Source organism: Rhinoraja longicauda, chromosome 2 (assembly GCF_053455715.1).
Source record: "Rhinoraja longicauda isolate Sanriku21f chromosome 2, sRhiLon1.1, whole genome shotgun sequence".
NCBI classification, from domain to species: Eukaryota; Metazoa; Chordata; class Chondrichthyes; order Rajiformes; family Arhynchobatidae; genus Rhinoraja; species Rhinoraja longicauda.
The window spans coordinates 90920032-90992120 of NC_135954.1; the positions used below are offsets into that span (position 1 = coordinate 90920032).

Below are 72089 nucleotides of genomic sequence, written 5' to 3' on the forward strand. Positions count from 1 at the left end.
TGATGACATGCATCCCTTAAAGATGTCATGTGACCTGACCCCGGTGACACGTGACCTTTCATGATGTGATGCAGCCCTTAATGATGTCATGCGACTTAACCCAGTGTCATGTGACCCCTTCCTCCCCCCCCCCCCACCTCGTTAGAGCCATGTGGCCTTACATGGCGACATGTGGTCCCATATGACAAGAGTTGGGCCTTGGCGGATACACGAGGCCTAATGTGGTGACACATAGCCCTTTACAAGGACTTGCGGCCCTTGACAATGACACATGGACACCAGCGTAGAGAAGGGTGATCGCCGGCCAATCTTGCAACTTGTGCTTTCTTCGATGTGGTGTTTGTTGTGAGCTTCACCGCAGAAATGTCGCTCGGTGCGAAAACAACAAAAAAAATGGACGCCTCTTAGATTGCCTGAGCACATTCCGATATCAGCCCTCAAGCCTGCCTCGTTGTCCAAGCCCAGCACTTTGTCAACCAAAACACATTTTGCAGATAAAGAGGTTAAAATGGTGCTTCTTGAAATGGGCAAAAAGGGACAAGATTCCAGTGTACCCCCTCGCTGCCTAGAAGCAGTAGATTGCTATGGAGAGAGAGAGAAGAAGAGTGAGACCTTTAAGAGTGGGAGTTTGCTTTCTTGTAATGAAAGCTATTTCATCCTCCTTGCTTTAATTGCTGTATCTTGGCTGTCAGTGATGTTGCAAGCTTTAGGTTGATGGGTCAAAAGTTACTCAGTAACATCCTTCTGAATGTGTTAAGGCTCCGCAAATTCACACCAGGAATGAGGATTGAGTTATTATTCCCCCATGTGCCTCCATTGGCATCATCTAAATTAAACTCTGGAGGAGTGAGACCTAAATGTTTGACGTGCTTAGGTCAGACTTGGGAGTACATTCTTATATCCCCCCTTGCAGCTCCCCCGATATGTCCACATGCATATGCACAGTAAAGGCACCAGCCTTCTGCTACTCTTTCCATCCCGGGGGTCTTGTTTGATGTTGTGCCGAAGGGTATGATGACCCCATAGATCTCCCTAAGCAGGTGGGAGGTTCTACAATTGAAAGCTGTATAAAACAAAAACAAGACGTGGAACAAAGCCGTCCGCTGTGTACAGTTGACCGTTGTCAAATGAGTATGTTATTACATGTCACGTGAATGCAGAAATATTGGCCGTTGTGAAGTAACCTCCATTTTGACCAGAAATTGTATCGTTGCGTCTTTTTGTCATTGCAAAAAAAAAAAATGTATTCTCTCTCTCACGAGTGACATTTGTTGGAATTGAACCTCACTGTATTGGAACTAGGTTCCCCGGTCAACAGAAAGTGGTGCATGGTGTATTTTCGCTGAGATTGAAAAGGATTATTTTCCAAGAATGGGAGACAAGCAAAATTGTAGAGCATTAGAGCGTGGAGTGTGAGATTCCCATTTGTGACTGCTCAGAAATGCTTCAAGTTAATTATTGTCACGTGCACTGAGGTACAGTGAAAAGATCTGTTTTGCATGCTATCCAAACAGATCAGATAATACCATATATAAATACAATCAAGTCAAACTCAAGTTCAATAGGTAGAGCAAAGGGGAAGCTACAGAGTGCAGAATATATTCCTCAGCATTGTAGCGCATCAGTTCCACAGACAAAGTCCAATGTCCGCAATGGGTAGAGGTGAATCAGACACCACCCTAGCTTATGGAAGGACTGTTCAGAAGCCTGATAACAGAGGGGAAAAAGCTGTTTCTAAGTCTGGTGGTGCGCACTTTTGAGCTTCTGTACCTTTTCCTGGGCAGGAGCAGGGAGAAGAAGGAATGACCAGGGTGGAACGTCTTTGATTACGTTGACTGCTTTTCCAAGGCAGCATGGTGTAGATGGAGTCAATGGTGGGGAGTCTGGTCTGTATGATGGTCTGGGCTACATCGACACCTTTCTGCATTTTCTTGCGGTAGTTCATGGACAGAGTCCGATGTCCTCAATGGGGTAATGGTGTGAGGTGTTGGTGTGCCTTCTTGATGGTGGCATCAATGTAGTTGGTCCACGACAGATCATTGGTAATATGAACAGCAAGGAACTTGCAGCTCTCGACCATTTCCACTTCAGCGCCATTGATGCTGATTGGGGCATGTACTCCACCGTGCTTCCTGATGTTGGCAACTCCTTCGAATGAGATGTTCGTGATGGTTTTCCGTTTTGTGCTCACTGTTGGAATTTGCAAAATCTGCTTTCATTCCTGTGCTCATGGAACAGTAGAGTCTTCAGTTTCCAGGAGCGACACCTTCAGCAGGAAGGTTCCTCAGTGCTATCATTGGCATAAAGGAGGTTGCTTCTTGTTGCCGAGAGATGGGAGGATGTTGCTCCAGAAGTTAAGGCTGTGAGATGTTGGACCGTACTAAGACATTGGGCAAGGTGATTGCTCAGTGGGGAGATCTGGCAGCAGAACAGAAAACTCGTCAACAAAGGATATTTGGGAGAAACTCCATTAGCCGGTGTTACATGAATACGGGACTTGCTGATATCCCGTGGTGCATGTGTAGACGTTTAGCAAGAGTCGCTGGAGACGTGCCGAACTTTGTCAGTGTCCACAGGAAGTCGAGGTGTTAGCGTGCCTTCTTGGCTGTCGCATCAATGTGGTTGGTGCAATTGGTCAAGAGACATATAGTCAGGAGGTTTGTTGGGAGATAGGTATGTAAAGGTATGAGTTGGTAGACTTGGAGGAGCCTTGTGTCGTTGCCATCATAGCTTGGATGCGAGAGGCGAGAAGAGTGAATGACTGGGGTGAGACTCGTTCTTAATTATCTGGCGATCTAAGTTAGCACCTTATCCAAATGGGAGCAACGTTCACAGGGACATGTACCTGTACAGCAGGGAAACAGGCCTTTTTGCCAAACTTGTCCATGCCGACCAAGTTTGACATACTGGGCAAGTCCCATTTCCCTGCATTTGACCCAGATCACTTTAAACCCCTCCTATCCATATATCAGTCCAAATGTCTTTCGAAAATTGTATTCTGTCAACTTGTATAGCTTCCTTTGCCAGCTCATTCCAGATACGGGCTACCCTCTGAGAGAAAGCGTTGCCCCCGAGGTCCCTCTTAACTCTCTCTCATCTCCCACCTTAAGCCTACATCAGCTGAGGAAAAGTTGCTCCTGAGGTCCTTCTGAAATTACTCCCATTAAGCCTATGTCCTGAAATTTAAGAATCCTCTACCCTGGGGAAAAAGACTGAGCGTTCACGTTATCCACGCCTCTCATGATCTTGTACACTTTAGTAAGGTCACCCTTCAGCCTCCCAAGCTCCAAAGAAAAAAGGCCGAGTTTATTGAGCTTCTCTCTATAACTCAAGGCCACTGCCCAGGTAACATCCGGGTGAATCTCGTCTGCACCTTTTCCTACTGAATGACATCCTTGTTGTAGCTGGGCGACCACAACTGCACACAGTACTCCATTCATATTCTCACTGTCTGCACAAACGTCCTGCTAAATGTGTTCATTAATCTAACGCATTCCCAGTCAGTCCCTTGCTAATGATATCTGTAATGTGCGGCACAGTGGCAGAGTAGTAGAGTTGCGGTCTGACAGCTCCAGAGACCCGAGTTCAATCCTGACTTCGGATGCTGTCTTTACGGAGTTTGCCCGTTCTCCCTGTGACCACGTGGGCTGTCTCCGGGTGCTCCAGTTTCCACCCAAACTCAAAAGACGGACAGGTTTGTAGGTTAATTGGCTTCTGTAAATTGTAAATGGTGTAGGATAGTGCTAGTGTACGGGGTGATCGCTGGTGAGCGGGGACTCGGTGCGCGGGAGGGCCTGCTTCCACGCTGTATCTCTAAAGTCCAAAGCTGGGTGACCAGAAAGGCGCACAGCATTCCATTCACATTATCACTCTCTGCACAAAGTTCCAGCTAAATTTGTTAATTAATCTCACTAATCTATTGGATTTACTTTACAAAACCACATTTTGGAAATAGAGTGGAATGTCTCTCTGATGCGGTTAGCATTAATAACCAACACCGAACTTTCATCCTGTTTTTCTTAGAAGCCATAACGTAAGAGAGAGCTGGATAGAGCTCTTAAGGATAGCGGAGTGAGGGGGTATGGGGAGAAGGCAGGAACGGGGTACTGATTGAGAGTGATCAGCCATGATCGCATTGAAGGGCGGTGCTGGCACGAAGGGCTGAATGGCCTACTCCTGCACCTATTGTCTATTGTCTATTGTCTATAATATTACTGGGCATTCAGAAGTGTTCTAGATGCCAAGGTTTAAGGCTCGCCCTTGGTGAGAGATTGTGCAAAATGCTCATGCTCTTTGAATCAGAAGCTCCGATAGCAACAAGGAACAACACAGCACGGAATAGGCCCTTCGGCCCACGGTGTCTGTGCCAATCATAATGCCAGGTGTGGGGGGGGGGTGGTGGCAGCACAGTGGTACAGCAGTAGTGCTGCTGCCTTGCAACGCCAGAGACCCGTAAGCGATCGTGACTACGGGGTGCTGTCTGCACGAAGTTTGTACGTTCTCCCCTTGACCTGTGTGGGTTTTCTCCGGGTGCTCTGGTTTCCTCCCACATGCCAAAGACATGCAGATTTGTAGGTTAATTGGTTTCTTTAAAACGTCCCTAGCGTGCAGGATAGTGCTAGCGTACAGGGTGGTCCCTGGTTGATACAGACGCAGTGGGCTGAAGGCCCCATTGCCACGCTGCATCTCTAAACTAAACAAAACTAAACTACAATCTGAAGAAAGCTCCAGATCCCAAACGTCACCTGTCCATGTCCTCCCGAGATGCTGCCTGACCTGTTGTGTTACTCCAGTAGTTTGTGTTATTTCGAGGAGAGATGTGACTTAGGGGATTAGCGGCAGAGTTTTGAGTGAATTCAAGTTCTGGAGCATAAACTCAGTTGGGAATAAGGTTCTCGGTAGTGTGAGGTCTGGCTCACTTACTGGTGGAGGACCAGATACTACCTGGGACATGCCAAGTGGAATGTCCGTCCATTGTGCCAGTTTATCTATGTAAGATATATTCCACTATTAGAGGCCATCTCCCGATCCAAGATATGTATTGGAATTGGTATTGGTTTATTCTTGTCATGTATAGCAAGGCTCAGTGACAAACTTTGTGTGCTTTCCAGTCAAAGTCTACCAGACGTGAATATAATCTAGCCACACACGTGCAACAGGTTGTGCAAAGAGAAAAATACCACAGTGTAGAATGTAGTGTTATGGTGTGACAGTTGCAAAGAAAGTGCAGATAAAAAACTATAAGGGCAACAACGAGGTAGGTTGGAAGATTGGGATTGCACCCTAATTTATCGGAGGCACAGTGGCGCAGAGGTAAAGTTGCTGCCATACAGCTCCAGGTTCGATCCTGACTATGGGTGCTGTCTTTTCGTACATCCGTATGGAATTTGGCTGTTCTTCCTGTGATCACGTGGGTTTTATCCGGGTGCTCTGATTCCTTCCCACACTCCAAACATGTACAAATTTGTAGATTAATTGGTTTCAGTACAAAAATTGTAAATGATCCCTAGGATTAGTTGAATAGTGCTAGTGTACAGGGTGATCACTGGTCAGTGCGGACTTGATGGGCCAAATCGATCCTGACCTCGGGCACTATCTGTGTGGAGTTTGCACGTCATCCCTGTGACCGCGTGGGTTTCTTCCCGGTGCTCCGGTGTCCTCCCACATCCCAAAAACCTGCAGACTAATTGGCTTCTGTAAATTATCTCTGGTCTGTGTGGAATGGATGCAAAAGTGGGATCACATAGAACTAGTGTGGACGGGTGATCTCGCAGTGGGCTTACCTCGAGGAAAGGTCCAGAAGAAGGGTCTTGACCCGAAACATCACCTATCCATGTTCTCCAGAAATACTGCCTAAACCACTGAACTACTCCAGCACTTTGCGTCCTTTTGTGAACGAGTGATCGATGGTCGGCGTGGACTCTGTGGGCTGAGGGGCCTGTTTCCATCCTGTGTCTGTAAACACTAAATTAAGTCCCATTTGATCAGATGTGTATAAATGCAATGGAGATTCAGGAGAAGATTTTTGTTAGTTACCAAGTCCTGGCCACATCTCAGACTGGGTATATGCCTGCTACCGGAAGATCTGTGAGACAGCTGGACCATTAGAACTAGGTGTTTAGCTTGGCATTATTTTAACCAAACTGTTCCATTATACAGAGTACGATTTGAACAGTGCAAAGAAACAAATTGTGATTTCATAAACTATTTACTCATGGCTACTCACATTGCTTGAAATTTGAATATTTACAAATATATACAGAGCAAACTGGATTACTTTACGTAAAGGGTTTTGCAAATTGGAAATGTTTGGATACTCATTGGTGTGGGTGGTACAAAATCAATTTTTGCTTCACTCTTATGAAATGATGTGGGACAAGTTTTTTAACAGAGATTGGTGGGGTGCTAGAACGCGATTGCAGGGTTGGTGGTGAAGGCAAATACAATAGTGGCGATTAAGAGGCTTTTAGATGGATATCCAGGGAATGGAGGGATATGGATAACATGCAGGCAGGGGAGATTGGTGGGACAAGTCTTGGATTATGTTGGATGCTTTATGCCAAAACTAATCGAAATTAAAGAAGAAATTAGATGAAGAAGCAAATGGACGTGTTTGCTCATTTGGTTTCCCCACAGGTTGATTAGATTAAAATCTCCACCCTGCCTTTAGTTTTCCCAGTGTTTCTATAACCACAGTTTAGGATTGGAAGGAATGGACGTCGTATTTCTGACAATATTTTTTGTTGATTATCAGTGGTGCAGTGGTCGACTTGCTGCCTCACAATGCCAGAGACCCAGTTTCGATCCTGACTATGGGTGCTGTCTGTATGGAGTTTCTACATTCTCCCCTTGACCATGTGGGTTTTCTTTGGGTGCTCTGGTTTCCTCCAACATACCAAAGATATACAGGTTTGTAGGTTAATTTGGCTTCAGTAAAAGTTGTAAATTGTGGCTAGTGCGAAGGATTAGTGTTGGTGTATGGAGATTGCTGGTCGGCCCCTATTCAGTGGGCTGAAGGGCCTGTTTCCACACTGCATCACTAAACTACGCTAAAATAAACTAAAATTTGTGAGGGTATCAAGGGTTATGGGGGGGGAGGCAGGAGAATGGGGTGAGAGGGGAAGATAGATCAGCCAAGATCACCAGGGGCCACAGTTTAAGAATAAGGAGTAGGCCATTTAGACCGGAGATGAGGAAAAACTTTTTCAGTCAGAGAGTTGTAAATCTGTGGAATTCCCTGCCTCAGAAGGCAGTGGAGGCCAATTCTCTGGATGCTTTCAAGAGAGAGCTAGATAGAGCTCTTAAAGATAGTGGAGTCAGGGGTATGGGGAGGAGGCAGGAACGGGGTACTGATTGTGAATGATCAGCCATGATCACATTGAATGGCGGTGTTGGCTCGAAGGGCCGAATGGCCTCCTCCTGCACCTATTGTCTATTATTGCCTATTAATTGCGGAGTAGACTCGATGGGCCAAATGGCCTAAGTCTGCTCCCATGACGTTTGAATTTATGATCTTATGAGTTTATGAATAAAACACATCAGTTAAAAATAAGGGTGCGTGATAGATTATAATCTGTATTTATCAGCAATGGGTGGTTCCTTTACTTTGCAGAGAGGTAGTTGTTTATGATGTCAGCTTGTTGAACCTTCGGTCTTATGACTTTTCTTTTCCAAAATGTGACTCGCCAACAAAATATTTCCGAGAGCGTAGAGCTGATGCTTATCTGATCTTAGAAATAGGAGAGGAAGGGTGAGGGGAGAGGCAGTCAGTTAATGCTGGTCACACCACATCTCATTAATAATGGAGCCTGTTGGTGACTATGAACCTTGTTCCCGTTACCCTCCTTTCAATTACGATGGAAGCCCTGAGCACAGGAGGGTGGTGGGTATATGGAACAAGCTGCCAGAGGGTGGTAGTTGAGGAAGATTCATTGATAGTAAGAGCCCTTGGACAAGTACTTGGATGGGAAAGGTTTAGGGGGAGATTGGCCCAAATATGAGCGGGAGGGGCTAATGTAGATGGTACAGCATGTACCAGTTGGGCCGAAGGGCCTGTTTCCGTGCTCTATGACTCTGTAACTTCTCCAACAGATTCCCTACGTAAGGCTCACTGATCAGTAGTTTTCATTCTCGTCCCCACTGCCCTTTCTTGAACAAGGTGAAAACGTTCGCTTTCCTCCTGCCTTCTGGTACTTAGAGGGTGGCTAAAAAGGATGCAAAATATTCCATCAAGGAGCCAGAACCACTAAAGTCCAGTGCATGACAGATTATCGGAGCTTTTCTGGGGTGTGGATGCCTTGGATATGAAGGGTTTAGAGGGATATAGGCCAAATACAGGCAGCTGGGACTATTGTAGATGGGGCATCTTGGTTGGCATGGTTAAGTTAGGCCGAAGGGCCTGTTTCCGTGCTCATTGAGTCTATGATCTTGCAGATAGCGACATGCAACAAAACAGCCTCCGTCCATCACTTGCCCAGCCTTGTACTGCCCTTACCTCTCTTTTTCAGGTTTCTCCCCACTTCTAGAACCAGAGGGCACAGCCTCAGAATAAAAGGACGTACCTTTAGAATGGAGATAAGGAGGAATTTCTTTAGTCAGAGGGTTGGAAAATCTGTGGAATTCATTGCCACAGGAGGCCAAGTCGTTGGGTATTTTTAAAGTGGAGATTTATTAGTAAGGGTGTCAAAGGTTATGACGAGAAGTCAAGGGAATGGGGTTGTGGGGAAAAAATAGATCAGCCACGATTGAATGGCAGAGTAGACTCGATGGGCAGAATGGTCTAATTCTACTCCTATGTCTTATGGTCTTACTACAATCAGTCTGAAGAATTGCCCCGACTCTAAACATCACTTATCCATGCCCTCTAGATATCCTGCCTGCTTTAAAATAAATCTGCAGGTGATGGAAATCTAAACCATGGCCAGAAACCCCAAAAGCTAGGAACATTCAGCAGGTCAGGCGGCATATGTGGAGAGATAAACAGAGTTAATGTGTGAGTTCATCTGAAACCTCTTGCTCAGCACTTTTCCTGTCAAGAAAAAGGTGCTGGTATGCATATATATATCAATTAAAAATCAAGCTGCATTTATCAAAGTTTTTTTACCCGTCAATATATCCGCAGTTGGAGACACTTTACGATACGATACGATACAATATGATACGATAGAAGTTTATTTATCCCAGGAGGGAAATTAATTTGCCAACAGTCATAAAAATCACAAAATGCATGAAACATGAAAATCAAGTGACGAGTGGAAAGGCTTTGGGGATGTGCAAAGATTGAGGGGGGGGGGGGTCAGTCTCAGTCTACCCCACGACAGAAGGGGGAGGAGTTGTACAGTTTGATGGCCACAGGGAAGAAGGATCTCCTGTGGCATTCTGTCCTGCATCTTGGTGGAACCAGTCTGTTGCTGAAGGTATTCCTCAGGTTGATCAGTGTGTGATGGAGAGAGTGAGCTGTATTGTCCAGGATGCTCCACAGTTTGAGGAGCCTCCTCCCCTCCAAGACCACCTCCCAAGTATCCAACTCCGCCCCCAGGACGGGGCCAGCCTTCCTGATGAGTTTGTTGATCCTATAGGCGTCTGCAGCCTTTGCCCTGTTGCCCCGCCACATGGCAGCAAGGAAGATGGCACTGGCTACCACTGATTGGTAGAACATCTGCATCATCTCACTGCAGACGTTGAAGGATGCAGAGCCTTCTCATAAAGTACTTTAACTTGAAATATAACGATTTAGCTCAAAGTCCCAACAAATAACTGTTCTGATTCATTCATTTATGTTATCCGTTAGCTCAGCGCACTTATTAAATCATACTTGTCATGTTAGAGGTGCAAGAACTGACACAATAAAAGCATTCCCCTTTTGCTGAAGATTGAATCTTTCCCAAAGTCTTGATCTGGAGAATTCAACTAGATTGTGGGTGCAATGGTAGAGTTGCTGCCTTACAGCGCCCGAGGCCCGGGTTTGATCCTGACTGCGGGTGCTGTCTGTATGTTTGTACATTCTCCCCATAACCGCGGAGGTTTTCTCCGGGTGCTTTGGTTTCCTCCCACACTCCAAAGATGTGCAGGTTTGTAGGTTAATTGGCTTTGGTAAAATTGTAAATTGTCCCTATTGTGTAGGATACCACTAGTGTGCGGGTCGGCACACATTTGGTGGGCCAAATGACTTGTTTCCACACTGCATCTGGGGCAAGTCTAAATCTGGGCTAAAGCGTGTAAGGGGTACACGCCAAGTGGTAGTTAGTCTAGGAATTGGGTACGTGCTGTCAAGATAAGGTCCCAGTTATTTTGGCTGACACAGTGGCGCAGCTGGTCGAGCCGCTACCTCACAGCGCCGGAAACCCGGGTTCGATCCTGACCTCAGATACTGTCAGTGTGGAGTTTGCACGTTCTCACAGCGACCGTGTAGGTTTCATCTGGTGTGAGTTTTGGAATGAGTGGGAACAAGCTGTAATTTAAAGCCCCATATGACTATTTCTGACCCTTGCCTTCCTTGCCAACCTCCCCAATGAAGACGAAGACGCATTTCCTCCCGAATTGTTCCAGATGGAATTTTGTTGGAAATTGGTTGAGTCAGGAGGAATCCAACTTATTGTGTGACGTGCCGGTGACTAAGTTTCCCCCTCATTGCTCCCTGACATCCCTTGTGCCCCGAGCCTGTTGTTCAAGTTATCCTCTGTAAAGCTTTTTTTTATACCTTGAAGTTTGTTACGCAAATAACTGAGTGATACAGTGGTTATTCAAAGTGGTATTCAATCCCTTTCAAAATTAAATGTGAACTGAGATGATTAGACAAATTTCTTTAGGTAATGTGTATGTGATACATGTCTGGTGACCTGATTATTCTCGATGTATTAGCTGTGCTGGTTTTTAGATGTGATCCAAATTGCTATCATTCTATGGAGCCAAATGACAATCCCACTTGGAATTAATGGGTAAACATAGAAGCTGAAGTTCAAAGGGAACTGTTTGTGTGTAAGGATTTACGAGGGTAGTGATGGATATTGTAGGAATTAGGTACACGGCTTTAAGGTCATTTAAGGTAGCACAGTGGTGCAGCCTCCCAGCTGCAGGGACCCGCGTTCGAGCCTAACCCTGGGACCTGTCTGTTTGTGTGTGGAGTTTGCACCTTTTCCCTGTGACCGCGTGGGTTTCCTCTGGGTGCTCCGGTTTCCTCCCACATCTCAAAGACGTGCAGGTTTGCAGGTTAATTGGCCTCTGTTAAAAATTGCCCCCTAGTGGGTAAGGAGTGGATGTGAAAGTGGGATAACACCATAGAACTAGTTCGTGAACGGGTGATCGATGGTCGGTGCGGAATCGGTGGCCGCAGGGCCAGTTTCCGTGCTGTATCTTTCAATCAAATAATCAAACAACTGAGATGAAGAGAAATGTTTTTGCTCAGAAGATTGTGAAACTTCCCCGATAAAGTTGTGACTACTCAGTTGATGAGTCTAGCCAAGGCCAATGTCCAGGGCAGCACAGCGGGTAGAGCTGCTGCCTCACAGCTCGGGAGACCCGGGTTCAATCCTGACCTCGGCTGTGCGGAGTTTGCATGCTCTCCCTGTGACCACGTGGGTTTCCTCCGGGTGCTCCGGTTTCCTCCCACGTCCTAAGGACGTGCGGGTTGGCGGATGAATTGGTTACGACAAATTGCCCCTGCCGTGTAAGTGAGGGGTAGGATCTGCGGGGGTTGCCGGTGGGCAAGAATAAATTGGGTTGAGGTGCGATTATGAATGTGTGGTTGATGGGTCGACAAGACTGGGGGAGGCTGATTCAGATCTTTCAAAGGAAACGTGCAGAGATACGGCAAAGGGGAATAATAAATTGCAGATTCACATTGAAAGAGCAGGTTTAGAACAAAAGTGTTGGAAACTTTAGATAGTTCCATGAGCCAAATATGATCTTCTCCATTCACACCAGTGAACATTGTGGGAAGGCTTGATAAAAATGGCTGGTGCAAATTATGAGGGAATTGGAAATGGCTGCATAGATTGATGCAATAAATAATGTTCTCATGTGAATGGTGGTCCTGATTTGCCCTGGGCGATCACACTAGCCACCAGGTGCAAATGTGTCGTGGTGATAGTATTTCAATCGGGAATTATCCCAAGCCGTTATTTATTGTTTTGCTGTGAGTGAGAAATAATCAACGTGCATAGATGTACATATTAGAGAGGTTTAAAAAAAAATGGTGATCAAATTGCTGTGCAGATTTCAATAAATGTTCCCCTGTGTTAATGCTTTGGATGTGGCCGATCATTGATACGCTGGAGATTGTGGGGTATCTGAGATGATCAGTGCTTTAGACTGGGGTGTACTGAGGAGCTTCAACAAGGGGTTGACAACAGCAGAGGAAAAGGCCCTTTGGGTTAGAAGGGTCCGTACCCAAAATGTCACCTATCCAGTTCTGCAGAGACTGCTGCCTGGCCCGCTGAGTTACTGCTGAACTTTGTGTCCTTTAGTGTTTTGTAAAGTTGCAACTTAACACTTCAATGTTGGGCGTGCTGCGCAGTGGTAGATTTGCCGCCTCAGCGCCAGAGACCCAGGTTCGATCCTGCCTACTCGGTAGGCCGAAGGCCCTGTTTCCTAGCTGCATCTCTAAGACTAAGATATAAATTCCATTTTGGAAGAAGAAGTAAATCCAAGAGACCCGTTTTTCATCCTTCGCCTCTGCCTCCACGCCTTCTTCTTTGGGAAGAAGACCTCACCGCCCAGTGATGATTCCTTCTCCCATCTCCAACACTCCTCCAGAGTCTGAGGAAGGGTCCTGACCCGAAACGCCACCCATCCTTTGACTCCAGAGACGCTGCCTGACCCGCTGAGTTACTCCAGCACTTTGTGTCTAACTCAAGAGACATGCTGTCTTCTTCTCAAGGACAACACTTGCTTTAAATAAGATGCTGCCTGACCTACTGAGAATTTCCAGAAGTTCATCTCTAGTTATAAAGCTTGGATCATGTACTTTAACTGCTTTCTCAACCTATTTTACCACTTTCAATGAATCGTGCACATATATCCCCAATCTCTGTAGAAATAAAGAACCGCAGATGCTGGCATTTTAAAAAAGACGCAAAGAGCTGGAGTAACTTAGTGGGTCAGATAACATTTCTGGAGAACATGGATAGGTGAAATGGAAAGGTCAGGACCCTTCAGACTCTGAAGAAGGACCCCGACCTGAAACGTTGGCTATTTGTGTTCTCCAGAGATGCTGCCTGACTCTATGAGTCACTTTAGCGCTTTGTGCCTTTTTTCCCCACCTGTTACTTGCCAAGCTTTGATCCGTCCCCCTGAGCTCAGTGGGCTGAAAGGTCTGTTTCCCTACTGTGTCTCTAAACTAAACTAAACCAAACTAAAACTACATTTAAAAATAGATACAGCAGTGGATTTGAGTGGCTTCGAACGTTTCCAAACTGATGTTTCCTTTCTGTATCTCTAAAACTAACAAAAATGTCACATACCAACAAGAGACAGGGTTATCGTGCCACAGGCAGACTGGTTTCCAGACTGAGTTCTCTGAAGCAAACACACACACACCTGCGCAACACAACACACACACACGCAACACAGCACAACACACACACACACACACACACGTTCAACACAACACATACACACGCGCAACACAGCACAACACACACACACACGTTCAACACAACACACACACACACACACACACAGGCAAACACACACACGCGCAAACACACACAAACACAAAGAGGCAAACACACACACACACACATACTGTACACACACACGCGCAAACACACACACACAAACACACACATGCATTCACGTACACACGCATGCTCACCGACCGTTGATCACCCATTCACACTAGTTCGATGTTCACTCTGAAGCAGGGTACTGACCCAAAACATCCAGGTTCTCCAGAGATGCTGCCTGAGCCACTGAGTTACTCCAGCACCGCTCCAAATGTCTCCCTTTGGTAAACCAGCATCTGCAGTTCATTGTTACTTCAATAGTTAGTTTATTGTCACATGTAACGACATACAGTGAAATGCTTTATTTTGCATATATTCCAGTAAAATCACACTTCACATAAGCACGATAAAGCACAATGGTTCAATCGTACTCTATTGCCACATGTACCTAGATACAGTGATATTCCATTTTTGCATATAGTACAGTAAAATATATTACTATACCCAGGCACATTCATACTTAAGTATAAGAATGTAAGAATAGTAGATTACACTGAGACAATACTCAAGAGTTGCCACGTTTCTGGCACCATCTTGTAACCTTCCAGTTAAAAGTTGTTAAAAACGTCAGCCATAAAGGCCCGTTGTCCGGGTAACGGCACTGGGTCGGAGTTGCAGGGATTGGCTAGGCCTGGCGATGTTGTCTAAGCCCTCCACCACTGGTCCACCGCTCCGTGACACTGCAGGGCACGTCCGATCCACCCGCTCGGCCTTTTGGAGCGGTGCTGATCCAATCGAGCTCCAGGCTGCTGCAGGGCCTCCAGCGGCCCACTCCACCAACACCTCGATCTGGAAATGTCGACTCGAGATCCGCCGTCCCCTCGCCTCTCACGGCCACCACTCAGTCTCCGCTCCCCGTGGTGCCTCCCGCAGCCGACCACGGAACACCCAGAGCATCTCCGAATGCCTCCCCTCACTGGCAACGTTCACCGTTCCTCCTCTCCATTCACCGCTCCCGCCATCTTGAAGGTCTTGGAGAATTCAAGTAAGTGAATAAAAGTGTGCAAGAGTTTGTTTTTTACACTTTTATAAGAGTGTAAAAAATGGTATATTTCTTCAGAGGCAGTCTCAAAAAGTTGCCACTTTTCCGGCGCCATTTTGTTTTAGCTTACTTGTATCAAGTTTTATAAGCTATCGAGTCTTATCTTGGCCATAAATGGGGTGGCACAGATGCTAGAGCCATTGCCTCACGGCGCCAGGTCCTGGGTTCGATCCTGATCTCAGGTGTTGTCTGTGTGGAGTTTGTAGGTTTACCCCTGTGACCACATGGATTTCCTCCGGGTGCTCCGGTTTCCTCCCACATCCCAAAGACAATGGTTCAATGGTGCTTTTATAACAGAGCTTTATTTGTCATTCGGTACCAAGGTACCGAACGAAATTACATAGCAGTCATACAAAAAAAGAACACAAGACACATAACCCCAACATAAACGTCCATCACAGTGACTCCAAACACCCCCTGACTGTGATGGAGGCAACAAAACTTCCACTCTCTTCCCCACGCCCACGGACAGACAGCTCGTCCCCGACCGACCCGCACAGTCCCCGCAAGGGGATGGAAATCCCCGTGGCCGAGCCGCACCGGGCGCTGAAACGTCTCGCGGCCGAACTGGGCGATGGAAGGCCCCGCGACCAAGCCTTGCGCAGCTAAGTCCCGTGGTCGAGCCGCACCGGGCGATGTTAAGTCCCGCGGCCGAGCCGCACCAGCGATGAAAAGTCCCGCGGCCGAGCCGCACCAGCGATGTAAAGCCCCGCGGCTGAGCCGCACCGGGTGATGTTAAGTCCTGCGGCCGAGCCGCACCAGCGATGAAAAGTCCCGCGGCCGAGCTGCACCGGGCGATGTAAAGTCCCGCGGCCGAGCCGCACCGGGCAATGTTAGGCTATGCGGCCGAGCTGCACCGGGCACTGTTAAGTCCAGCGGCCGAGCCGCACCAGCGATGTAAAGTCCCGCGGCCAAGCCGCACCGGGCGATGAAAAGTCCCGCGGCCGAGCCACACCGGGCGATGTTAGGCCCCACGGCCGAGCCGCACCCCGCGCCGTGAGGAAGAGACCTAAAAGAGAAAGGTTTCCCCCACCCCTCCCACCACCCCCCCACCCACACCACCACCCCCCACACATACACAACCAAAAAAATACAAAAACCATCCCAACACCGACACACAACAAAAAAAAAGGAAAAAAGACGAACAGACTGCTAGCGAGCCGTAGCCGTTAGGCGCCGCCACTTCCACTCAGACGTGCGAAATGCAAAGGCACAGTGAAATTATTTTCTTACAAACAGTCCAGTAGAGCATTGCCATACCTGAGTACATCCCCGAGTAGCATGTGTACAGAAATAGTCCACTGATCCCACATGCAAGGCATTTCGGGTCGAGATCCTTCTTCTGTTTGATGAAGGGTCTCGACCCAAAACGTCACCCATTCCATCTCTCCTGAGAGATGTTGCCTGACCCGCTGAGTTACTCCAGCATTTTGTGTCTGCCTTCGATTTAAACAAGCATCTGCAGTTATTTTCCCACACCTCAGACAGTAGAGGCATCAGACGGTGGTATATCAGACAGTGGGTGTATCAGAGAGTGGGTATATCAGACAGTGGATATATCAGACAGTGGGTATATCAGGCAGTGGGTGTATCAGACAGTGGGTGTATCAGACAGTGGGTGTATCAGACAGTGGGTATATCAGACAGTGGGTATATCAGGCAGTGGGTGTATCAGACAGTGGGTGTATCAGACAGTGGGTATATCAGGCAGTGGGTGTATCAGAGAATGGGTATATCAGACAGTGGGTATATCAGGCAGCGGATGTATCAGAGAATGGGTATATCAGGCAGTGGGTGTATCAGACAGTGGGTATATCAAACAGTGGGTGTATCAGAGTGTGGGTATATCAGACAGTGCATATATCAGAATGTATCAGACAGTAAATATATCAGACAGTGGGTATATCGGGCAGTGGGTGTATCAGACAGTGGGTATATCAAACAGTGGGTGTATCAGAGTGTGGGTATATCAGACAGTGGATATATCAGAATGTATCAGACAGTAGATATATCAGACAGTGGGTATATCAGGCAGTGAGTGTATCAGACAGAGGGTATATCAGGCAGTGGGTGTATCAGACAGTGGGTATATCAGGAATGGGGTATATCAGACAATGTATCAGTCGGTGTGTACATGGAGAAGATGTGGCGAAGGTTCATGAGAACGTTGCTCAGAAAACCATAGCAAAGAGGAAAGATTGAACGGGCTGGGGGAGGAATTTTGGAACTGTTGCTTCTAACTGGCCTTCAAAAGCCCTATCCAAGTTGGCCAGGGTTATGACATTTTTCCAATTGGCTCCCATTCCTCTCCCAGTTGTTGTTCGGAACTTTTGACCCATGGAATATTTTCTCCCCATCTGCCAAGGGGACCACTCCGAAGGCTCAGTGGGATGGAATTCATCAAGTGACCCCGTCACACTGCAGCCCACCGCAACCGGGGGTTGACGTGGTGTTGCGGAGGTGAATGGTGTATCAGGGAAGGCCACAGCTGGAGATGAAGGAAGTCGGAACGTAACTCCGCAAAGTTAACTTGGACGGCAAGGGGCGCAGCGGGTAGAGCTGCTGCCTCACAACGCCAGAGATCCGGGTTCGATCCTGACCTCGAGTGCTGCCTGTGTGCGGAGTTTGTATGTTCTCCCTGTGACTGGGTAGGTTTCCTCCCACATCCCAAAGGCGTGCGGGCTTGTAGCTTATTTGGTCTCTGTAAATAGCCCCCTAGTGTGTCGGGAGTGGATGACAAAGTGGGATAACAGAACTAGTGAGCCGAAGGGCCTGTTAGCTTGCTGTGTCCCTACACTAAATTAAATTGAACTAAAGTAAAACTAAACTGAACTAAACTAAACTAAACTCAGAAACAAGGCTAGATCCTTCACACATTGTGATGTTACCAGAATGATGCCTGGATTAAGCTGTATTAGCTACAGGGAGATGTTGAACAGACTAGGATTGTTTTCTCTGGAATGCCGGAGGTTGTGGAGAGACCTGGTAGAAGTAATATAAAATTATGAGAGGCCTAGTTAGGGTCGACAGTCAGAACTTTGTTTCCCAGGATGGAAAGATCTAATACTGGGGGGCATAGCTTTAAGGTGAGAGGGGACAACGTTTCTAGGAGATGTGCAGGGTAAGTTTTTTTACACACACAGACGGTGTGTGTTTGGATCACGCTGCGGGGGGTGGCAGTGGAGGCAGATACAACAGTGGCATTTGAGAGACTTCTGGATAGGCCCATAAATATGTATCATATCATATCATATATATATACAGCCGGAAACAGGCCTTTTCGGCCCTCCAAGTCCGTGCCGCCCAGTGATCCCCGTACATTAACACTATCCTACACCCACTAGGGACAATTTTTACATTTACCCAGCCAATTAACCTACATACCTGTACGTCTTTGGAGTGATGTTTGAATGATCTTGTACAAGATATCAAAGTCCTTGCGTATGTCTACAAGGCGATATACCACAAACAACAGCACTTGCCAGATCATTAATTACATCGCAATCCTCAACTACAAACAGTCCGTATCAATCAGAACGCCTTTAATATTCCTATGTTTTACCTTACCTTTAAATGCTCAGTGTTATTGAAACACAAGTAGAAAATGAATATGGACAGAGTCCTTCAAATCACGTGCAACTACTTGCTCAGATATTGATATTTTCCATGATTCAGAAAAAATGGGGAGAGATGAGATCTGTACTTAAAATCACAATGGTTTGGATCCAAGGACAGCACAAGTGCTAACCTTGTAGGGTATGTAGGGTATGGAGTATGTGATTATGTGATATAGATTACGTGCAGGCAGGTAGGAGATGGTCTTGGCATCATGTTCAGCACAGACATTGTGGGCCAAAGGACCTGTTCTTGTGCTGTACTGTTCTATATTCCATGCTCGATATTCACAGTAAATTTATGGCACAGAAAGAGGTCATTCAGTTCATGTTAACCAAGAGGCCAATCACAGCTTCCAGCATACATAACCCTGTGGGCCGCAGTTGGGGGCCTACAGTGTAGAGAAGATTGACAAGGATGTTGCTGGGATTCGAGGCCTGAGATATTGGGAGAGATTTGGCAGAGTAGGACTTCATTCCCATGGTTCAATTGTCACATGTATCTAGGTGCAGTGAAATCCATTTATTCATATTTAATAGAGACAGCGCGGAAATAGGCCCTTCGGCCCACTGAGCCCACGCCGACCAAAGATCACCAGTACACTAGCACTGTCCTACACGCTAGGGACAATTTACAATTTACCGAAGCCAATTAACCTGCAAACCTGCAAGTCTTTGGAGTGTGGGAAGAAACCAGAGCACCTGTGCCCCCTTATATACAGTTCAGTAAAAATCTTACTATACATATATTGACCTGCACATAATACATATCCCTCCATTACATCACCATGTGCCTATGTATGTGCCTCTACCATTACCCCTGACAGTGTATTCCAGGCACACCACTCTGTGTATTAAAAAAAACGTGCCCCACACATCTCCTTTAAACGTTGCTCCTCTCACTGTAAAGCTATTAAATGCCTCTCATAATTATATATACTTCTGTCAAATCTCCCCACAACATCTGGCATTCCAGAGAAAACAATCTAAGTGTGTCCAACCTATTCTTGGAACCAATTAAATCTCTGCGCCCTTTCCAAAGACACCACATCCTTTCTGTAATAGGGATGACCAGAACTGCACGCAATGCTCCAAATGAGGCCTGACCAAAGTCCTATAGAGCTGCATCATGACTTCCTGGGTCTTATACTCAATGCCCCGAACTATGAAGGCAAGCATATCGTACGTCTTCTTTACCACTCTATCTACTTCTGTTCCCACTTAGTTTAGTTTAGTTTTGGAGATACAGTGTGGAAACAGGCCATTCGACCCACCGAGTCTGTGCTAACCTCGATCAAATACACACTAGTTCCATGTTATCCCAGTTTTGCATCCTACACACTGGGAGCAATTTTACTGAAGCCAATTAACCTACAACCTACACATCTTTGGAACGTGGGAAGAAACTGGAGTATCCGCAGAAAAACCCAAGCAGTCACAGCGAGAATGTATAAACTCCGTAAAGGCAGCACCCATAATTGGGATCGAACCCGGGTCTCTGGCGGTGTAGGGCAGCAACTCTACCGCTGGACCAATGCGGCTTCTTTACCATTCTACCTACTTGTGTTCCCACTTATTCTGTGGGCAAACTCAAACATTGCACCTCACCACAGCACAGTTGAACAGATTTGAAAAGACAGGGGAACACCAAACAAGAAGTCCATTGCCATTTATTCAACAGTTTATAGATTAGTTCTTAGAAATTGCATCATTAAGAATCAACTTGCAGTATTTACATCAATCACATGGTAAATCATTATATACACACAGCGACAGTGTAATTAAACAGCACTCAACAATTTCATTTCTGCATTTATCAAGGGCGTTTTTGACTCAATGGGTCGGCTTTAAAGTGATCATTCTGATAACTGCCGAGAACTGCCTAGAATGATTAGCAAGTGAGTGGGTTTGTAATGAAGATGGTTGTCAAAAATTGCATCAGGATCTTGATCGGTTGTGCAGGTGAGCTGAGGAATGGTTGATGAAGTTTAATACAGAGAAATGCGAGGTGTTGCATTTTCAGAAGTCTAACCACGGCAGAACCTATACAGTAAATGGCAAGGAGTGTTAAGCAGAGAGATCGAGGAGAGCGGGTACATAGTTCCTTGAAAGTGGTTTCATGGGAGATAGGGTGCACAAGAAGGCTTTCTTGGCCTTCATCAGTCAGAGTACTGAGTATAGAAGTCAGGAGGTCATGTTAGTTGTACGTGACATTGGAGAGGCCACATTTAGCGTATTGTGTTCAGTTTTGGTCACCCTCTTATAGGAAAGATAATGTTAAGCTGGAAAGGGTGCAGAGAAGATTTACGAGGATGTTGCCACGTCTCGAGGGCCTGAGCTACAGGGAGAGGTTGAGCAGGCTATGACTTTATTCCTTGGAGCGCAGGAGGATGAGAGGTGATGTTATAGAGTTGTACAGAATCATGAGAGAAATAGATAGGGTAAATGCAGAGTCTTTTACCCCGAGTAGGGGAATCAAGAACCAGAGGACATAGGTTTATGGTGATGGCGAGAAGATTTAATAGGAACCTGAGGGGTAACTTTTTTTACACAAAGGATGGTGGGTGTATGGAGCAAGCTGCTGGAGGAGGTGATTGAGGCATATACTATCACAATGTTTATAAAACATTTGGACAGGTACATGGATAGGACAGGTTTAAGAGGGGTATGGGCCAAATGCAGGCAGGTGGGACTAGTGTAGATGCAATATGTTGGTCGGTGTGGGCAAGTGGGGCCCTAAGGGCCTCTTTCCGTGCTGCATGACTCTAGGGACACGATAATGTGCCCCAAACAAAGCCTTTTGGAAAGAAAATATGGGATAAGCAATGAGCTTTGAACATTCCCTGAAATGTCTCCTTCTCAAATATCTCCACGCCAGCCCCGGCGATAGTTCCGACCACTTCCACCGCACGTTGGGCGACATGGAGACCCAAGCAGCCGGCACGAATGTGTAGCACCCCAGGGACCTGGCGGACCTGGCGATCTCACCTCCCCGTCTCAGGTAACGCTGGAAAACCCGAGGCAGGAGATCCCTCCCTCCCACCATCTCCTCCTCCTCCTCCTCCTCCTCATGGGGACTAGCTTTGGCCATTGTCCTCCAGGGACTTGCTCCTCTGGCCCAGCTTCTCCAGTAACGACACCTGGGTGCCGGTGCTCTCCGCCAATGTGCTTCGCTTGCGTCTCCCCGTGAGTTCCGGGAAATCCCCGGGACAGAAGAGTCGCGCCTGCCTCTTCAGCTCCGACATGACCTGTGGCGAGAAGAAGTCCTCACTCGTGAAACCCCTCAGCCTGCGAGGTGGCCATTCAGCCCATCGGGCTCTGTGCCAGCATCCAGGGGAGCAGCCCCACTTCCTTCTCTCCTACAACCCATTTTCCCCTCACATGTTCCCCTCTCCTCCCTTGCAAGTCTAAATACCAGAGTGCAGTAGTGTCAGAGAGTGCCAATGCGCCCATACCGGCCAACATGCCCCATCTACACTCCTCCCACCTGCCTGCGTTTGGCCTATATCCCTCTAAACCTATCCTATTCGTGCACCTAAATGTTTCTTAAACATTGTGATAGTGCCTGCCCCATCTACCTCTTCCAGCAGCTCATTCCATACGCCCACCACGCTTTGTGTAAAGATTTTACCCCTGCCGTTCCTATTAAATCTTCCCCCCCCCCCCACCTCCCTCATCTTAAACCTATTTCCTCTGGTTCTCGATTCCCCTACTCTGAATAAAAGACTCTGTGTAATTACACTGTCTATTCCCCTCATGATCTTCTACATCTCGATAAGATCACCCCTCAGCCTCATGAGCTCCAAGGAATAAAGTCCCATCATATTCAACCTCTCCACTGTTATAGCTCTGGCCCTCGAGTCCTGGCAACATCCTCATTAATCTTTCAAGCTGAACGGAAAGTGCAGATAAAAGAAAACCGCAAGGGCCACAATGAGCCTCAGCCGGGCAAAACCTATTAAGCAAACTATCTCAAGCTCAAACAAAGTCCTTGGTCTCCTGTGATGAAATTTCTGGAGCTGTACAAAATCTACAAAGGACATTGCTTACAAAACGCTAGTACGTCCAAGACTGGAATACTGTTGTGCCATTTGGGATCCCTACCCCCACATTAACAACCTTGAGAAGGTCCAGAGAAGAGCTGCCAGGTTTGTAACCGGTGACTATAGAAGGACCAGTAGTGTCACAGAAATGCTTCATGAACTCAAATGGGACACCCTCCAAAGACACCGTATAATAACCAGGCTTACTGCAGTCAACAAAGAAACCCACTCATTAGCTCCATCCAACATTGCCCAGCTTTCATACAATCGGGACAACAGGCCAGGGACTCGACTAATCCAATCCTTGAATTATATAACCATCCAGACCAACAAAGATTGTTTCCGCGACTCACTGTACCCCCAGAACCATCTCTGTTTGGAATCCTTTGCCACCGCATATAAAATCTGCTGCTGATTGTAAATCTTTTAAACACTAAATTTTAAATCTGCAACTGCATGCAGGAGGGACTGCACATTTATAGCCCAACAGTGGTGGTTGGTGCAGTATCAACAAGACAAGACAATGAGGTAGGCTGAAAGATCGGGCATGCATTCTTACTTTATGGAAGGGTTGTTCAGTCGTCTGATAACAGTGGGGAGGAAACTGTTCCTGAAAACACATACCACCAAATTCAGGGACAGATAAATCCCCGCTGTTATCAGACCACTGGATAATCCTCCCATAATCCCAATCTTCCAGCCTACCTCATTACAGCGCACGCGCTTTTCTTTTATCTGCACTTTCGCTGGAGCCGTAACGCTATAATCTGCACTTGAGTATTCTTCTCTTTACCCTCCCCGTTGTACTTGTGTAAAATTTGATTGTACTCTAGTGATTTGACTGGACAGCACTCAAAACAAAGTTTTTCACTGTATACGTGACCATAATGAACCAACACCAATGCTATCACCTTGCCATTAACCTACACTAAGGTAAGTTGGAGTCATAGATGGGTACAGGACCGAAACACTACCCTTCGGGCCCATCAGTTCCGTACTAATCATCAGCCATCCACCTGCACTGATACTACTTTAATCTCTCCACATTTCCTTCAACTATTTCCACCACCCTTCCCCATCTCTCTCCCCACCCGTTCCAAACATCAGCCCTGTCCCCAACACTCACCCCACCCACTGATACCATGCCTGCTCCCTCATCTCCCTCTGCCCCATTTCCCCCTCCCACCTCCCTCACTCTCCACCACCATCTTCCCTCATCATCCCCCCATGACACCATCGCGCCTCTCCTGCCTCCCTCCCTCCCTCACCCTCCATTATCACCCCTCCCCTACCTCCCTGCCCTTCCGCATTTCCCTCCCTCACCCTCCCTCCCTCGCCACTCACACCATCATCACGTCTCCCCCACCGTCCGCACCTCCCCCACCACTATCACCCCTCCACCGCCTCCATCACCCCTTCCCCAACCTTTTCCCAACCTCCCACCCAACTCTCACCATCTCCCACCTCACTCCCTCTACCGCCTTCACCATCACCCCCTCCCTGTCTCCCACTCCCCACCCCTCTACCTAACTTTCACCATTACTCATTCCGACTTCCCACCCCAAACCCTCTCCCACCCTCATCATCATCCCCTCCCCAATTCCCTCCCTCTCCCTCGCCCACCCTCCCCATCTCCCTCCCCCTCTCCCACTCTCATCATCACTCCTACCCCACCTCACTCCCCCTCCCCCTTGCCCACCCTCCCCATCTCCCTCCCCCTCTCTCATCATCACTCCTACCCCACCTCACCCCCCCACTCCCTCTCCCACCATCACCATCACTCCTACCCCATCTCCCCCCAGCATGTGTGCAGTCCTCACCTCTCTGTTTAGGAAGCAGTACAGCAGAGCCACGACAAACCCCTGTTGGAAGAGCAGAACGTGTCAGCTCACAGCCTCGCAAGCAAACTCAACTTCTCCCATCTAGTTCCCACTGTACCCCTGACACCCGTACTAATCAAGAATCTATCTATCTCTGCCTTAAAAATATCCATTGACGGCCTCCACAGCCCTCTGTGGCAAAGAATTCCCCACCCTGACATGAAATTTCCCCTCATCTCCTTCCTAAAGGTACTTTAATTCTGAGGCCAGGGCCTCTAGTCCTGGACTTTCCCACTAGTGGAAACATCCTCTCTACATCCACTCTAACTCTTCTGTATGTTTCAATGAGGTGCTCCCCCATCTTCTAAACTCCAGCGAGTACAGGCCCAGTACCGTCAAACGCTCAAAAGTTGAACAGAAGGGCCTATTTCTATGCTGTGTGACTATAATTCTAATGGCTTTGCATCCCCTGCATGGTCTGCAGATGAACCACATCTACACCCATTCCCTTGCTATTACTTAACCTCTACATAATACAGCAACATATAAAAGACACTTGGATAGGTACATGGATAGGAAAGATTTAGATGGATATGGGCCAAATGAGGGCAGCTGAGAACAGCATAAATGGTTGGCATGGGCAAGTTGGTTGGCATGGGCAGGTTGGTTGGCATGGGCAGGTTGGTTGGCTTGGGCAGGTTGGGCCAAAGGGCCTCCTTCTATGACTCTACACCATTTTATTCTCCCCAAATTCCCACCAACTGCCAGATTCTACCATTCACCTAGGTTTAGGTCCAGATTTAGGTACAAGTTTATTGTTGTCATGTGTACTGAGGTACAGTGAAAAGCTTTGTTTGCATGCTATCCAATCAGATCAGATAGCATTATATATAAATACAATCAAGCCAAACTCAAGTGCAGTTAAGGAATAGCAAGGGAATGGGTGTAGATGTGGTTCATCTGCAGACCATGCAGGGGATGCAAAGCCATTAGAATTATAGAGTCACAGAGCATAGAAATAGGCCCTTCTGTTCAGCTTTGCTCTACCTGGCGCACTTGAGTTTGGCTTGATTGTATTTATATATAATGCTATCTGATCTGATTGGATAGCATGCAAACAAAGCTTTTCCCTGTACCTCAGTACACATGACAACAATAAACTTGTACCTAAACCTGGACCTAAACCTAGGTGAATGGTAGAATCTGGCAGTTGGTGGGAATTTGGGGAGAATAAAATGGTGTAGAGTCAAAGGGTCATACAGCATAGAAGGAGGCCCTTTGGCCCAACTTGCCCAAGTACCCTAGCTAATGGGACCTTTTGGAAGCCGGATAACAGAGGGGAAGAAGTTGTTTCTGAGTCTGGTGGTGCGCACTTTCAAGTTTCTGCGCCTTCTGCTGGACGGGAGCAGGGAGAAGAAGGAATGACTAGGGTGGGACAAGTCTTTCCTACAAACCTACCTACTTGACTACACACTAGGGGCAATTTACAGAGGTAATTAACCTCCAAACCCACGTGTCTTTTGGTCATGGGAGGAAACCAGAGCATGCGGTGGGAAAACCCATGTGGTCACTGAGAAGGGGCAACACTCTACATACAGGCACCACTGAGGTGGGGATCCAACCTAGATTCTCTGGCGCTGTGAGGCAGCCGCTCCACTGCGTTGATTGAATGGACTGAGGGAACTTCCTGCTGTGAGCCGCATACCCACTGATGCTGCCTGTTGGGCTCAGACCGTGTAGAAACTGTACCTGAAACGATCCCAAACCGAGCTCGATAACGAATCTTATCTCCTCTGCCACATTATCGGGGAGAAAGGCACACACAATGTAATGGACACCCAAGAGTGCGATGAGAAGCAGAGTTGATTTGGACAATCTCCTGGAAAAGAAAACAGGCACATTTTTTAATTTAAAAAAGCTAGAACTAGAACTAGACGTGAGGTGGCACGTTGGTGCAGCGGTAGAGCTACGGCCTTACAGAGCCAGAGACCCGGGTTCGATCCTGACTATGGGTGCTTGGCTGTATGGAGTTTGTACGTTCTCCTCGTGACCTGTGTGGGTTTTCTCCGAGATATTCGATTTCCTCCCACATTCCAAAGACGTACAGGTATGTAGGTTAATTGGCTTGGTATAAATGTAGAATTGTCCTTACTGTGTGTAGGGTAGTGTTAATGTACGGGTGATCGCTGGTCGGTGCGGACACGGTGGGCCGAAGGGCCTGTTTCCGCACTGTATCTCTAAACTTTAAAGTCAAAGAGCAAAGTAAATTCACTAACTCTATACATCTGAACAGAAAAATCTAGCTCAACCCACTAATGTTGAAACAAGGAACTGTAGATGCTGGTTGTGTTGGAAGGAACTTCAGATGCATGTTTAAACCGAAAATAGACACAAAAAGCTGGAGTAACTCAACGGGTCAAACAGCATCACTGGAGAAAAGAAACACAGTATGTGGCGTTTCCGGTCGAGACCTTTTCTCAATCTGGAGGACATGGACACGTGAGGTTTCGGATCGGGACCCATTTTCAGATTGAACATTTCAGCAGGTGGATGATACTTCTACAATCTGAGGAAGGGTTCCGACCCAAAATATTATCTCTCTATGTTCTCGATTGTGGATTATCATGGCTCCAGATGTGGGCCCTGTACAACTGCAGAAGGACCTCTTTGCCCCTGTACTCAAATTCTCCCATTACCTGCATGTTTACTTTCAGTGCCTGATGAACAAGGAAACCCAGGTCTCGTTGCACTTCCCCTTTCCCTAATCTGACTTCCCCTTTTCCTGATCGGAGTTGCCGGAGAAAACCCACGCGGTCATGGGGAGAATGTACAAAATCTGTGCAGATCGCACCCATGGTCATGATCATACCTAGGTCTCTGGTGCTGTGAGGCAGCAACTCTACCACTGTGCCACTCAATGGTGGAGCTCAATTCAAGACTCATTCCAATTATACCAGGTTGGATTTTTTTTTCAAAAGCATCCTTTGTCAAGAGAGTCTTACTTTAGTTTAGTTTAGAGATACAGCCTGGAAACAGGACCTTCTTCCACTAAACGTCCATTAACCAGTTCATCAGTTCGCAATGATGTATCCGCAACTTGGGATCGCACCGTCCCGATCCAACAATTGGCCTTCCAGGGAATCTCCTTGCCTCGGGTCATCTGTTACCGGCACAGATTTTTCCTGTTTTTTTTTCTCTCAGTCCCAGTTTCCACCCCTTCTACTCCTAACGCACCCTGATCCCTCTGAAGAAGGATCCCGATGCAAAGCATCACCTTCTCCAGAAATGTTGCCTGACCCATTGAGTTACTCCAGCACTTTGTATCTATCTTTGGTATACCCCATGTGTAGTTCCTTTTCATTACATGATATTATGTTTTATTCACATGCTTGTTTTCCCAAATTGATCAGGACAATCGGCAGACAGCACCTGCAGGGCCTGTGACACTTCTATCAAAAGCGGGGTTCGTACTTTACTTATAGGAGGAAAGTGGACATTCAACAATTTCTTAGCCCACATTTACAGCTTGTACTGAGATCAGATCTAATCGCCCTTTCTCAAACAGTTACTTACGAGAATTGTCTGTGTGAGTTCTCTCCTACAGCTGGCGATCCCACCTTCTGTATCAGAATACGGATGATATTCAGAAATATCAGGAAGTTAACCTTTGCATTGAGCACAAAAAATAGATTGCCTTATTAATATGGACTCTTCATAATCAAACATTTATACATTGTAATGTCATTTTCTATTGCTGTTAAGTCGGGACGATCTAAATCTCATTTGCAAAAGCATTCACTCCTGTTAATTTAAGTCCATTTTATTCTGGAAGTCAATGTTTAAACTGTCCATGCATTATCTAGCCTTTCCTTCCTTTTAACGCTACCAAACAATTTGATAAAATTGCTGAACATGGATATTCTTTTGGAAACCTTAATATAGAACGTGGAACAGCAGCGCAAAGGAACAGGCCCTTTCGGCCCAGTATGTCTCTGCCAAACATGATGTTAACCTAACCACAAGTTAAACCAACCACCTCTGCCCGCATGTGATCCATATCCCTCTATTTCCTGCATATCCACGTGTCAGAAAGCCTCTTAAACGCACTATCATATCTGTCTCCAATTATTAATTTAATTTACCGAGGCGCAGTGAGAAGCTTTTTTGTTGCGTGCGATCCAGTTAGTGAAAAGACTATACATCATTATAATCTAGCCGTCCACAGTATGCAGTTACATGATAAAGGGAATAACGTTTAGTGCAAGATAAAGTCCAGTAAAGTCCGATTAAAGATAGTCCAAGAGCCCCCAATGAGTAGCTCATGACCGCTGTCCAGCTGGTAATTGGATGATTCTGTTGCCCGATAACAGCTGGGAAGAAACTGTCCCTGAATCTGGAGGTATGCATTTTCACACCGATATCTCTTGCCTGATGGGAGAGGGGAGAAAAGGGAATGACCGGGGTGAGACTGGGCCTTGGTTATGCTGATGGTCTTGCCGAGGCAGCATAAAGTGTAGATGGAAGGGAAGTTGCTTTGTGTGATGGTCTGGGCTCTCTGCAAAGATGGTTTTACCAACATGTGTAGGAAAGAACTGCAGACGCTGGTTTACACTGGAAATAGACACAATAAGCTGGAGTAACTCAACAGGTCAGGCAGCATTTCTGGAGAAAAGGAATAGATGATTTTTCAGGTCGAGACCCTTACTATGCTCCTTCAGCACCCCATTTAGTGTAAGCCTGGATTTAATAAACAATACAATTTTACACCATCATTCAGTCTAAAAAAAGGGAATTTTTCACTTACTAAAACTGAAAGCAATATGGTACTTTTTATAATCCACCAGATATATGCGTTGTGAATATCATCCCAACATCTAGAAAGAAATAAAAACAAATGTATAGAAACATGGAAAAAACATAGAAAAATAGGTGCAGGAGTAGGCCATTGAACCAGCACGGCCATTCAATATGATCATGGCTGATCATCTAAAATCAGTACCCCGTTCCTGTTTTTTCCCCCATATCCCTTGATTCCTTTAGCCCTAAGAGCTAAATCTAACTCTCTCTTGAAAACTATAGAGGTGGGCAATTGGTAAATTCTTCCAACTTTCAATCAGGCTTTCAGATCTTGCATTAACTTAAAAGAACTATCTTTCATTTTCATTTGTTACACAGTCTGGAACACACTGCCAGGAGTAGTGGTGGAGGCAGATCCAATGTGATGTTAGTAGGTATTAGCTATAAGGAGACTTTGGAGAAACTTAGAGTGTTTTCTCTGGAACATTGGTAGTTGATAAAAGACTTATATAAAATTATACCAAAGATATATAAAATTATACCAAAAATATATAAAATTATACCAAAGATATGGTAGACAGTGAAAACCCCTTCCATTCGGGATGGAAATATCAAAGGCTAGAGGGCATAGCTTTAAGGTGAGAGGGCCATAGTTTAAAGGAGATGTGTGGGGCAAAGTTCTTTGCACAGAGGGTGGTGGGTGCCAAGAACGTGCTGCCATGGGTGGTGGATAGTGGACAGGTAAGATAGTGGCATTTGAGGCTTTCAGATATGCAGGGAATGGAGGGATATGGATCATGTGCAGACAGAGTAGATTAGTTTAACTTGGCATTGTGTTTGGCATGGACGTTGTGGGCCGAAGAGCCTGTTCCTGAACTGTACTCTTCTAGGCTGTTCATTGTACTTGTACCTCACCATACTTGTGCATCTGACTATAAATGCGACTTTAATTATGGTTAAGCTGATACTCATATGAGCTTAATTATGGTTAAGCTCATATCTCATACTCCGCGCCTCCATTTTGGACGCCCGTGATCCCAGAAGCCATCGTAACTAACTTCTACAGACGCACCTCTAAAGCATGCTGTCCGCTTGCATCACAACTTGGTTTGGGAACAGCTCTGCCCAAGTCCGCAAGAGATTGCACAGAGTGGTACGTACCCGGTCCATCAGACAGACCAGACTCCCACCATCTACTCCATCTACACTTCACGTTACTTCAGAATAGCAGCCAACATACTTGTCCTCACCTCTCGCCCCATCAGCCGTCGCATACAGCACATAATCCTCCTGCATTTTCATCACCTCCAGCGGGATCCCACCACTAGCCTCATCTTCCCATCTCCACCTCTTTCCGCAGAACCCGTTCCCTCCACAACTCTCTGATTCACTCATCCGCTCCACCCAAACCACCCCCTCCCCAGGTACTTTCGCCTGCAACATAGGAGATGCAACACCCGTCCCTATACCGCCTCCAGGCACCCCGACAGTCCTTTCAGGTGAGGCAGAGGTTCACCTGCACCTCCTCCAACCTCATCCAATGTATCCGCTGTTCTCGCTTTAGATCCCGATATATCGTCCAAGCGCAGACTAGGCAAACATTTCGCTGCACACCTCCGCTCAATCTGCCTTGACCTACATGATCTCCAGGTTGCCAAATACTTTAACTTCCCTTCCCATTCCCATGCTGACCTTTCTGTCCTGGGCCTCCTCCACTGTCAGAGTGAGGCCACACGGAAATTGGAGGAACACTCATATTTCGCCTGGGCAGCTTACAACCCAGCGATATGAATATTGATTTCTCTAATTTCAAGTAATCCATGCATTCTCTCTTGCTCCATCCCTCCCCCACCCTGGTTGTCCTGCTAGTTTCGCTGTTTGAATCCCCTCATTATTGTCTTCTTCACAGCCAACAATGGACAATTGTGGGCTCCTTGGCCATTGGTGCCAGCTCTGAATTGTTCTGTACCTTGTTATACCTCCAGCTTCCCTCTCCCCTGACTCTCAGTCTGAAGAAGGGGCTCGGCGGGAAACGTCACCTATTCCGTCTCTCCAGAGATACTGCCTGACCCGCTGTGTTACTCCAGCATTTTGTGTCCAAATTCAAAGACTTGCACCACCCAGTCATTCCTTCTTCTCCCCACTCCAGTCCAGCAGAAGGTAAAGAAGCCTGAAAGTGCGCACCACCAGACTCAGGAACAGCTTCTTCCCCTCTGTTATCAGGCTTCTGCACTGTCCTTCCATAAGCTGCGGCATTGTCCGATTCACCTCTCCCCCATTGTGGACATTGGACTTTGTCTCTGGAACTGATGCGCTGCAATGCTGAGAAGTATATTCTGCACTCTGTGCCTTCCTCTATTGTACTTGAATTTGACTTGTTTGTATTTATGCATGGTATATCTGATCTGTTCAAGTAGCATGGAAGACAGCTTTTCATTGCGCCTCAGTACACTGGTCAAAAATAAACCTAAATCTAAAATGCAGCTGAGAAGCTGAGGAGAATAATTTTCACTTACCCTTCATCCTCAACGAGTAGTTTTGCAATGATCCAAATGATTAATACAACAGTCGGTGTACCTAATGGGGAAGTGAAGAACAAAACTGGTCAGGAAAGCGCCACTCAACTACAGCCAAGCAACGTCTATCTTAGAATAGTACAGCTGGTCGAGCCGCTGCCTCACAGCGCTAGAGACCCCGGTTCGATCCCAATCTCGGCAGCTGTCTGTGTAGAGTCTGCACGTTCTCCCTGTGACCGTGTGGGTTTCCTCCAGAGGTTTCCGTTTCGTCCAACATCCCAAAGAAGTACATGTTTGCAAGTTAATTGGCCCTCTTTAAATTGCCCCTAATATGTAGGGAGTGGATGAGAAAGTGGGATAACATAGAACTAGTGTAAATGGGTGATCGACGAGGACTCGATGGGCCGAAGGGTCTGTTATCATGCTGTGTCGCTAAACTAAACTAGAATTGGGAACAATTCAAAGTCCTTCATGCATTGTGATCACCAAAATGTTACCAGAATGATGCTTGGATTAGGGGATATTATCTACATGGAGAGGTTGGACAGACTTGGTGGGCCGATGGACCTGTTTTCATGTTGTATCTCTGAATTAAATCAAAGTAAGCTAAATGTGTAAAAGCTCTTCTAATATGCTACTACTCTCTCCATGGCTGCTGGGAATCCCCTGGAGCTAGTTAGATTTAGGCGCTGTTGGTGAACAGTTCGTCTACTACTCAGGCTGTTCCCCCAGTCCCATCTCTCCACCCTGGTCCCAGCACCCTCACCTCGACTTGGCTTGGAAAGGGGATCTATGTGCTCTGAAGAGTGATGGTAGGTATTTGGTTTAGTGTAGAGACACAGTGCGGAAACTGGCCACTGGGTCGCCCGGAAACAGTCACATGGTGGGTAGACAAGTGATTTGAAGCCCCTCCTCAAAACATCCCTGTAGAGTTCCACCATTGATACACAACGCAGCTGTACAAGATGCTGGTGAGACCACACTAGGAGCACTGCGTTCAGTTTGGGTCACTCTGCTATTAGACAGGTATCATTAAGGTGGCACAGTGGTAGAGCTGCTGTCTCACCACGCCAGGACCCCAGGCTCGACACTGACCACGGGTGCTGTCTGCACAGAATTTATACATTCTCCCTGTGACCGCGTGGCCTCTCTCCGGTTGCTTCGGTTTCCTCGTACACTCCAAAGGCGTACAAGTTTGTAGGTTAATTGGCTTCGGTAAAATTGTAAGTTGCCCCTAGTGTGTAGGATAGTGCTAGTGTACGGGGTGACCGCTGATCGGCACGGAGTTAGTGGGCCGAAGGGCCTATTTCCGCGCTGTATTCCTAGATGCCCAGTTGACGCGGGAGGCTAGATGGAGAATACCAACCCCAGCCGATGAGGCAGTAGCACCAGAAGTACTTGGCGTGCACCACGAAGGTGAGGCTGAGCAGGGTTTGCAGGTAGAGCCCTTCCACCAGGAGCCACCAGAAGTTAGCCAGGATGCAGTAGTGAAAGAAGACAATGGCAACCTTACACACCTGCTGGAAAACCAAAAGACGGCCGTCAGGTTACCTTGGGTCAGGGACGACCCAGATACATTTTACATCCTCACATTTCCCTCATATTACAGCAGGAAGATGGCGTTCAGCCCATCGACCTGATGCCAGCTCACAGAACTATCCCGCTCCCCACTACGTTCACTGCCTTCATGTTCGGCATAGACATTGCGGGCCAAAGGGCCATCCTGTGCTGTACTGTTCTATGTTTTCTATGTTCTTTGTCGTACGTTCTGTGCTTTGTGTTCTATGTTTTCATCCAGATAGCAGGAATGACGTGCAGGAAGGAACAGTAGATGACAGACACCAAATGCTGGAGTAACTCAGCGGGTCAAGCAGCATCTCTGGAGATAAGGAGTAGGTGACGTTCCAGGTCGTGACCTTTCTTCAGACCCCTGTTTTGAGTGATTACTGGGAGACACAAGAAACTGCAGATGCTGGTTTACGAAAAAAATAAGGTGTTGGAGTAACTCAATGGGTCAGACAGCTTTTCTGGAGAACTTGGATAGGTGACACTCTGGGACGGGTCCCTTCCTCAGACTGATTGTATTTGGGATTGGAGAAAGCTGGAACAGAGGAGGCACCAGGACTAAGCTTGGAGAGTGATAGGTGGATGCAGGCGAAGAGTGGGATTTGATTGGCACATGGTTGGACACAGGCCAGAGGTGAAAAGACGAAAAAGTGTGAGATAACGTTGTGGGATGTGAATTGTGAGACCAGAGGATGGAATATAAGTGAGAGAAATGGGTATGACACAGGGAGGATGAGTACATTTGTGAATGCTGGTGGTGTTTTGTATAGCGAGGCAGATTGACCGAGGCTACAGCCGGAGATCAAACAGTTAGCAAATTGGCAGAATGTGGGCAGATGGAATTTAATCCCAATAAGGATATTGCTAAACTGGAAAGACTGCAGTGAAGATTGTTACGAGGATGTTGCCAGGACTGAGCCAAACAGGGTAGGACTTTATTCCATGGAGTGCAGAAAGATGAGGGGTGATCTTACAGAGGGGTGCAAATTCATGGGGGGAATAGACAGGGTGAATACACATAGTCTTTTACCCAATGTAGGGGAATCAAAAACCAGAGGAGATAGGGAAAAGATTTAACATGAACGTGAGGGGCAACTTTTTCACACAGAGGGTGATAGGTATGAGGAACAAGCTACCAGAGGAGATAATTGAGGCCGGTACTATAACAGCATTTAAAAAACATTGTGAACTAGTGTGAACTAGTTTTCAAGAGAGAGTTAGATTTAGCTCTTAGGGCTAAGGGAATCAAGGGATATGGAGAAAAATCCGGAACAGGGTACTGATTTTGGATGATCAACCATGATCATATTGAATAGCGGTGCTGGCTCGAAGGGTTAAATGGCCTACTCCTGAACCTATTTTCTATGTTTTCTATGTCTATGTTCTCTATGAACTGGTGATCGATGGTCAGCATAGACTCTGTGGGTCGAATGGCCTGTCTCAATTGTGCGCCTTTCAAATCAATTAAGTCATTCAATCAATTTAAAAAACGGGATTCATGTAGGATTAGTGTAAATGGGTGGTTGATAGTTGGCATGGACTCGTTGGGCCGAAGAACCTGTTTCAATGCTGCACCTTTCAATCAATTAAGTTAATCAATTAGGTCAAACAATCAATAAAAAATGGGGTTCGTGTAGGATAAGTGAAAATGGATGGTTGATGGTCAGTATGGACTCGATGGGCCGAAGGGCCTGCTTCTGGACTGTATCCCTCAATGACTCGTTGGCCCATTGTCTCCACACTGTTTCTAAGCCAGAGAGTACCTGTTGCAATACAGGAATCATAGACATAGATGGAGACTACGAGGAGAATCAACCTGATGATGTACTTGGCTGAAGATCAGACGCAGGGGGGGGAACTCCTCTCATGTCCTTGGAGTGGCCTTGATGTCTTTCTATCGGACCGGCAGGCCCTTGGTTCAATATCTCCTCAGGCAAGAAGTACTGAAGTGTGATAACGCACACCTCCAGATTCAGGGACAGTTTCTTCCCAGCTGTCACCAGACACCTGAACCACCCTCTCACCCACTGGAGAGCAGTCCTGACCTACCATCTACCTCATTGGAGACCCTTGGACTATCATTAATAGGATTTTAATGGACTTCATCTTGCAAACGTTATTCCCTTGATCCTGTATCTGTACACTTTGGGCGGCTTGACTGTAATCATGCATGGTGTTTCCGCTGACTGGATCGCGCACAACAACAAAAAAGCTTTTCACTGTATCTCGGAACACTTGACAATAAACGAAACAAAACTAAGATGACCTCTCCTGACAGCTAATACTCTCTAATCCAGGCAGCGTGCAGGTGAACCTCTTCTGCACCCCCCATCCCTTCCGCCCCCAAAGCCTTCACATCCTTCTGGTGATAGGATAACCATTGCTGCAAGTGTTGAACTGACATTTACATCAGATATAGAACATAGAGCAGTACAGCACAGGAACAGGCCCTTCGGCCCACAATGTTTGTGCCAAACATGATGCCAAGTTCAACTATTCACATCTGCCTGCACATAATCCAAATGCATCCATTCCCTGTCTATCCACGTGCCTATTTAAAAGCCTCTTAAATGCCACTTTTGCATCTGCCTCCACCACCACCCCTGTCCGCGCATTCCAGGCACCCACCACTCTCTGTGTAAGAAAACTTGCCCCGCACATCTCCTTTAAACTTTGCCCCCCCTCACCTTAAACCTATGCCCTCTAGCCCTTTAACATTTCCACTCTGGGAAAAGGAGTTCTGATTGTCTGCCATATCTGTGGAATAATTGTCTATACGCCTTTCAGGTCTTGCATCAACCATCAAGAGGCATGGCGGCACCTCGTACCGTGGACATGGTGCAGAGTGTGGTATTGCTGGGAAAAAAAATAATGTCCTTGATGATGACCGACATGGAGCGCAGGATGAAGGATGTAAAGAGGTTCATGTGGATGTAGTTCCGGGTACAATGCAGCTTCCTGGGTGGAGAGATACAAAGAGAGAGAGATGTAACTAGTCATACGTGCAACGCATTAGAACAAAAAACAGGGGCGGCACAGTGGCGCAGCAGTAGAGTTGCTGCCTCACAGCATCAGAGACCTGGGTGCTGTTTGTGTGTGGAGTTTGCTTCGTTCTGCCTTTGACCGTGTGGGTTTCCTCCGGGTGCTCCAGTTTCCTCCCATATCCCAAAGACGTGCGGGTTTGCAGGTTAATTGTAAAATTGCCCCTAGTGCGTAGGGAGTGGATGAGAAAGTGGGATAACAGGTGATCAATGCGTGTGAACGGGTGATCAATGGTCACGGGGCTTGGGCTCGGTGGGCTGAATGGCCCGTTTCCATGCTGCAACTCTAAACTAAACCTGACCTGAGAGCAGTAAAACACAGGAACAGGCCCTTCAACCCACAATGTGCTTGGCGAACACGAAGCCAAGGCCAACTCTTACCGACCGGCACGTGATCCATATCCTTTCTTTCCCTGCATATCCATGTACCTATCTTAAAGCCCACTATCGTATCTGCCTCCACCACCACCCCTGGCAGCGTGTTCCAGGTAATCACCACTCTCTGTGTAAAAAACATCCCCGGACATAGAACATAGAAACATAGAAAAATAGGTGCAGGAGTAGGCCATTCGGCCCTTCGAGCCTGCACCGCCATTCAATATGTGCATGGCTGATCTTCTAAGATCAGTGCCCTGTTCCAGCTTTTTCCCCATATCCCTCCTTTAAACTTTGCCCCTCTCAACTTAAAGCTATGCCCCCCCACTTTGTGACGTTTCCACCCTGGAAAAAAGGTTGTGACTGTCGACAATCACTATGCCTCTCTTAATTTTGTATACTTTTTTCAGGTCTCCCGTCAACCTCCAATTGTCCAGAGAAAAACCAATCCAAGTTTGTTCCAACTTCCCTTTGCTGCTAACACCGCGTAATGCAGACACATTGAATAAACAACTGGACAAAACTGAAATGTTTCACATCGCTTACCTGAAGAGTGTAAAGATTATGACTGCAATAACCAGAGCGATCAGGGATGTTACATATCCGGCTGTGTACACTGGTTTCAGATCGAAATGGGAAGCATTCTGGTTGAACAATCAAACAATTAAAACAACATACTTTCAGAGGTGTTGAATAAACAAGTTCAGTTTCATTTTGGAGATACAGTGTGGGAACAGGCCCTTCGGCCCACAAGTGTCCGCGCCGACCAGAGATCATCCCTAACACTAATTCTATCCCACACACTAGGAACAATTTACAGAGGCCAATTCACCTATAAACCCACACTTCTTTGGGATGTGGGACGAAACCTGAGCACCCGGAGGAAACCCACGCGGTCACAGGAAGAACGTGCAAACTCCACACAGACGACACTCGTCGTCAGGATCGAACCCGGGCCTCAGGCGCTGTGAGGCAGCAACTCTACCGCTCTGCCACTGTGCTTTCAAAGAAAGATAAGAGAACATAAGAAGTAGAAAGATAGACCCAAAATGCTGGAGTAACTCAGGGGGTCAGATAGCATTTCTGGAGAAAAGGAGTAGGTGAGATATCGGGTGAAGAATGTTCTTCAACCGACCTGAAACATCACCCATTCCTTTTCTTCAGAAATACTGCCTGACCCCCGTGAGTTACTCCAACTTTTTGTGCCTATCTTCAGTGTAAACCAGCATCTGCAGTTCCTTCCTACACATAAGAAGTACACAGGCCAGTTGCAATATGAAGAAACAAGGAACTGCAGATGCTGGTTAATACACAAAAGGACACAAAGTGCTGGGGTAACTCAGCAGATCAGACGGCATCTCTGGAGAAGAAAGATGGGTGATGTTTTGGGTTGATTCAAGTCTGAAGAATGGTCTTGACCTGAAACGTTACCTTTCCATGTTCTCCAGAGATGCTGCCTGACCTGCTGAGGTACTCCAGCACTTTGTGTCTTTTTTTGTTACATGCGGATCTATTCCGTACACAAGCAGAGAAAGAATCTTAAATGCCATAATTATCAGGGAAGAAACAAAAACCATTAGAGTAGGAATATCAACAATTATCAGGGAAATACAATGTAGAAGCAAGGAACTGCAGATGGTGGATTACAAAAAAGACACAAAGTGCTGGAACATCTTAGTGGGTCAGGCAACATCACTGGAGAAACTGCAAGGTTCTGTCAGGTTCCTCCTACCTCTTCCCCAAACTGATATTATATTTCCCAGAGATGCTGCCTGACCCGCCGAGTTACTCCAGCACTTTGTGTTTTAAGGTAAATACAATGATTTGCAAACAGATTGCAAACTCAATCTGAGTTCTCTCATTTCAATCGGGCTGAAAGAAAGAAGGGGGACTACCATTGTGAATGTCATCAGCAAATTGAAATGTTGAAACGGCAGCTTATCATTCAGAAGGTTTACGCGAGCTTACACGGGTAGTTCCACTATAACAACATAGTTGCCTTCCTCAGATGACATTTTGGGTCAGGACGTCTGAAGAAGGATCCCGATCAGAAACATTGTCTGTCCATTTCCTTCCACAGATGACCATAAAACATAAGAGCAGAATTAGGCCATTGAGCCCAACGAGTCCACTCCGCCATTCGATCATGGCTGATCTATATTTCCCTCTTAACCCCATTCTGCTGCCGTCTCCCCATAACCTTTGATGCCCGTACTAATCGAGAATCTGTCAATCTCCACTTTAAAAATACCCAATGACTTGGCCTCCACTGCTGTCTGTGGTAATGAATTCCACAGATTCACCACCCTCTGGCTAAAGAAATCTCTCCTCGTCTCCTTTCTAAAGATTTATCCTTGTATTCTGAGCCTGTGCCCTCTGGTCATAGACTTGCACTACTGGAAACATCCTTTCATTATCCATTAGGTTTCAAAGAGATTAACTCCAATGAGTACAGGCGCAGAGCTTTCAAATACAAACGCTGCCTGACCCGTTGTGTTACTCCAGCACAATGTGCCTTTTTAAAAATCAAGGTGGTACAATCTGGGCAGTAAAGTGAGTGGTGTGGCGGTATAGTTGCTCTCTTACAGCGCCAGAGACCTGGGTTCGAATCTGACTACGGGTGCTGTCTGTACGACTTTGTACGTTCTCCCTGTGACCGCGTGGGTTTTCTCCGGGTGCTCCGGTTTCCTCCCACACTCCAAAGAAGTACAGGTTTGCAGGTTAATTGGCTTTGGTTAAAGTAATACATTGTCTCTCGTGTGTAAGATAGCGCTAGTGTACGGGGAGATCGCAGGTCAGCGCAGACTCGGTGGGCTACAGGGCCTGTTTCTGTGCAGTATCTCTAAAGTCTAAAGTCAATATGTTTTTGGTTTGTTAAACAAAAGGCACCTGTTTAGAATCCGTCTCAAAATCACAAGCCTCCAGGAATGCAGGTGTTAAGTTACTCCATCCGCTCTCTGTGCAGGTCCGGTACAGAATACCTATAAAACACAAAGGTAAATACTGTCATAAGCTGGTAGAGCAGCTATCTCACAGCGCCAGAGACCCAGCGTTCGATCCCGACCTCGGGTGCTGTCTGTGCGTTCTCCCTGTGACCGCATGGGTTACCTCCGAGTGCTCTGGTTTCCCCCCACATCCCAAAGGCATGCAGGTTTGTAGGTTAATTAGCCTCAGTAAACTCCCCCCTTAGTGTGCCGGGACTGGGTAAGAGCGTGGGGTAACATGGAACTAGTGTGGATTGCTGATGGTTGGTCGGCGTGGACTCGGTGTTTCCGTGCTGTATTTTGGAATCACTCCATCAAATGCACAGCAAGCTCAGGTTGAACTAGCCACTGGAAAGAAATAAACACATAAAGATAAATAAAGACACAAAAGTGCTGGAGTAACTCAGTGGATCAGGCAGCATCTCTGGTGAAAAGGAATAGGTGACGTTTCGGCTCGGAACCCTTCATTAGACTCACTCTGAGTTGTGTGAGATCCACTTTCATTGCTTCCATCTGTGATAAGATCTAAAGAAGGGCCCCGACTCGAAATGTCGCCTGTTCTCCAGAAATCCTGCCTGACCCGCTAAGTTACTCCAACACTTTGAGCCTTTTTTTTGTAAACCAACATCTGCATTTCCTTTTTTCTACACAAAGATGACTTGCAGGTAGCAGGAACCAGCCAATAAGACTCATGTAGCATGCTCTTAATTTATTTGCAAGTCATATCAAGTCAAAGAGCAATACAGCATGGAAAGAGGTCCTTCGGTCCACCCTGTCCATGCTGACCAAGCTGCCATTCTGGGGTTTGTCCCAATTGCCTACATTTGGCCCATATCCCTCCAAATCATTCCAACCTATATATCTGTCCGTATGACATATGAAAATCATAATTATAGGGGCTTCTACACCTTCCTCTGGCTGCTCATTCCAGATACTGGCTGTGAAAATGTTGCCCCTGTGGTCCTTCTTCAATCTCTCCGCTCTCACCTTAAGCCTCTACTCTAGGTTTAGAATCCTCTACCTTTGGAAAAAGACTGAGCGTTCACGTCATCCATGGGACGGAGATTCATCTATTCACATCATTGATTAGTGCATGGAGTGGAGTATACGAAGGATCAATGGCTTAGGTTTATTACTGTCATGTGTACTGAGGTACAGTGAAAAGCTTTGCCTGCATGCTATCCAAACAGATCAGATAATACTGAAAGTAAGCGTGCAGGTACAGCAGGCAGTGAAGAAAGCTAATGGCATGTTGGTCTTCACAACGAGAGGATTTGAGTAGAGGAGTAAACAGGTCCTTCTGCAGTTGTATAGGGCCCTGGTGGCCTCTTCCTGCACCTATTTTCTATGTTTACTAGACATAAATACAATCGTCAAACTGAAATACAATAGGTAGAGCAAAGGGGAAGATACAGAGTGCAGAATATAGTTCTCAGTATTGTAGCGCACCAGTTCCATAGACAAAGTCCAATGTCCGCAAAGGGGTAGAGGTGAATTGGACAGCACCCTTGCTTATGGAAGGGTTCAGAAGCATTCGGAAGCCTGATAACAGAGGGGAAGGAGCTGTTCCTGTGTCTGGTGGTACACACTTTCAGGCCCTCAAGCTTCTGTACCTTCTGAAAGTTCTGACCAGATTTTCCCAGTTCCTCTCCCCTTACTGGAATAACACTTGCTCCCGGAAAAAGTGATGCAAGCAAAAATATTTCACTTGGGCATCTTGCAATGTTGATTTCACTAATTTCAAGTAACTCCTGCATTCTCTCACACCCTCCCACCCCCTTGTTGTCCTACCAGTTCCACTGTTCACATCCTTGTCTCCCCCTTGTTATCACCCCTTCCCCAGCCAACAATGGGCCATTATGGGATCCACCCTTCCTGAGGTCATCTGTTGCTGGCCCGAATTTGTTCTGGCCTATTTTTCGCCTCCAGTTTATTTCCTCCCCAACCACACCCACTCCCATTTCTCCCCATCCCACCTCTACTTTCAGTCTGAAGAAGGGTTCCAACTCGAAAAGTCACCCATTTCTTCTTCTCCCGAGATGCTGCCTGACCCGCTGAGTTACTCCAGCATTTGCTGTCTGTGTTTGGTGTAAAGCGGCACCTGCAGTTCCCCCCTAAACTCGGGAGCTTACCTTTGTGATTTAAGCGCAGGTAGCTGGGGCAGGTCCTGTTCACCACCTCTCCGACAGAGCTGGCAGGCCAGCAGATCATGTTATCCCACCAGGTAGGGCAACCTGCAGAGAGACAACACAGGGCCGCAACCCATCAACACACAGACAGCACAGGAGTCTGCTGCACTTACACACACTCCGGCATTGCAATGGTCAATGCATCACACCAAATGCCGTAACACACACAAAGATTACCTGGATGGCGCGGCGGTAGAGTTGCTGCCTTACAGTGCCAGAGACCCGGGTTAGATCCTGACTATAGGTGCTGACTGTACGGAGTTTTGTATGTTATCCCCGTGACCTGCGTGGGTTTTCTCCAGGTGCTCCAGTTTTCTCCCACACTCCAAAGACGTACAGGTTTGTAGGTTAATTGGCTTCTGTAAATTTTATATTGTTCCTAATGTGTAGAGCTAGTGTAGGGGGTGATCGCTGGTCGATGCGGACTCGGTGGGCCGAAGTGCCTGTTTCCATGCTGTACCTCTAACATCTAAAGTTTACATGAGATTAACTCAAGATATAATTGTAAATTGTCCCTAGTGTGTGTACGATAGTGTTAATGTGCGGGGATCACTGGTCGGCGCAGACTCGGTACTTCGGAACGCTGCCAATGTAAATCATTGGGATTCATTGGAAGACTCGTGGACAGAAGATACAGAAAAAAAAAACGTGAATGTAAATCGTCTAAATTCCACTTTCTTGGCTTTTCGTCATTTTCCAAATTAAATTTACAGAAGTGATATTGGTGCCTATAGTTTAGTCTTTTAGCAGTCTGAAAATAATATATATCCTGAATCCTCTCTGGAGTCAGGTTGTATCCAGCGACCTCTCTTGATTCCTGGACCACATGTCTGCTCTTGAGATCTGTCAACCTTAGCAAAATACTAAGAGTACGATTTACGATTTTTTTTATATCTAAAGAGTGAAGCAAACCACAAACATGTCTTAAACGGATCATTCTCATTTTAATGAGGAGAATTGTTACAGGGGTCAAGTGAGTTGTGCTCCAGATGACTGGTGCTAGGCACAACTGTTTATTAAAAACTACTGTAACCTTAATAGAGTGACCTAGTGAGGATGCAGGTTGTAAGAAGTAGAGTAATGATCTTTCGGTCATAGCTCAGCACTATTGAATGTTGAGGAAAGAACTGCAGAAGCTGGTTTAAATCGAAAATGGACACAAAATGCTGGAGCAACTCAGCGGGTCTGAAGAAGGGTCTCGACCCGAAACGTCACCCATTCCTTCTCTCCAAAGATGGTGCCTAGCCCGCTGAGTTACTCCAGCATTTAGTGTCTATTACTGACTGTTTATTCACTGCACTGAACTTTGAGGGATTGGAAAGTTCAAAATTATTATTTTTATAAATTATTTTGAACTGGTTTTAAAACTGACTCAAAGTTGGCTTATCTTACACAAACATAATTTTAAAACAATTTCTCACATTCAAATATGCATTGCTTTCCAAAAAAATCATATGATCTTGATATTAAATGCAACTGGAAACAAGGCATACTTAGAACATATGCATGACTTCCAATTCACCGCAGCAAATATTAACAAAATACTCTCAGAATTGCTCTTACCAAATTTCACCCACTTTTGTTGTGGTAACGCAAGTGTTCAAATCATTTCTGCAAGCGTTATGCTTTTCTTGCCTTTGCCTAATTGGTACGTGGGAAAGGATAAAGCGATCTCTCGGCGATGTTAAGCAGTAAAACAGGTACCCTTGCATGTATTCGTTGTTACTACGACAAACATATAAGCTTCTAGGCTGAAGAAGGGTCTTGATCCGAAACGACACCCATTCCTTCACCCCAGAGATGCTGCCTGTCCCGCTGAGTTACTCCAGCATTTTGTGTCTGTCTTAATAGACAATAGACAATAGGTGCAGGAGTAGGCCATTCGGCCCTTCGAGCCAGCACCGCCATTCACTGTGATCATGGCTGATCATCCACAATCAGTACCCTGTTACTACGGTTTAAACCAGCAACTGCAGTTTCTTCCTACACAAGCTTCTATTCTGGAAAAGCTGCTTGGTTTGTCCAGATTTATTGATGTGATTCATTTTGGACTGAGGAGGTATTAGTCATTGTGTTTCTCTCTTGTTATGTCTCTGTGTTCTAGTTACGGTAACATCACTTCACACGGAGCTTCCTTTCGCAACTGAAGTTGTAATACACGTTTATAAAATGAGAAAGTACCACTTTCCCCTCCCCACCCCCGCCCTGCTTGTTTGTCCTTTCTAACGAATCCATTTCCCTCCCCCAACCACTCATGAGCAGTGATGCAACACTCAGCCATGCAGTATAAGACAGCAGTTCGGGATGGTCAGCTATCATGGCCATTGCCAGAGTGGTGACATGTATTCCTGCAAGGCATTGGGATTCATAAAATTGTTTTGCATCTGGGAGCTGCGATATCTGGCAGCAGAAACGAAAGGGACTGGGTAAATCAACTCAGTAACAGAAGGAATTATTTCCACAGTAGACTGCCGCTGATAAACCCCTTTGGACTGACTGGCGTTGCATCTGTAATCTGTTGCATCTGTAATGTCAACTTTTGCCTCTTCTCTTTTTCTAATTAGCTTAGATAATTAGCGTGCAGCTTTTTTGCGCTGACGAGTTATGAATTCCTTCTCAGTGATTTTTGATCTAAATCTGTGCCAAATTTCAAGGAGATACCAGAAATGGGTCACGAAAGTTAAAATCTTGATACATTTCCATGTTCGGACCACAGTCTAGCTGTGCCTCTAAACTAAAAACAATTATCTCTCCTCACAGCTAATTCCCTCTAAACCAGGCATGATTCTGGAGGACCTCCTGCATCCTCTCCAAAGGCTCCACATCCTTTCTGTAATAGGGCGACTAGAACTGTTCTATTTAACTCAGTAGGTCAGGCACTGCAAACCTACACAGGCCCTTCAGCCCACTGAGTCCATGCCGAACATCGATCACCCGATCACACTAGTTCTATATTATCCCACTTTTGCATACACCCCCTCCTCACGAGGAATAAATTACTGAGAACAATTAACCTTCCAACCCGCACGTCTTTGGGATGTGTGAGGAAACCGGAGCACCCGGAGGAAACCCACGCGGTCACAGTGAGAACGTGCAAACTTCACTCTTCCTTTAGGTTTCGGTTTATTATTGTCAAGTGTGCTGAGGCACAGTAAAAAAAGCTTTGATTTGCATGCTATCCAAACAGATCAGACCATGCATGAATACAGTCAAGTCAAACTGAAATACAACAGATAGAGCAAAGGGGAAGATACAGAGTGCAGAATATAGTTCTCAGCACAAAAACGGTTCCTGAGACAAAGTCCAATGTCCATAATGGGGTAGAGGTGAATCAGACAGTACCTTATGTTATGAAAGGACCATTTAGAAGCTTGATTACAGTGGGGAAGAAGCTGTTCCTGAGTCTGGTGGTGTGTGCACTCAAGTTTAGTTTAGTTTAGTTTAGAGATACAGCGTGGAGACAGAACCTTCAGCCCACCGAGTCTGTGCTGTGCCCAGCGATCCCCGTACATTAGCACTGTCCTACACACACTAGGGACAATTTACCATTTTTACCAAGCCAAGTAGCCTACAAGCCTGTACAGGAAGGAAACTAGAGCACCCGGAGAAAAACCTACGCAGGTCATGAGGAGAATGTACAAACTCTGTAAAGACAGCACCCTTAGTCAGGATCGAACCCGGGTCTCTGGCGCTGTAAGACAGCAAACTCTACCGCTGTGCCACTGTGCTGCCATAACTTCTACCTTCTGCAGTACCTATTGTACGTATGTTTGACTAGATTGTATCTACAGATGGTACTATCTGATTGGTTTGGATAGCATACAAAACAAAGCCTTTCACTGTACCTCGATATACGTGGCAATCATAAATCTAAAGCTAAACCTGGGTGCATTCAGCACAATTTAACTTTAGACTTTTAGACTTTAGAGATACGGTGCGAAAACAGTCCCTTTGGCCCACCAAGTCCTCGCCGACCAGCGATCACCCCGTACACTAGTTCTATCCTACACTGTAGGAACAATTTATATTTTTTTACCGAAGCCAATTAACTTACAATCCTGTATGCCTTTGGAGTGTGGAAACAAAAACGGAGCACCCGGAGAAAACCCACGCAGTCACAGGGAGAACATATAAGCTCCGTAGATACAGCACCTGTAGTCAGGATCAAACCCGGGTCCCTGGCACTGTGAGGCGGTAACTGTACTGCAGTGCCACTGTGCCACTCAGGCATTTGTGCCTTTGTGGTCGGTGCATTGAAGGACGGATGGGTTTGTACTGGAAAAGGTGCAGACGAGGAAGACCAGGATGGGTTATTATGTCATTGGATATAGACTTGATCATCTCAGGACCAGAAGTGAAGCCATTTACCAGGAGATCTCCGGTCAGTGCTGTTGAAGTCTTCCATCTGGGTGAAGTTACATTTACTTTTGGCAAACTGGTGTTCATGAATCATGGTGCATGAATACAGTGTTGAGGCTATCTGTAAGATAAATATAACTGTTAAAATGTGCATAAGAATTTCATTGTTCTGTTTCTGTACATATGCCATTTGAACACCCTTGACCCATTTCATGGGTGAATCATTAATAGGGTGACACAGTTGTGCAGCGGGTAGAGCTGCTGCCTCATAACGGCAGAGACATGGGTTCGATCCTGACCTCAGGTGCTGTCTGTGTAGAGTTTGTACGTTCTCACTGTGACCGCGTGGGTTTCCTCTGGCTCCTCTGGTCTCCTCCCACACCCCAAAGACGTGCAGGCTTGAAGGTTAAATGGCTTTTGTAAAAATTGTCCTGAGTGTGTAGGATGGAAATAGTGTATGGGTGTATCGTTGGTCTGTACGGACTCGGTGGACCGAAGGGCCTGTTTCCAGGCTGTATCTCTAAAAGTGTAAAAAAAAACTAAAACTTTAGAACAGTACAGCACGGGAACAGGCTCTTCAACCGAAAATATCAAAACCAAACATGTTGGCAAGTTAAACAAATCTCCTCTGCCTGCACGTGACCCATACCCCTCCATTCCCTGCATATCCACATGCCCATCTGAAAGCCTCTCAAAGGCCACTATCTTTATCTGCCCTCGCCACCATCCCTGGTAACGGGGTCGAGGCATCCACCACTCACTGCATTTACAATTTGCCCCACACACCTTTAAACATTTGCCCTCTGACCTTAAAGCGATGCCATTTAGACTTTGACATTTGCATCCCGGGTCAAAAGTTCTGACCATGTCCCCTGGGGAGGGTTTGTTGAACAGGGAGACTGAAGTACATTGTTCCCTGAAATTGGCAACGCAGGTAGACAGGGTGGTGAAGAAGGCTTTTGCCACCTTTCCTCGGTCAGGGGCATTGAGTGCAAGAGTCGCAAAGTCGTGTTACAACTGTACAAGATGAATGATGCTTTGTTGTCACTTGTGACAAAAGTCACAGTGATATTCTTTGTTTTGCATACCCAATTATGCAAAGAGTCACCACGTAAACGGCGGCAACTAAGTTACAGTGTATGTTCCACGTACACTAGTCCCACCTCCCTGCGCTTGGCTCATATCCCTCTAAACCTGTCCTATCCATGCACCTGCCCAAAAGTCCCCCCGCAGGTTCCTATTCAATCTTTCCCACCCTCACCTTAAACCCACGTCCTCTGGTTCTCCATTGTCCTACTCCGGGCGCCTGGCCACCCAGGTAAAAGAAGGATGTCATTAAGCTGGAAACTGTGCAGCAATGATTCAGAAGGCTGGTACTGTTGGCTCGAGTTATAAAAACACGTTGAGGCTTTTTCCCATGGAAGGTCGGAAGCTTCTGGAACTATACAAAACTATGAGGAGCATTGACAGGTTACGGTGTTTTTTTTCATGGGTTTGGGGTTTAGTTTAGAGATACCACACAGAAAAAGGCCCTTAGGCCAACCGAGTCTGTGCCAACCAGCAATCCCCATACACTAACACTATCCTACACACAATAGGGGCAATTTACAATTTTACCAAGCCAGTTAGCCGATAAACCCACATGTCTTTGGAATGTGGGTAGAAACCGGAGCTCCCGCAGAAAAAACAACCCCCTTTCGTGGGAAAAACGTGCAAACTCCATACAGTTAGCACCTGTAGTCAGGATCAAACCCGGGTGGGTCTCTGACGTTGTAAGGCAGCAACGTTCCACTGCTCCACTTTTTCTTAAAGTAGAAGGCGTAGATTTAATGTGTAGGAAGGAACTGCAGAGAGAGAGAGCGAGATACAGAAAGACAGAAAGACAGAGATAGAAAGAAAATAAGCCAGTGAAAGACACAGAAAAAAGAGATAGAGATAGAAACAGAAAGAAAAACAAAGAGACACAGAGACAGAGAGAGAGAAAAAAAGCGAGGGGGGGAGAGAGGAAGAGGTAGGGAGAGAGGGGAAGAGAGGGGGAGAGAGGGGGAGAGATATATATCAATATCAAACTGCAACAGTGCACCAGGCCGTGTGAGTGTGGTGAGAGGGGGTGCTGGTACATGTTACGGACACTTGGTAAAACTGCTCTGCACTGCTATCAGTGTGGGGGAGCATGATACTTAATATAACTGACGGAAGATAAGGGAAATACTCGAAAAGGGAAGTCGATAAGGGAAGTTCACACATACTCGGGCAGCTGTTGAGACTTAGAACACCCGCTCCTAAAGTGATGCATGCAGTCAATACTAATTTTAAAATTAAAAGTTGAAAGATCTTGAGAGACATTTGCAGGGCTGTGGAGAAGTAGCGGCCAGACCTTAGAGATACAGCGCGGAAACAGGCCCTTCGGCCCACCGTTCATGCCGACTAGCGATCACCCTGTACACTAGCACTGTCCCACACACTAGGGACAATTTACAATTTACAGGAGCCAATTAACCTACAAACCCGCAAGTCTTTGGAGTGTGTGAGGAAACCAGAGCACCCGGAGAAAACTCACGAGGTCTCAGGGAGAAGGTACAAACTCCGCACAGACAGCACCCGTAGTCAGGATCAAACCCATGTTTCTGGTGCTGTAAGGCAGCAACTCTAACACTGCGCCACTGTGCTGCCCAGAAGCAGCGGGTAGTGCGATTGTTTGGGAGACCCATTGGTGGCTGTGAGTTAGGATCCCTGGGATGGCGGGACTGTCATACGAGGAAAGATTGAAAAGACTAGACTTGTATTCACTGGAGTTTAGAAGGATGAGAGGGGATCTTATAGAGACAAATAAAATTATAAAAGGACTGGACAAGCTAGATGCAGGAAAAATGTTCCCAATGTTGGGGGAGTCCAGAACCAGGGGCCATAGTCTTAGAATAAAGGGGAGGCCATTTAAAACTGAGGTGAGAAGAAAGTTTTTCAACCAGAGAGTTGTGAATTTGTGGAATTCTCTGTGGAGGACAAATCACTGGATGGATTTAAGAGAGAGTTAGATAGAGCTCTAGGGGCTAGTGGAATCAAGGGATATGGGGAGAAGGCAGGCACGGGTTACTAATTGTGGATGATCAGCCATGATCACAATGAATGGCAGTGCTGGCTCGAAGGGCTGAATGGCCTCCTCCTGCACCTATTTTCTATGTTTCTATCCCATGGGATTGGGACAGAATTAGGCAAATGCCTGCAACATCCACCAGCCCTGCCTTTCACTTCACTCAGCATCTTCCTGGGCTGTGATGGTTTGTGTTCCTCTCCCTCGCAAAGCAAAGGCCGATACAGTACATTGTTTGGATCCTATATTGTTTACAGAGCACTATGTTTACATTCAGTATTATGTTTTGCTGCTGCACGTAATAATTTTATTGTTCCGTTTTGGGACATATGACAATAAAACACTCTTGACTCTTGAACACCAGTCTCCGTTTGCCCCAGACTACGCCACACCCTCACCTCACGCTGGGAGAGGAAACATCAGCCGGGTTCCCAAACACATTTCCCAATGATGATCTTGTGTGTATGGCACCCACTTGGGATTGCCACGTAAGGAATGAAATTCGCTTAGAATACTACTTTCATGATCTCAAAAGCCTCGCTTGGAAACCCGAGCTCTGTCTTTTCCATGGAAGAGCACTGCCCACTGTTCTGTCTGCCTTGTACGATGTCGATTGGGCGGGTGCATGGACAGGGGTGGTTTAGAGGGATACGAGCCCAACGTGAGCAAATGGGGACTAGCTCGAAAGGACACAGAGTGCTGGAGTAACTCAGCGGGCCAGGCAGCAACTCTGGAGAACATGGACAGGTGACATTTCAAGTCGGGTCCTTTCATTAGACTGATTGTAATGGGGTGGGAGTGGGGGGTTGGGGGGGAAGAAAGTTGGAAAAGGGGAGAGGCTGGACAAAACATGGCAGGTAATAGGTGGACATAGGCACGGGGGGGGGGGTGTGGTTTGATAGGCAAATAGTTGGAACAAAGGCCAGAGACAAGAACAGAAGGGGTGAGACAGGTTTGAAGAGTTGCAGCTTGTGTAGTCAGAGGGAGGAACGTAGCGGGGTGTGGTGGGGGGGTAAAGAGGGCATTTGGTGGAGAAAGGGAGGGGTATGGGGATCTTCCATAAAACTAGAGAGTTCAATGTTTATACCATTGGGTTGTAAGCTACCCAAGCAGTACATGAGGTGCTGTTCCTCCAGAATCGTAGACCTTGGCGGATGACGGTCATCTCGGTCAGCATGGACAAGTTGGGCCGAAAGGCCTGTATCCGCTGAAACACTATATTCTGCACACTAGTATTTTCTCTTTGCACTAGATTTTGTACTTGAGTATAGATTGTTTGTACCCATGTCGGGTATGACTTGACTGGATAGGAGGCAAACAAAGTTTTTCACTGTATCTTGGTGGGCATCTCTCCCCTCTCCCCTCCCCACTGTTGTCGTCCACCTCCACTCCTTTCTCTGGCTTCACGATTCATGCCCTTTCCATCATTATCTTACACCTTTTGTCTTTTCATCTCTGGCCTTTAGTTTAGTTTCGACGTACAGCATGGAAACAAGTCCACGCAGGCCACCGATCACCCGAACGCACCAGTTCTATGTTATCCTATTTTCTCACCCCCCTCCCAACACACAAGGGGCAATTTACAGGGGATCAATTAGCCTACAAACCTGCACATCTTTCAGATGTGGGAGGAAACCGGAGCACTCAGAAGAAAGCCACGTGGTCACAGGAAGAACGTGCAAACTCCACACACAGACTGCACTTGAGGTCAGGATCGAACCGGGGTCTCTAGTGCTGCAAGGCAGCAGCTCGTCCAGCTGTGCCACTGTGCTGCCCTAAATGCCTGGGCCCTTATCTTGAGACCATGTACCTAATCCCTAGATTAAACACCATTTGCTGTGTACCCAGGTCAACCTTTACATACAAACAGCTCCCATTGAACTTCAGCTTCTATTCTTACCCATTAATTCCAGGTAGAGGTAGGGGTGGCACATTAGTGCAGCAGTAGAGTTGCTGCCTTACAGCGCCACAGACCCGGGTTCAATCCTGACTACAGGTGCTAACTGTGTGGAGTTTGGAGGTTCTCCCTGTGACCTCCATGGGTTTTCTGGGTTTTCAGGGTTTCCTCCCACACTCCAAAGGCAGACAGGATTGTAGGTTAGTTGGCTTTGGTTAAAAAAAATTGTTCTTGCAATGTAGGATAGAACTAGTGATGGCTGGTCTGCATGGACTCAGTGGGCCGAATGGCCTTTTTCCACACAGTATCTCTAAACTAAAGTGTATTGTCATTTGGCTCCATAGACTGATAGCAATTTGGATTGTTGGCACTGTGAGGCAGTGGCGTTAACAGCTCTGCCACTGTGTCGCCCATTGTTCTGTGACTTCCCTTCCAGTATGTTCAATAAAGTGCAATATGTCTTCACTGGAACTTCAATGTAAATGTTGCTAACACAGTTGTCATTGATTGTAAATATTGATTAAAACATTCCTAAGTCTGATGCATTGAAACTGAAGAGCGTGTTTGCTGAATATTGTCCACCATCATGCCATTGCATGTTAAACATGTGTTGTATAAATTCTATGTCCAAATTTAGCCACTTTACATAACTCGGCGAGACCAGTTATGGGTCGAAACCTCACGCTCGGAAGTTGTACAGTCATAGAGTCATACAGTGTCGAAACAGACTCTTTAGCCTAAATTGCCCAAGCCGACCATCATGTCCCATTTACACTAGTCCCACCTACCTGCGTTTGGCCCATATCCCTGTAAACTTGTCCCACCTGCCCGTGTTTGGCCAATATCCCTCTAAACTAGTCCCACCTGCCTGCGTTTAGCCCATATCCCTTTAAACTTATCCTATCCACATAAGTGTCTAAACGATTCTTAAACATTGTGATAGTACCTGCCTCAACTCCCTCCTCCGGCAGCTTATTCCATATAAAATCTATTAAATCTTATTCCTATTAAATCTTTCCCCACCCTCTCCTTAAACCTATGTCGTCCGGTTCTCGATTCCCCTACTCTGGGCACGAAACGCACCTCTCATCTCACCATGATCACCCCTCATCCTCCAGCGCACCAAGGAATAAAGTCCTAGGCTGCTCAACCTCTCCCTATAACTCAGGCCTTCGATTTCCTGCCAACATCCTTGTAAATCTTCTCTGCACCCCTCGACCACACGGAAAAGATATTAAAACCAGAATCTTATCTAGCCTTTCAGTAGATGTGTATGATTCTGTGGCATCAGTTTAAGAAGAGGCACAAAGGTCTGGGCCATGGAAATGTATATAATGACTTCATTGCTTTATTAGTTTTAACACATCATTGCACTTTGCATTGTCCAGACGTTGCGAAAGGCACCAATTAAATGCACATCATTTTATTTTCCTATGAAAGCAATGATTATTAATAAATGTGGGTAAAATACCAAAATAAAAGCCTCTTTAACCCTACAGCATGGACACAGGCCCTTCGGCCCGACTTGTCCATGCTGACCAAGTTGGCATTCTGTGCACATTCTATATGTCTGCATTTGGACCATGTCCCTTTAAATCATTCCTATCCATATATGTCCATATACATCCAGAGTAGGGGAATCAAAGACCAGAGGAAATAGGTTTATGGTGAGGGGGGAAAGATTAAAGAGGAACCTGAGGCGCAACTTTTTTTTTTACACAAAGGGTGGTAGGTATGTGGAACACGCTGCCAGAGTAGATGGTTGAGGCAGGTACTATCACATCGTTTGAGAAACATTTAGACAGGAACATGGATAGGACAGGTATAGAGGAATATGGGCCAAATGCAGGCAGGTGGGACTAGTGTAGATGGGGCATCTGGTTCGACGTGGGCAAGTGGGGTCGAAGAACCTGTTTCTACGAAGTCTGACCCTATGACTATATCTTAGTTGTAGTATTAGTGTTCTGAGATGCAGCATGGAAGCAGGCCCTTCGGCCCACCAAGTCCACGCCAACCATCAATCACCCATTCACACTAGTTCTATGTTATCCCACTCTCTCATGTAATATCCAATGTAATGGCTTTTAAAAGTCCAAACTCTGTCCTTATATATTATATTATTCTCCCCATCTCCCAATCAATTCACCCTGGATTTCTACTGCTCCATTGCACACCAGGGGGAAATTTACAGAGGCCAGTTAATCTGACCTGCAAGTCTTTGGGATGTGGGAGGAAACCGGAGCACAGGGAGGGAACCCACAAGGAGACAGTGTGAACTCCACACAGAAGTTGAACCTGCTTCACTCGGGCTGGGAGGCAGCGGCTCTGGCAGCTACGCCAGTGACCCCGGGGGTGGAGTACTTGTAGTATTTAGGCTGTTGTCGTGAAAGTATTTCCCATTTGACAGTAACCTCCCAAACACAATACACCTCTGCTCAAGACTCGGATGCCAATTAGGTTCACAACAAGTCGTAAATCTCATTTACTTTTCATAATATTTATAAAGAGGAATGTGGGAAGTTCCAAGAAATCAAACAAGCACTTTGTTTTTGTCTTTACGGGGAAAAAATTGAAAAGCCTTACCAGTGATAATTAGGAAACCAGGATCTAGGGAGAATGAGAAACTGAAGGACATTGGTATTAATGAAAAAAAAGAAATAGAGAGGTTGGTGAAACCAACATCAGACAGGTTCCAAGGTGTCGATGATCTGAAAGAGATGCTATTGAAATAGTGGATGCTTTGATTTTTATCTGCCACACCACAATGGATCCTGGAATGGCAAAATATAATTGGAAATTCAGCAGCAATATTTAGGACTAAAAGACAAAGGAGCTGAATTAGCCCCATCAACTCTGCTCCGCCATTTGAGTTGAGTTTGAGCTTAGTTTATTGTCGTGCCAAGGTATAGTGAAAAGCTTTTGTTGCGTGCTAACCAGTCAGCAGAAAGACAATTCATGATTACAGTCGGCCATCCACAGTGTACAGATACATGATAAAGGAAATAAAGTGAATAACGTTTAGTGCAAGATAAAATCCAGTAGGGTCTGATCAAAATAGTCCAAGGGTCTCCAATGAGGTAGATAGTGGCTCAGGACTACTTTCTAGTCGTTGGTTGGATGACTCAGTTGCCTGATAACAGCTGGGAAGAAACTGCCCCCTGAATCCAGAGGTGTGGGTTTTCATACTTCTATACCTTTTGCCCGATGGTAGAGAGGGGAAGAGGGAGTGACCCATCCGTGATTATACTGGTGGACTTGCCAAGGCAACGTGAAGTGTACATGGAGTCAAAGGAAGGGAAATTGGTTGGTGTGATTGTCTGGGCTGCGTCCACAATTCTCCGCAATTTCTGCAGATCATGACTGATCTATCTTTCCCTCTCAACTCTGTTCTCATGCCTTCTCCCCTCTGATGCACTTACAAATCAAGAACCTATCAATCTCCACTTTAAAGACTTGACTTCCACAGCCATCTGTGGCAATAAATTCCACAGATTCACCACCCTCTGGCTGAAGAAATTCCTCCTCATCTCTTTTCTAAAGGTACGTCCTTTTATCCTGAGGCTGTGCCTTCTGGTCCTAGACTCTCCCACTAGTGGAAACATCCTCGCCACATCCACTCTATCCAGTTTTCCAGTTATTATTTGTAGGTGGCACAATATATTACATGATGTGGATTATTGACTTGGATGAAGGGATTAAAAGTACCATTAGCAAATTTGCAGATGATACAAAGCTGGGTGGCAGTGTGAACTTTGAGGAAAATGCTATGAGGTTGCAGGGTGACTTGGACAGGTTGTGTGAGTGGGCGGATGCATGGCAGATGCATTTTAATGTGGATAAGTGTGAGGTTATCCACTTTGGTGGTAAGAATAGGAAGGCAGATTATTATCTGAATGGTGTCAAGTTAGGAAAAGGGGAAGTACAACGAGATCTGGGTGTCCTAGTGCATTATTCACTGAAAGGAAGCATGCAGGTACAGCAGGCAGTGAAGAAAGCCAATGGAATGTTGGCCTTCATAACAAGAGGAGTTGAGTATAGGAGCAAAGAGGTCCTTCTGCAGTTGTACAGGGCCCTAGTGAGACCGCACCTGGAGTACTGTGTGCAGTTTTGGTCTCCAAATTTGAGGAAGGATATTCTTGCTATTGAGGGCGTGCAGCGTAGGTTCACTAGGTTAATTCCCGGAATGGCGAGACTGTCGTATGTTGAAAGACTGGAGCGACTAGGCTTGTATAAACTGGAATTTAGAAGGATGAGGGGGGATCTTATCGAAACATATAAGATTATTAAGGGGTTGGACACGTTAGAGGCAGGAAACATGTTACCAATGTTGGGGGAGTCCAGAACCAGGGGCCACAGTTTAAGAATAAGGGGTAGGCCGTTTAGAATGGAGATTCTCCGGCCTCAGAAGGCAGTGGAGGCCAAGTCTCTGAATGCATTCAAGAGAGAGCTAGATAGAGCTCTTAAGGATAGCGGAGTCAGGGGGTGCGGGGAGAAGGCAGGAACGGGGTACTGATTGAGAATGATCAGCCGTGATCACATTGAATGGTGGTGCTGGCTCGAATGGCATACTCCTGCACCTATTGTCTATTGTCTATTGAATGGGAAGATGTGCCATTGTTAAGATGGAAAACGTGCAGAAAAGATGTACACGTATATTGCCATGATTTGATGGACCAGGTTGCAGGGAGAGGCTGGGCAGGCTAGAACTTTATTCCTTGGAACGCAGAAGAATGGGGGGGGGGGGTGATCTCGTAGAGGTGTATAAGATTATGAGGGGCATAGATAGGGTGAATGTACAGGTCTAAACTTCAAAACAGGCCCTCCACCGATCTTCCGGCAACTGGTGGTCCGACTCCTCTTTTAAGCTGGACAAAATTCCGATGGCACACTTGAAATCCCCCCCTGGATGTCCTCACGAATATGCAGCGGCCACTCTCGACCTCAGCGGGACTTCCACACCGATCGGCGGGTCCACTTTGCTCCCTGCGGCTGGGGCTCCGGCACTCCGACCCAGCCAGAGCAGGCGGATCCGCGTCCATTGCCAACTTCCTAGCCCGGCTTTGCGGGCTGGTATCTATCTCCACTCCCCCACCACCACCCAACGAGGCCATGACTTTGGTCGGTCCGACAAAGTGGATAACCCGGCAAGGCTCCGGAACTGTGCCCGAAAACCGGCGGTGGACCTGAACCTGTATTAGCTTCAGGATCCGAGCGGTTGCTAGCCGTTGATCTAACACACACAGAGGACGTATATCATGGGTAGGTAGGCAAGATGATTGGGGGGAGGGGGGGGCTACATGTACATTACAACTGTCCCATCCGGTGAAATGCTTTGAATCGCTCTCTAGCGCATTGCCACTGACTGTAAACAGTGCAAACATCCAGCCAGGAGGCTGCGGCTGTTACAACATTAAGGGCAACTTGGTCAAGCCATTCACACCCTGAACATCCTTAGTCCAACAAGCAAGAGGTTCTCCTCTGGGACTGGGTGAAGAACCTTGCATAGCATTTTAGTTTACGTTGAACTGAGCTCGTGAACAGTTCAAACGCTAACTAAACTATGAACTATGAGCTGTCTTGATTGCACTAAGCACCTGAATTTTTTTTGCATTAGTGGGGTTTTTAGTTCCGTTTCTCAGTGCATCATGTTATCCATGAGTAAGTACTGTGTTTCCAGACCTATTCTGCAGCAGAAAATAAGAATTTCATTGAAGATAAACACAAAAGGCTGGAGTTTTGTACCTTGTTCGACCTGGAAAATTAACTCTGCTGGTAACTCTGTGCGCTGGTCCCAAAAGAGGATTGTTTATTATCCAATACAATTGCCCTGTTCTTTTTAGTTTAGTTTAGTTTAGTTTAGTTTAGAGATACAGTGCAGTAACAGGACCTTCGGCCCGCCGAGTCCACGCCGACACACATGAGGAACAATTTACAATTTTGCCAAGGGGGAACGTACAAACTCTGGCCAGACAGTTCCCGTAGTCAGGATCGAACCCGGGTCTCTGATGCTATAAGGCAGCAATTCTACCGCTGCGCCAGCGTGCCACTCTTAAATCTCTTTTCTACCTGTTAATCTAGCACCAGTTCCAGTTGTTCTCATAATATTATAAAGCTGGGTGTGCTATTCTGCACACTTTGCTCCACCTATTGTACTTGAGTTTGCCTTGATTGTATTTAAGTACAGGACTCTCTCATTTTGATTGAATAGCATGCAAAACAAAGCTTTTCACTGTAACTCAGTACAGTTGACAGCAATTAACCTAAACCTAGGCAAAAAGAACTGCAGATGCTGGTTTACAAACAAAACGGACACAAAGTGCTGGAGTAACTCAGCGGGTCGGTCAGGCAGCATCTCTGGAGTGCATGAATAGGTGACGTTTCAGCCCCAGACCCTTCTGAGAAACTAAACCTAAATCAGTTTGTTTCTTCACAGGTGCTGCCGGACTTACTGAGTGTTTGGCAAAACACAAAAAGTGTCGGGGGGGGGGGGGGGGGGGGGGGGCGAGGGACGACTCAGCAGGTCGGGCAGCATCTGTGGGGGTAATGGATAGACGATATTTGGGGCTGGGACCATTCTTCAGACTTAGAGTCATAGAGTCATATAGCACAGGCCCTTCTGTCCAACTTGCCCATGCCAGCCAAGATGCCCCATCTACGCTAGTCCCACCTGCCTGCATTTAGTCCATATACCTCTAAACCTGTCCTATCCATGTACTTGTCCAAATGTCTTTTAAATGTTGTTTTATACCTATCTCAACTCTCATCTGGCAGCTCGTTCCGCATGTGAAAAGGTTGCCCCTCAAGGTTCCTATAGAATCTTTCCTGTTTTAAACATATCCTCTAGTTCTTGAGTCCCCTGCCCTGGGTAAAAGACTGTGCGTTGAAGACGGGTCTCAATCCGAAACATCACCTATCCGAGTTCTCCAGAGATGCTGCCTGACCCGCTGAGTTACTCCAGCACTTTGTGTCCATCTTCGGTGTAAACCAGCATCTGCAGTTCCTTCCTACACAATTATCCATAAAACACTTACCGGCTGATGAAGAATTAGACAGAGTGCAAGGTGCAGAAAGATGTGTGCGATGTATTCCGGCAGCGACTGGGGTGAAGACATTGCTCCTGAAGTATTTTGCAGCACGCCTGTAAGGTCAGAGCCCCCTTGCTCGGTGCAACTAGTGGGCGTTCTGTGCGGCTGATCAGCAGCAGAGGAAGGTGCAGAGAAAGAGGGACGTCCTGTTGTCCGGGAGTCTTCTCTCCAAGGTCTTTCCTCTCCCCCTCCACCTTTCCTCACCTCCCCCCGAGTCAGAGACGTGAAGAGTCGCTCTGGTGTCGAGACACCGACTGCCGGCCGGTTTATAACACAACCTTTCCCCAACGACAGCAGTGACGCCCTCCCCGCTCGGTGCACTGACGCGCTGGGCTGGACCAGCCTTGACTGGACGCAGGTTTCACTTGGTATTCCTTGCCGGGTGTCCCCTGGAAGGGAAGAGGGGGGGGGGGGGTTCCCTGCCTCAAGCACAGGTGGGAGGGAGAGGGAGTGGATGAGAAGGGAAGGAGGGGAGGGAAGGGAAGGGAAGGCAGAGAGAGGAGGGGAGGGAAGGGGGAAGAGGGAAGGGAGAGGAGAGACAGAGGAAGGGAAGGTGAGGGAAAGGGGAGAGAGAGACAGGGAGAGAGAGGGATAAGGAGGTTGGAGGGGAGAGAGGGGATGAGTGGGAGGGGAAGAGAGGGGAAGGGAGGGGAGAGAGGGGAGGGATGGAGAGGAAAGAGAAATGGATAGGGAGGGAGGAGTGGGAGGGGAGAGTGGGGATGAGTAGGAGGGGGAAAGAGGGAGGAAGGGAGGCGGAGAGGGTGAAGAAAGGACAGAAGGGAGGGGAGCACAAATAGAGAGAGGGTCCGGACCATCTCAAAACTGGCTCACGTAACCAACCCTGAACTGGCATCTCGGCTAGATGGACGAGTATTCAATTATCATATGAACCAACGGTGAAATTCTTACGTGCAGCAGCTTAACAAGCCTGTACACTAGTTAATATATGAGAAACTGGAATTTAATAAATTAATAACCACATTACTAGTGCAGATAAGAACAGCCCAAAGTCCTTTCTGCACTGAGTCTGTGTAGGTTCATGGTTGAGGTTAGTGTTGTGTGGTGTTCATGAGTCTGATGATTGTTGGGAAGAAGCTGTTCCTGAACCTGGAGGTCACAGTTTTCAGGCTTCTATATTTAGTCACTGAAAGGGAGCATGCAGGTACAGCAGGCAGTGAAGAAAGCCAATGGAATGTTGGCCTTCATAACAAGAGGAGTTGAGTGTAGGAGCAAAGAGGTCCTTCTGCAGTTGTACAGGGCCCTAGTGAGACCGCACCTGGAGTACTGTGTGCAGTTTTGGTCTCCAAATTTGAGGAATGGTATTCTTACTATTGAGGGCATGCAGCGTAGGTTTACTAGGTTAATTCCTGGAATGGCGGGACTGTCATATGTTGAAAGACTGGAGCGACTAGGCTTGTATACACTGGAATTTAGGATGAGCGGAGATCTTATCGAAACGTATACGGTTATTAAGGGTTAGAGGCAGGAAACATGTTCCCAATGTTGGGGGAGTCCAGAACAAGGGGCCACAGTTTAAGAATAAGGGGTAGGCCACAGAGAGTTGTGAATCTGTGGAATTCTCTGCCTCAGAAGGCAGTGGAGGCCAATTCTCTGAATGCATTCAAGAGATAGCTAGATAGAGCTCTTAAGGATAGCGGAGTCAGGGGGTATGGGGAAAAGGCAGGAATGGGGTACTGATTGAGAATGATCAGCCATGATCACATTGAATTGCGGTGCTGGCTCGAAGGGCCGAATGGCCTCCTTCTGCACCTATTGTCTATTGTCTATTGTCTATTGTCTATACCTTCCCGATAGTAGCAGCGACATGAGAGTGTGGCCAGGGTGGTGTGGGTCTCTGATGATGCTGGCAGCCTTTTTGAGGCAGCGATCCCTTCGATGGTGGGGAGGTCAGTACCCGTGATGGACCGGGCAGTGTTCACCACTCTCTGTAATCTCCTTCGCTAGCAGACAGAACTATATTGCGGTACATTTGTCAATAATAAATCAATACAAACCTCAAAATAATTATGGTCACTACACCAAACAAGTCGGAAATATAGACACAAGAAACTAGATGCAGGTTTACAAATAAAACATAAAGTGTTGGAATAACTCAGCAGGTCAGACAACATCTCTGGAGGACATGGCTAAGCTACATTTTGGTTCAGGACCCTTCTTCAGACTGATTGTAGAAGAGGGGAGAAAGCTGGAAAAGAGGCGGCAGTAGGACAAAGCCTGGCAGGTATAGGTGGATACATGTTGGACAGGACAGAGATGAAAAGACAAAAGATAAAAGAGGCAAGAACACAAGGAGTGAAGAGTTTGGTTTAATTTAGAGATACAATGTGGAAACAGAACATTTAGCCCACCAAGTTCACACTGACCAATGACACTACACTAGTTACAATCTACACACTAGCGACAATTTACAGAAGCCAATTAACCCATAAACCTGCATGTCTTTGGAATGTGGGGGGAAGTTGGAGCACCCGGAGGAAACCCACACTGTCACAGGGAGAACAGACAAACTCCGTACTGACAGCACCCACAGTCAGGATCAAACCCGGGTCTCTGGTGCTGTGAGGTAGCAGAGAGGCAGAGTTTTCAAGTCCAAAGACTTCAAACTCCACTGCCAGAGTCCATGTGGAGTCTATTGTAAATATTTAGGGGCGGTACTGTGGCGCAGCGGTAGATTTGCTGCCTGTCACACGCAAACTCCACACAGACAGCACCTGTAGATCGAACCTGGGTCTCTGGCGCTGTAAGGCAGCAACTCTACCGCTGTGCCGCCCTTCTTATAATCTGCTTGCTCTCAAGTTCCAGTTCCGATGAAGGGTCTTTGAGCTGAAACATTAACTCTGTTTCTCCACCAGTGCAACCTAGTCTGCTAAGGATCTCCGGCGCCTTGTGCTTTAGGGATTTAACGTAAGGCAATATATAAATACAAGTCATTGCATCTAAGTCTACATCTGGAGTTGTGTAGGAGCCTTTGTCAATCCATCAAAGAGGTATGAACCTTTGACAAGGTCTGACGATAAATATCCAATCTATTCTGCTGAATTATTTGTCTCTTCGTGGGATTTGCTTCACGTCTGCTTTATTCACACCGATCTCTGCAAGACATTTATCTTCACTATGTAAATAAAACCGCCGCGTAAAAGCGGTGCCTGGACAGAGTCTGACATCGAAATCAGATCAAAACATTTTGTCGAGCAGTCTTGTAAAATGTGTGGGCTTTTAATGGCTCTCGTGTTCACAGAAGCAGGAGTAATTGTAAATGCTTTCCAAACTTGCTCACCTTTCACAGAGTACAGCTAAACACTTGTGACATGCTTTCAGCTGCTGGAATTTTTTAAGTTGGCTAATTAATCGAGCGGAAGCAAGGTCACTTTTGGTTTTTTTTGTTTGTTTATTTTACATTAGAGATACAGCGTAGAAACAGGCCCTTTGGGGCCCTTTGCCGACCAGCGATCCCCATACACTAACACTATCCTGCACATACTAGGGACAAATTATTTTTACCAAAGCTAATTAATCTACAACTCGTACGTCTTTGGACTGCGGGAGGAAACCGGAGCACCCGGGGCGAACCAACGCGGTCACAGGGAGAACGTACAAACTCCATACAGACAGAACCCATAGACCGGGTCAAACCTGGGTCACTGGCGTTGCTTAACTTTCAGGGAACTATGTACCTGCACTCCCAGATCCCTCTGCTTGATGCACTCCCTACCTGTGACGCCAATCTCAGGGAACTTATGTATTTGCTGCACCCCTAGATCCCTCTGCTCTACAACACTCTCTATCTACCTGTGATGCCACTTTCAATGAACTATGCACCTGCACCCCTAGATCCCTCTGTTCTACAGCATTCCCTATCTACCTGCTACGCCATTTTCAGGGAACTATGTACCTGCACTCCTAGATCCCTCTGCTCTACAACATTCCCTATCTACCTGTGACGGCACTTTCAGGGAACTATGTACCTTCCATCCGAGATCATAAGGTCTATCTGTGACGCCACTTTTAAGGAACTATATACCTGCACTCCTACATCCCTCTGCTGTACAACACACCTGATAGTACCCGCGAAGCCATTTTCAGGGAACTATGTACCTGCACTCCTAGATCCCTCTGCTGTACAACACACCCTATCTACCAGGCACTGTAAAGCAGCAACTCGACTCCTGCATCACCATTTTAACCTAATACAAATAATTTACATGCAGTAAAACTGTGCTGATTTGATTACACTTGGACTTGTAACAATTTTGGCCTGGTAGATTTGACAAACTATTGGCCATCTTTAGTTTAGAGATACAGCATGGAAACAGGCCCTTCGGAGAAAATGTCCACGCCAACTATCGATCGCCCGTTCACACTAGTTCCATGTCATCCCACTTTCTCATTCACTCCTTATACAGTAGAGGGCAATTTACAGAGGCCAATTAGCCTACAAACTCGCATGTCTTTGGGACATGGAAGGAAACGGGAGCACCTGGAGGAAACCCACGCGGTCGCAGGGAGAACATGCAAACTCCAAACACAGACGATGCCCGAGGTCAGGATCGAAGCCGGGCTCAGGGTTGAACCTACGAGGCAGCAGCTCTACCATCGGCGCCACTGTGCCATTTGAAGGGAATGCAGGAAATAGAATGGGACGTGTTTTAAAAGATTGTGAGCACTAGAACAAGTTGAGTGTCAAGGGAGTGCAGGCACTGGGGCAGCATGGTGGTGCAGCAGTAGGGTTGCTGCCTCACTGCGCCACAGACCCCAGTTTGATCCTGACCATGGGTGCAGTCTGACAGAGTTTGTACATGACTGCGTAGGTTTTCTCCGGGTGCTCCAGTTTCCTCCCACACTCCAAAGACTTACAGGTTTGTAGGTTAATTGGCTTCGGTAACAATTTTGAAATTGTCCTTAGTGTGTAGAATAGTGTCAGTGTACGGGGGGGAGGGGGCGTGGACTCGGTGGGCTGAAGGGCCTGTTTCTGCGCTGTCTCTAAAGTCCCAGCCTGCTCAACCTCTCCCTCTGGCTCAGGCTCCCAAATCATGGCAACATCCTCATAAATCATCTCTGCACTCTTTCCAGCTTAACGACGACTTTCCTTCAGCAGGGTGACCAATAGTGAACATATTACTCAATACGACGATGCCCGGAATTTACCATAATATCCTGGGAATCAATGCAATTTCCAATCCTTTTCGAGACACAAGAGACTGCAGATGATGGAATCCTGGGAAGAAAGCAAGTGCTGGAGGAACTCAGGGGGTCAGGCAGCATCTGCGGAGGGAATGGTAGATGATGTTTCAGGTTGGGATATTTCTTCAGACTGATAACTCAACATTCATCTGTCCATTCGTTCCACAGACACTGCCTGACCCGCTGAGTTCCACCAGGACTCTGTTTTCTCCCCTTTTAGTGGGGGTTTTTCTGTAAGCTTACCCTCACGGAACTAAACAAGTCTCTTTACTGGGGCAAGGGAATCTTATTCTCACAAGATATCTTAAGATGGATAAGACCATGAAACATAGGAACAGAATTAGGCCATTCAGCCCATTTGGGTCGGCACTGTCATTCGATCATGGCTGATCTATTTTTCCCTCTCAACTCCATTCACCTGCCTTCTCACCACAATCCTAAACACCCTTAATAATCAAGAACCTATCCCTTTCTGTTTTTAAAATACTCAATGACAGTCTCCACAGGCATCTGTGGCAATGAACTCCACAGATTCACCACCCTTTGGCTAAGGAAACTCCTAATTCTCCATTCTAAAGGTACGTCCTTTTATTCTGAGGCTGTCCCCCTGGTTTCAGACTCTCCAACTACTGGAAACATCCGTTTCCACATCCACTCTATCCAGGCCTTTAACAATTCAGTAAGTTTCATTGAGATCCCCCCTCATCCTTCTAAACTCCAGCGAGTACAGGCCCAGGCTCGGATAGCGACAGATTACATGCTGAATAAAGGACCTTCAGATTCAGACTGCCATATGTTGTATGTGATGCCATGATTGGGAGAGTCAAGAGGAAAGAGTGGTTAATTGTCATATTTACCGAAATGGAACAATGGAAGTTTTACTTGCTGCAGTGTAACAGGTCTGTAAACACAGCACTGAATAGATAGCATTATACGTGAAAGATACATCTTCTGGATGTGCTGGGACGCATCCTCAGTGATATGACGTGAGGTCATCGGGTGTTTTGGGTCTCACAACATCAGACACCCTCGCCCAGGCGACCCAGCCGGGGTTGATCAGGCCCCGACTTGCGTCCCAGTAGCCACCGGCCACGGATCAGCCCTCTTAATCTAAGAGGCTTTCTCTGCGGCTTCGCTTGCGGATTGAATGGCCCTCTTCTTTGCCGGCCCCGTAATGCCCAACTGGCTGAGGACTTTGCAGAGTGAGTGTCCTGCAAGGCCTCCACAGCCCACCTCTGTGGGTTCATAGCATGTCTTCCAGCCTCTGTCCCGGCACATCTCCAAAACACGCAGAGTAAATGCGCAGACTCCTTTACCCAGAGGTGGGGAGTCTAGTATCAGTGCGCCAGTGGATCTAAGGGGGAAAGATTTAATAGGAACCTGAGAGGCAACGTTTTTACACAAAACATGATCATAAGGTCATAAGGAATAGAGGTAGAATTAGGACCAAAGCCTAGGATCCTTCCGCTGCTGGACATGGGGGGCAGGGTGTGGTGGAGACACCTCTCAAAATAAGGGAAGGGATTCCACGCCAGTGGGCTGCATGAGTGGCAAGGGTGGGGATAATTTTGTGTAATTGGTGTAATTAATGTATGTATTGAACGTATGTATAGTCTCCGAGAAAGTCCGATGGAGTTTTGGAAGGAACATGTTTTGAATATATTTATTTCTTGAATAAAGTATTTTTTGATAATATTTTTTTTTTTAAAGAATTAGGCCATTCGGTCCAACAAGTCTACTCCGCCATTCAATCATGGCTGATCCATCTCTCCCTCCTAATCCCATCCTCCTGCCTTCTCCCCACAACTTCTGACACCTGTACTAATCAATGATAGGTGTATGGAGGTAGTTGAGCCAGGTACTATCGCAACATTTACTAACATTTGGTCAGATACATGGACAGGATAGGTTTAGACAATAGACAATAGGTGCAGGAGTAGGCCATTCGGCCCTTCGAGCCAGCACCGCAATTCAATGTGATCATGGCTGATCATTCTCAATCCGTACCCCGTACCTGCCTTCTCCCCATACCCCCTGACTCCGCTATCCTTAAGAGCTCAATCTAGCTCTCTCTTGAATGCATTCAGAGAATTGGCCTCCACTGCCTTCTGAGGCAGAGAATTCCACAGATTCCCAACTCTCTGACTGAAAATGTTTTTCCTCATCTCCGTTCTAAATGGGCTACCCCTTATTCTTAAACTGTGGCCCCTGGTTCTGTACTCCCCCAACATTGGGAACATGTTTCCTGCCTCTAACGTGTCCAACCCCTTAATAATCTTATACGTTTCAATAAGATCCCCTCTCATCCTTCTAAATTCCAGTGCATACAAGCCTAGTCGCTCCAGTCTTTCAACATATGGCAGTCCCGCCATTCCATGAATTAACCTAGTAAACCTACGCTGCACGCCCTCAATAGCAAGAATATCCTTCCTCAAATTTGAAGACCAAAACTGCACACAGTACTCCAGGTGCGGTCTCACTAGGGCCCTGTACAACTGCAGAAGGACCTCTTTTATTATTTGAATGGTGTCAAGTTAGGAAAAGGGGACGTACAACGAGATCTGGGTGTCCTAGTGCATCAGTCACTGAAAGGAAGCATGCAGGTACAGCAGGCAGTGAAGAAAGCCAATTGAATGTTGGCCTTCATAACAAGAGCAGTTGAGTATAGGAGCAAACAGGACCAAATGGCCTGTTACTCTGCTGTCATTATTCCGTGACTTTGTCATCTGCTCTGTGTCTTTCTATCTGCTTATCACCATTTTTATCACCACTCTGTTTTATCACTTTATGCTATAATTCTCAGGCTCCCAACAGTTGAAGCCTCCGCTTACTGTGATGTACTTTTCGGTCTTATCTACGCCTTTCCTTCATTAATACGTACACATTGGCTGGAGTTTAAGGGGAGCAGCAGATAAGAACTCAAGTAGGTGGTGGCCTTATCATAGGCTTCCTTTCTTCGCCTTATTTGAATCTCAATTAAACAGCGAGAAAAAAAAATAGTCCATCTGTTCCTAAACGGCATGTGGAAAGTTCATGGGAGAGATTGTGAGAACACGAATGATAGATGCGACTGGTGGTGCAGCGGTAGAGTGGCTGCTTTACAGCCCCAGAGACCCGTGTTCGATCCTGACTATGGGGGCTGTCTGTACAGAGTTTGGACGTTCTCCCTGTGACCGCGTGGGTTTTCTCTGGGTGCTCTGGTTCCCTCCCGCATTCCAAATATGTGCAGGTTTGGAGGTTACTTGGCTTCTGTAAATTGTCCCAAGTGTGTAGGATAGAACTAGTGTACATATGATCGTTGGTCGGCGTGGACTCAGTGGACCGAAGGGCCTGTTTCCACATTGTATCTCTAAACTAATTAAACTAAACTAAATTAAACTAAATTAAACAAGAATAACAATCTTGTTTAAAAAAAAAAGGATACAAAGTGCTGAAGTGACTCAGTGGGTCAGGCAGCATCTGTGGAAAACATGGATAGGTGACGTTTCGGTGGGGCACTTCCTCAGACTGATTGTAGAGGCTCGACCCAAAGCATCACCTATCAGTGTTTTCCAGAGATGCTGCTTGACCCATTGAGTTACTCCAGCACTTTGTGTCTATCTTCAAGTTATTCTAACACTTGGTACCCTATTTTATAAACTAGCATCTGCAGTTCCTTGTTTCTGTATAAAGCTCTTCATTTCCCCCACCCTTTCCTCCCCCCTCTCTCTCTTTTCTGTGCCCCGTCTGGATATGCACCCATTTCTCCCTTTCCCCTTCCCCACCGTCCTTTTCCACTTCGTATCACATTTGTATAGTTTACAACCCAGCTGAATTCTCGAATTTTAAATAACAACCCTCCCTTCCCCCAGGAATGCTCACCCATTTCTACCGTTTATCCTGATCCTCTTTCCCTTCCACCCCCATCATCCTCTTCCACAAATAACCCACCCTTCTGTCTTTACATTTTACGCCTCTTCTTTCCTTATCTTCTTATCTCACAACCTTTTGGCTTTTTACCTCTGGCCTTTGTCCAACCATCTGCCAATCAACACCCTCCCCTCACCATTATCCACTTGTCTGGCTTTGTCCTGCCCCCACCTCTCTTCCAGCTTTCTCCCCCCTACTACATTCAGTCTGAAGAAGGGTCCTGACCCAAAAGGTCGCCTATCCATGTTGTCCAGAGACACTGCCTGGCCTGCTGAGGTACTCCAGTACTTTGTGTCTTTTTTTGCAAACCAGCACCTACAGTTTCTTGTGTCGAAAGCTCTTTCTGGATTGGGTAAATCTCCGGTTACTGAAGTTACTCAAAGCCAATATTGTGTCGGCTTTGTTCCAATCTGGTTAAGTTATTCAAAAATTCATGTTCATAAGTTCTAGGAGCAGAATGAGGCCATTTAGCCCATCAAATCTATTTCTCCATTCAATCATGGCTGATCTATCTTTCCCTCTCAACCCCATTCTCCTGCCTCTCCCCATAACCCCTGACACCCGAACTAATCAAGTATCTGTCAATCTCCGCCTTTAAAATATCCAACGACTCGGCCTCCACAGCCGTCTATGGTAATGAGTTCCACAGGTTCACCACCCTCTGACTAAAGATATTCCTCTTTTTTCTAAAGGTGCATCCTTTTATTCTGAGGCTAAGGCCTCTGGTCCCAGATTCTCCCCACATTCACTCTATCCAGGCCTGTTCAATTGTTCAATTAGGTGCTGGATAGTGAGAGGCTTGGAGATACCAGAAAGCAGGGAGACAGAATCCAGGCTCTCATAGATACAGCCATTGAGTCATACAGCATGGAAACAGGCCCTGCAGCCCAATTTGCCCATGCCGACCAAGATACTCTATCTACACTAGACCCATCTGCGCGTGTTTGTCCCATATCCTCTAAACCTTTCCTATTCATGTACCTGTCCAAATGCCTGAGCTGCGAGATCCATGTACCTATCCAAGTGTTTTTAAATGTTGTTACAGTTCGTCCCCAACCTCAGTGTGAAAAAGGTGCCCCTCAGGTTCCTATTAAATCTTTTGCCTCTCACCTTAAACCTGTGTCCCCTGGTTCTTGATTCCCCGACCCTGTGCAAAAGACTCTGTGCATTCCCCTTATCTATTCCCCTCATGTTTTTATACTCTCTGTAAGATCACCCCTCAGCCTCCAGCACTTCAAGGAATAGAGTCCTAGCCTGCCCAACCTCTCCCTAAATGCTCAGGCCCTCGAGTCCTGGCAACATCCTCGTAGAACATCTTTGTGCTCTTTCCAGCTTCATGGTACAACAGTCACTGCAGGAAATCATAGAGATCACTGTGCCAGCATTGACTATTAAAAACAAGACGAGAAGAGTATGTTCGGGAGATTGTGTATATTAGCTTTCAGAAAGCATTTGACAAAATCTCACATAATAGATGTATAAACAAAAGAAAATCTTGCCGGATTAAATGTCAGTGGTGGAGTTTGACCAGGGGGGGAAATGAAGGCAAGGAGAGTTGTTTATCGTAGAGAGGGGAAGTTAGCAGAATCCCAACAGATTGGGGTAGGTTTACCACTCTGTCTGATGTGACTTGATGCCCTGAGTTTGTTTTTGAGTACAGACACAAAGTGCTGGAGGAACTCAGTGGGTCAGGCAGCATCGCTGGAGAAAAAGGATTGGTGACGTTTCTGGTCGGGACCCTTCTTCAGTCTGAAAGTAGAGAGTTTTTGACTAGGTAGGGCATCATTCCAAAGGCTGTAGATGATCTGAAATGGTTAGAAGGAGCAAATGCTGAGGAGAACTGAGAACAGAGGACATGAACAATCTGCAGAGTTCCCCTGGTTAGTTTAGTTTATTATTGCCACGTGTTTTCTATAGGGTGCTATCCAGTCAGCGAAAAGACTGTACATGATTACAATGAAGCCGTCTATAGTGCACAGATACTGGGTAAAGGGAATAATGTTTAGTGCAAGATAAAGTCTAGTAAAGTCCAATTAACGATAATACAAAAGTCTCCATGGTATCACAAAATGCTGGAGTAACTCAGCAGGTCAGGCAGAAAGGTCTGACCTTTCTGTCATGGGCCTCATAGTGAGGCCCACCCAGGGCCGTCTTAACGCATGGGCCTGATGGGCACTTGCCCGGGGCCCCACGAGCATAGGGGCCCCATGCTGATCTGTGTATGTTAAGTGACTTGCAATAAATAAATACTACTTTAAAAATGTAGGTTCAATAAGTGCTTTTCTCGCAACATTTTCGGTCACTAAGTGCTTCTCACAGCGATCTGTAAGTGCTTTTCGCAACAATGTAGCACCCTAAGTCCATCGCTAAGTGCTTTTCGGTAAGTGCTTTTCGCCCGGTGGGGGCAACGGGGAGGGTGGGAGGAGGAGAGAGTGGGGGTGGGAGGAGGCAGAGTGGGACTGGGGAGGGGCCCCAGTACACTGCTTTGCCCGGGGCCCATAATGCTGTAAAGACGGCCCTGGGCCCACCGGATATTGGAGGCACAGCACCTCATATTTCGCTTGGGCAGCTTGCAGCCCAGCGATATGAATATTGACTTCTCCAACTTTAGATAGTTCCTCTGTCCATCTCTTCCCCCCCTCCCCCTTCCCAGTTCTCCCACTGTCTTCCTGTCTCCACCTATATCCTTTCTTTGTCCTGCCCCCCTGACATGAGTCTGAAGAAGGGTCTCGACCCGAAACGTCACCCATTCACTCTCCTAGATGCTGCCTGACCTGCTGAGTTACTCCAGCATTTTGTGATACCTTCAATTTGTACCAGCATCTGCAGTTATTTTCCTACAATACCAAGGTCTTCAGAGAGGTTGATATGAGGTCAGGACCGTTCTCTAGTTCCATGGCGCATTTCTAGAGGTTGGTGGGAGTTGATGGAGACATGCCAACCTTCCTAAGCCTTCCAAGGAAGTAACATTTGAATTAATATAAATATCACTGATGACCAGTTCACAGCCAATGTTTGCAGAGTGAACTTCTTCCAAACACAATCGATGCTTAAATATTTTGGTGAAAGGACTGCTAAGGTATTTGGGTTTAGGTTTACGTTTAGGATTGTTACTGCCTCGTGTACAGAGAGGTACAATGAAAAGCTTTGTTTTTGCATGCTATTCGAGAGATCAGATAATACTATACAGGCCACATGGCTCAATTTTCCCATGCCGACCAAGATGCCCTATCTATGCTAGTTCTGCCTGCTCACGTTTGGCCCATATCCTTCTAAACCTTTCCTATCCAGCTACCTGTCCAATTGTCTTTTAAATATTATTTTAAATGCCTCAACTATCTCCTCTGGCAGCTCGTTCCATATCCCCATCATGTGAAAATGTTCCCATTAAATCTTTCCCTTCTCACCTTAAACCTATGTCCTCTGGTTCTTGATTCCCCCACTCTGGGTAAAAAAAAACTCTGTGCATCCATCCTATCCATTCCCCTGAGGATTTTATACATCTATATAAGATCAAACCACAGGCTCCAGCGTTCCAATGAAAATGACCTCGCCTGCCCAACCTCTGCCTATAGTCAATAGTGTTTAATTATTAGTTGTACCAAAACGGAACAATGACATTCTTACTTGCTTGACAGGTCTGTAAACACAGTACTCAATAGATGACAATAAAAAGCAAACAAAAAAAGGTTTCATGAGTAAAAGAACACCAAATATTAGTGCAAAACAAATAAAAACCCAAGACTGTTCGCAGTTGAAAGGGTGCAGGGGAGGTTTACCACAATGAGGACTGCATTACAGGGTATGAGCTACAGGGAGATGTTACATAGACAATACATAGACAGTGGGTGCAGGAGTAGGCCATTTGGTCCTTCGAGCCAGCACTGCCAGCACCAACAGCAGATGTTGGAGAGACTTAGATTGTTTTCTCTGGAATATTAGAGGTTGTGAGGAGATCTGATAGAAATATATAAAGTTATCGGATAGGGTAGACAGTCAGAAAATTTCCCAGGGTGGAAATGCCAAATACTAGAGGGCATAGCTTTAAGATGAGAAGGGCAAAAGTTAAAGGAAATGTGCAGGGCAAGTATTTTACACGGGGGTTGCCTTGAACGTGCAGCTATGTGTGGTGGTGGTGGAGGATGATACGATAGTGCCGTTTAACAGACTTGTGGATAAGCACATGGATATGCAGGGAATGGAGGGATATGAATCATGTGCAGGCAGATAGTTGATGGTCTTGGCATCATGTTCAGCACAGACATTGTGGGCCGATGGGCCTGTTCCTGTGCTGTACTGTTCCAAGTTCCAAGTCAAAGAAAATAGCTGGAAATGTGGGCAGAGAAGTGGCAGATGGAGTTTAATCTGGACAAGAGTGAAGTGGTACATAATGGAAGGCTAAATGTAAGGAAGGTGTCCCGTAAAAGGCAGGGCCATACAAGAGGTGTGGTTAGTACAGGAGAGTTCATGTCATAGGAGCATCATTAGGCCATTCAGCCCATCAAACCTACTCCACCGTTCGATTTCAGCTGATCTATCTTTCTCTCTCAACTTAATTCCTCTGGCTTCGCCCCATGACCTTTGACATACTTACTAATCAAGAACTTGTCAATCTCCACCTCAAAAATGCTCAGTGACTTGGCCTCCACAGTCATCTATGGCAATGAATTCCACAAATTCACCACCCCTCTAGCTATACGATATTCCTCCTCATCTCCTTTCCAAAGGTGCGTCCTTTAATTCTGAGGCTGTGCCCTCTGGCCCGAGACTGTCCCACTGCTGGAAACACAAACATTCCTCCTCATCTCCCTTCTCAAGGTGCGCCCTTTTATTCT

The 72089-nt window shown here is 46.6% G+C and overlaps 2 protein-coding genes across 4 annotated transcripts in view; one reads left to right on the top strand and one right to left on the bottom strand.

Annotated features, from left to right (window-relative positions):
• LOC144607076 (pituitary adenylate cyclase-activating polypeptide type I receptor-like) overlaps positions 1-12933 on the top strand; it is a 117531-nt gene extending 104598 nt beyond the window's left edge. For 2 of the 3 annotated variants that reach the window (XM_078423668.1, XM_078423678.1), the window contains one exon: positions 1-12932. This exon is cut by the window's left edge and continues 1198 nt beyond it. The gene's annotated coding sequence lies outside the window, so the exon portion shown is untranslated. The other variant, XM_078423660.1, reaches the window with a different exon arrangement.
• Positions 12934-21457: 8524 nt separating this feature from the next.
• Positions 21458-58337, bottom strand: LOC144610463 (vasoactive intestinal polypeptide receptor-like). Its single transcript, XM_078429194.1, has 13 exons — positions 58090-58337; positions 46080-46191; positions 41655-41756; positions 39428-39519; positions 37085-37182; positions 35951-36080; positions 32923-33073; positions 31557-31617; positions 29048-29117; positions 27817-27908; positions 25993-26122; positions 24244-24285; positions 21458-21628 (listed from the first exon to the last, which is right to left on the bottom strand). The coding sequence occupies exons 1-13, from the start codon at positions 58168-58170 to the stop codon at positions 21458-21460; spliced, it is 1332 nt and encodes a 443-aa protein (XP_078285320.1). The 5' UTR covers positions 58171-58337.
• Between the last annotated feature and the right edge of the window lie 13752 nt (positions 58338-72089).

What these genes read in the sequence shown, in the direction of transcription:
- LOC144610463 (XM_078429194.1), bottom strand. Translation starts at nt 58,170, where the DNA reads ATGTCTTCACCCCAGTCGCTGCCGGAATACATCGCACACATCTTTCTG. An exon ending in TTGAGACGGATTCTAAACAG is followed by an intron (nt 37,183 to 39,427) that starts GTGCCTTTTGTT and finishes TTGTTCAACCAG; the next exon opens with AATGCTTCCCATTTCGATCT. An exon ending in CCATATTGCTTTCAGTTTTA is followed by an intron (nt 27,909 to 29,047) that starts GTAAGTGAAAAA and finishes CTCAATGCAAAG; the next exon opens with GTTAACTTCCTGATATTTCT.